General features: G+C 37.6%; 1 long non-coding RNA gene across 1 annotated transcript; it reads left to right on the top strand.

Annotated features, from left to right (window-relative positions):
* Positions 1-2,417: 2,417 nt before the first annotated feature.
* On the top strand, positions 2,418-20,039 carry LOC135414574 (uncharacterized). Its single transcript, XR_010430722.1, has 2 exons — positions 2,418-2,937; positions 19,502-20,039. It is a non-coding gene; the product is annotated as an uncharacterized LOC135414574 (long non-coding RNA).
* Positions 20,040-72,089: the final 52,050 nt, after the last annotated feature.

The raw sequence follows: 72,089 nt of genomic DNA on the forward strand, positions 1-72,089 counted from the left end.
GATTCGTAAATGGAAGACAAATTAGTGGGTTTTTTTGGTTCACAAGAGAAGTGGTGTGCCCTAAAATAAAAACCATTCTTCAACATTGAGTTTCTGCTCTTTAGAGGAAGTACAGAAGGTTGAAAAAGAAGGAGTACGTAGACTTTTTACAGGCACGTGACACCTTTTCATAGCGTTATTCTCTGAAACAGCTAAAATAAATTTAGTTATCAGTTTCCCAAAAGTTAAAACTGAAGAATATATCCAAGAGGGAAAATTTCAGTCCCATGCTCAAACAATTACAAACACCTAAAGAGAGGGTACTATAGTGAGAATTACCTCTGATAATAGGCAATGCTTAAAATTACAAACTAGTGAAATACCAACAAAAACTGCACATATATGAAGCAATTGTTCCCCCATGAAATTACAACTGAATAAAAACATATTCTAAGAACACAACAGGATACCAGACAAAATAAACAGTTTTGGTCTGTGCTAAAGTTTTCATACCCAAACCTGAGATGGGAATCATCCCACCTAACTTTAGACATCCCCTACAGGGCTGAATTGGGTCTCTGTGGCCAGGTTTTGGTAGCGGGGGGGCCACAGGGGTGACTTCTGTGAGAAGCTGCCATGTCTGGTAGAGCCAATGCCAGTCAGCTCCAGGATGGACTTGCCACTGGTCAAGGCCGAGCCAATCAGGAATGATAGTAATGCCTCTGGGGTAACATATTTAGGAAGGAAATAATAAAAAAAAAGCTATTGTTCAGATGAGAATTGCAGCCAGAGAAGAGCAGAGTGAGAACAAGTGAACAAGTCTGCAGACACGAAGGTCAGCGGAGAAGGAGAGGGAGGATGTGCTCCAGGCACCCGAGCTGAGGTTCCCCTGCAGCCCATGGTCCAGACCATGGTGGAGTAGCTGTGCCCCTGCAGCCCACGGAGGACCACAGAGGTTTGGAGGTCCACCTACATCCTGTGGAGGAGACCCATGCTGGAGCAGGGGGATGCTTGAAGGAGGCTGTGCCCCGTGGGAGGTCCATGGGGGTCCTGGTAGGGACCTGATGACCATGGAGAGAGGAGAACACGCTGGAGCAGGTTCTCCTGATAAGACTTGAGGTCCGGTGGGGGACCCACGCTGGAGCAGCCTGTGCCTGAAGGACTGTACCCTATGGAAAAGTGACCCACATTGCAACAGTTTGTGAAGAACTGTTGCCCTTGGGATGGACTCAGGCTGGAGAGGTTTGTGAAGGACTGTCTCCTGTGGGAGGGACCCCATGGGGAGCAGGGGAAGGACTTCTCTCCCTGAGCGGCAGTGGAAACAACTGACCGTAATCCCCATTCCCTGCCTACCTGCACTACTGGGGAGAAGGAGGTACGACTTAGAAGGAGGGAATGGTAGGGAAAAGGTGTTTTTAAGATATATTTTACTTCTCACTCTTCTGCTCTGATTCTGTTAATAATAAACTTAATTAATATCCCCACTTTGAGTCTGTTTTGCCCATGATGGTGATCAGTAAGGGATCTCAACTCATGAGCCCTTCATTATATTTTCTCTCCTCTATCCAGGTCCAGAGGGGAGTGAGAGAGCAGCTTTAGTGGATGCCTGACACCCAGTCACTGCAAGGGCTTTAAAAACATGGTCCAGATACAAAAGAAAACAAAAGTAATCTTCAGTCCTGAAAGACTGAGCTCAGCATTAGGTCACACTGAGGTCAGCTCCATGCCTCATCCTCAGCATGGCTAGCTTTAACCTCAGGAGCAAAAGGTGGTTTCTGAGGCATTATGGAGTTCAAGTTAGCAATATTAGCTAATATTGGAAATATCAGTAGGATGCAGTATTTACTTATCTACTACTTCAGATGCCCATGGAAAACTTTTGTCTTCTAGGTAAGAACAAGCTGTCTAGAGCTGTGAGTCATGATGTTTTCAGTTAGAGGGCTGGACGGGTTGCGGTACTCAGCTATGACAAATTTGAGATCCCAGTACTGTATTGTTTCTTCAAAATTGTAGCTTAAATTACCTACTTATCTTTTAAACTCCTTTTGAATGTGAAAAACTTGGATGGGAATCCATAAGTAATTGTGGAGCCAGTATGATGACACAAGGGAGGGTGCATTTACTGAATTAAATGTGGCATGTTTGGGGGGCAGGTTGTTGTGGTGTTGTGTTGTTGGTTTTTTGTTTTGGAGGGGGTGTTGTTCGTTTGTTTGTTTTTCTTCTGTGTATGAATAATTTCCAGTCCCTACATTTTGCTCTTGCTTCTGGGAAAGTGTTGTGCAGGACTCCTAGGCAAAGAGCTGGCGAGCCGGGGCTGCTCCCGGCCGGCGGCGCTGCGCGCACGGGGAGGCAGGGAGGCGGAGGCGACGCTGGGAAGGAGACTGCTGCTGCTCCTTCTGCCAGCTCCAGCAGCACCGCCGCGCCTGCCGCTCCCTGACATCCAGGCCGCCGGTTCTTTCCAGCAGAGGCATGATTTCAGTGCATTCAGGAAGCTGCAAAACAGGGGAGCAGCGGCACTGTCAGTGCAACGGGTATTTCTCACGAGAAAGTGGCAGGCTCTTTGTAGAAAAAGGTTTAATTTATGATTGTAGCTTTTTGTGAGATCCAGGCTTTATTCCTTTCACTGAAGCACTTGCCTGTTCAGCAGGGCTTTTAGCACCGAATGCCTGCAGCCTGAAAAGAACAGATTGCAGCTCAAAAAATCCTTTCAATTTCCCTAACAAATGACACCTGGGCACTAAGGCACAACATTATTTGGGCATGGAAGAGACAGTCATCTTAGGACAAGTCCATAATAGTTTAATAGCCTTAATACTTAAGAGAGAAAATACTTCAAGCAAGCATGAATAATCTGCCCTCAGCCATGTAAAATTTGGATTTCAATCTCCACTCCAGTCTTGGCATGCTGATGGTCATAAGTGAGTTGCCAAACTACTTTAAAATTTGATTTTTCTACAGGTAAAATAGCAGTCTTTTACTTGATATTCCTAGATATGTCAATGTCTTTAATCCATTCATAAGCTGTTTAGAAAGCTCTGGATGCACACTACAAAAGAAGTACAAGCATCCGTGTATCCTGGGGTCAATCCTAGCTCTTATTTCAGGCGGGGAGTATTTTTAACTATTACTGAGAAACAAGAACTGAAAAACAGGAGGGAAGGCTGGTTTCAGCCCCAATGAGGATTGAGGGTTGAGAGTGGGAGGAGAAAAATTTGAAGCCAGTAAAAATTCCTGGGAAGTGAAAAGCGTCAACCCCCTGAATCTCACTGCTGGTGGGAGTAGTACAAGTAGCCTTCCATCTGCTCATCTCTAGTATGCAGAACTAGTCAGAGTCTAACAGAGCATTTTCCTCCTTGAAAACACAATTTGTCAAAATTAAAGCATAGTTCAGGGTCACAGCGGAAAATTGTCGTTGTTTGAAAAGTAACAACAGTGACAGAGGGAAGATTCTTCTAAAAGCAAAATGAAATATGCTATGGTTTTGTTTCCAAATAATTTTTCATTTCTGTTAGCATGAGTTTGGGGAAACGGAATTATCTATACATGGTAAGATCAAGTTGCATCATACACCCTGAAAGACTGCTCAAAATGACCATTATATTCCACTGCCATGTTTTCTGGATATACCACGAAGGATGCATAAAAGCTACTTCAGAAATGTTTTGGATACTTAAAAAAAAATATCCACACAGTGATTTTTTTAATGTCATTGCCTCTATAGAATATATTTGAGATCACGAAAAAATCCCGAATTCATGAAATATATTTTATGTCCATAGTCTGAAAAAATGAGAGAGATTTGTTTATAGCAGTGCCCATAGCTGGTGCGATATGCCACTGAATTTGGCAATGTTCCAAACAAAAAAAAAAAGAGTTTTTCTGTTCTAGGGATGATTCTTCTTCCTTTTAGGCTCAGCAAAATAAAGGCTAGGGAGGTTGTTGCTCTTAAATGTAGAAGAAAACCTACTTATAATTATCTGAGACAGATGCATATCAAAATATAAGAGTAACTTTCAGAAAAGGGGATGCTTGGCCAGAAAATGTCTGAAATTCAGGAAGATTTGTGAGGATTTCATGCTCTGGCAGAGTTAAAAAAAAATAGATGTTCTCCTCAGAAGTCTGTCTCTTCATAATTTTACTTCTTTTGTAGGTAATCAAGCTTATGTAGACTTTTTAAAGGCTTGCAAATTGTCCAGTTTGCTGTAGATTTTCAGCATAATGGAAAGTGCAACAAAATTATTCTACTCTTTCAGTGACTCTGTGGGAAAACCCTCTAACTGCTTGGGGAACTGAATCACCTGACTATATTTTATCTTTTCTCTCTGCCTCCAGCACTTGGTTCATGATAGCAGGTAGCTAAGTAGTTTGCTAGATAAATTACAATAACCCAAAGCACATCAAGCTTAATTTTCAGGCTGTATTAATAAGGATATCATTTATATCAGTGAAACTCTATCATTTCGTACAAGATATACGTGTCATCCATGTTATTTAAAATGTTGGGAGATTTGTCTTGATCTTGTTTTCACCAACTTTTTCTGTCTTGCTTAATTATCACAGTGATGTCTTGTCCCTAGAGAGAAAGTAAATTGATATGTTTTTCTAGTTGCTGCAGAAGCTGAGTCATAATACATGGTTTATGAAATTACGTCCTTTCTTTAGTGATGCCAATAAGATAGAGGGAGCTGCATGAATTAGTATATACATAGGAGAGTTTCAGAGAAGAGATGGATTTCGGCAAGGTGAAGTCTGCTTTTAATCCACAGAAGTATCCATACTGTAGAAAAGAGGAGTAAAAAACCCACTGGCAAACTAATGGTTTTGACAGAACACTTCTCCTGAAAACATGCTTCAGTGTGAATTGTCTCTAAAAAACGCCCTCAGCTAATATATTAAAGTAGCTTGAAAGTACTTCTTGTGCATTTTTATATCCCTAACCACACACTTTCAGAGAATGATGTTTTAAAAAAACCGTCTTCTTTAACAAGAAGATGGTTAATTAGAACAGACATGACCAGAAATCATATAACTGCTGTAATATACTGAAAAAAGAAATCTTCAAGAGGAATTTTCTGTCCTTCTTTTTTAGCAATTAATCTTTTAAATAAATGCCTATACTGATTAAGATAGCTATCTTGGCCAAATAATTAATTAAGAAAGCAATCAAACAGAAGGCACAAGTGAAGAAAGCCCTGTGACTGGAGGGCTTTCTAATGTGTCACATGTTCCTACCAGTCAGCATTTCCTTTGAAAGGCTGGAACACCCTTGTTTGCTCTTTAGTGACAGATTAAACACAGATGGCAATTCAACAGTCTTGTCTGTGCCTGTTGGCCTAGAGAACGTGACCTGCATCTTTTTTAACCAAGAGACAAATGTGTTTGCTCAAGACACCAACAGCCATTGCTGAGTAATCCTTGGATTCACACAAGAGCTTCTTTGCTTGCCTTTGAGCCTTTTAATATGTGGAAGAGCAGGTGTTCATGCGTGCTTGTTCTAGGTTAAAAGATGGCTTTCTGGAACATGGCTGAAATTTCTATTTTGACAGATTTTTGAGGAGAACATGAAAATGAGCACATTATGTTTCAGAGAAAGGTTAGTGGAGTGGTATGCCACAAAAATTTTGTTCTTAATATATTAAGGAAGGAAGCCATAATTCAAATGTGCACTTTAAATAAAAATCAAAATATTTGCCACAAGTCTAACAGTATTTACTATGTAGATGTATAGCATTTTTTGCATACCAGCATTTTTTTGTGAAGTAAATACAAATCTGCATACAGCAAGTTTGTAATCTGTATTCCTACCCCTAAAAAAAAACCTTCTGAAAACAGCATTTGCCTTCAGGTTAAAACTCAAAGATGTGTTGAACTACCAGAAATTAAGACAATACCTATAACATCCTTGACCTAGCTACAGACAGACCAAAACCTGGGACACTCCCAAATGTAGCCCTCACCTCAATATTGATCTAATTGTTCTTTGCTGTTTAAGTTAGGCTGTTGCAAAATCCTAATTCTCTTTTGAAAAGAGCCTAATGAAGTACACTAGCCGCTGTAATTTTCCTGTTGGACACAACCCTGGGGATATCACTTTGAGTGCAGATGGTCAGAGGTCAGGCCAATATACTCTGGGGCCCATCTATATTGCACTTGTGAACATAAATACAGTAAAGCTGAGACTCCAGTGTAGATATACCAGGTTTTCTTAAACCCACACCTCTGCGTGAGGCCATGCCTCATAAACCGGTCTGTGCTAGAGGCAAATGTTTAACCTGTTTCAAAATATCAGGAATTCTCAAAATACCTCTTTTAGTTTTAATAAGAATGCTTCTTAGCTTAACAAACAAAACCCCTATAAGTGTTTTCTTATTGTGTAAATTTCTCTGCAACACTGGGAAAACTTAGCATATATTTTGTCCTTTGTTCACAAAACTGGTAAGATATAATTAACGTGGAAAATAAGATTTCGTGGATTTTCTGGAAAGAATTCTAAGGTACTACCCCAGAGCTGTCAGAAAATACTAAGATCCTAATGGCCAATACTGGCTTTGTTTGGTTTTATTTGTTTGTTTGTTTTTCAAACTTAAATGAAATCTACACCTTGTGTGTAACATTTAAACAATTACTATTTCTAAAAAAAAAAAAAGGAAGTGCAGTCAAGTTTTGAAGAGTTGCTTAAACTTCATATTAGTAGGACCATCTATCTGGTTGTGTCACAGAGTGCTTTTTTCCAAAATCAGTTTTATTCATTCTTTTTCCACTGTGATAATATTGCATCAGACCGGGATATGATTTACACAAAATGTAAATTTTGAGGTGTTATGACAGAAAGGCTGAGGACTGCATAACAGCAAAAAGAAGAAACTGTTCATTATTTCGGGACAATTGTTATTTTTTGATATTCAGTTAGCACAACCTGCAATTCAACAGTTAATTTTAATACCAATAACTTTGCTTTTAAAATCAGTTCATAAAACTCTTTAAACTCACAAATAGAATTAACTTGAAGTTCACTATAAAGAGTCATACTTTAACAAGATTTTGCAATCCTTCCAGCTCTTTTTGCAATATTTTTTTTGCTACTGCTTTACAAGAAGGACAGGATATAAATTCTACAATTTTAAGGAACTAAGAATAGGAGACTTTGGAATTAGAACATTAAATCTTTTCTTGATACAAAACTCCTGGAGCACATCCTTGCACTCTAATGAATGTCTTAGTTTACAATACTACTAAAAACAAGCTAAATATTTTTTTTGTCAATTTTCAGAACTAAAACCTTGTAATTTCATGAAAAATCAATATTTTTTCCCCCAGAGATAGTAGTTGGATCAGGTAATATTTTTTCCTCTGAAATCACACTCTTGAGCCATGTGGCAGGACCCAATGAATATGACTAAAGAAAACCCATGACCACTTTTCCTACTCTCTTTGGAAGGTATTTTTGGGGAAAAATTATAAGGAAAGAGTCTTTTTTTTTTTTTTACATGGAACTTGCTCTTCAGTAAAAAGTGTCAGAAAATTAAAACTTTAAATTTAAAGATCACATCATTGACTAACATATTTTAAAAGAAATACAAGTAATAATCACTGAAAGTGTCTGCAGTTTCCTTACCTTAATGAATCAAGCAATCTTCATCTAATAAATACTGTTACTTGGAGGTAACAAATGATTAGATTGGAACAAATGATTAGATATTTTTAATTTTTTTTTAATAAAGGCAAAAATAAAGAACTAATGGAATCATATGTAAATATTTTTCTTTGAAAGTGTTAGATTTTGTGAATTGGAACCACTGTTTGAGTTATCAAAGCTATTAAGAATTATTTTCATGCTAATTTAAAGCCTGTATTCCATTTCACCCCAAGGAGTTTAATTTACTTTTTCATTACCTTAATAAGAAAACTGCGTTATACATTATGTGAAAAATTACACCTGTTCTAGCAAATGATTTTTGCAAGTGGTGGCATATACATTACCAACATGTGTATCAAGGATATTTCTTAGCTAATACAACCTGTCATATCTAATCAAATCAGTGTTGCCAGAACTATTTTTTTCACCTGAGAACCTGGATTCCACAGAGGTTTCTGCTTTTTCTGTAACTACCAACCAAGCTCACTGAAAAAAAAAACAACAAAACAACAAATCAACAAACAAACAAACAAAAAAAAGGAAGAAAAACAAAAAAAAAACCACCCGAAAAACCAACATATAACATTGATCATAACTACCATAATTGTGATATCCTTTTTTGACTGTTTTTTTTTTTTTGTCAAGAATGTAAATAAAATAAATTCTGGTCAAATTCAGGTTATAGAAACCCATATATTGACATCACCAGCCTCCTGCCACAACAGGCTCACCAAAGTAAAATGCTTTGAAACATTCTATTTTAAGCTCCTCTCCTGCTATTCTTTCAAGTCTGTACTACTCATAAGCCACTGTATTTATAATACAGGAGTTTTCCAGAACAAGCTATAGGTCTTGGGTAATCCCTCCCAACTGTATGTCCTGTCTGGCCTCAGTCAAGAGCTGACCCCAAACTAGGGTAGAGAAGACAAACATGTCCAGGACCTGCCACCCAGGAAGCCTGTTGGTCTGGTCCTCCACTAAGCCTTCCAGTATCCATGATGGTGCTGAGTCTTACAGTAGAGTATTATCAAGTGGTTCACATGAGGACCTGTGTGTGTTGAGGTGAGGTCATTTATCACTGCCAGAAGAACTCCCACAACTTCCACAGGTCTGCCAGTTTGCTCTGGCCCTCAGACAGCAGGACATGTAACCATTTCCAATGCCACAATCTGTTCTTGTGCAGGATATTACCACTCTGATGCAGCAGGATCTAGAACCTGCTTTTAGAAAGCAAGAAACAGGACTCCAGGGCTGTGCTATAGCCAGCACTCTGATAACCCAAAATATATTCCTTCATGTTAAACCTTTCCTAAGACAAGATTTATGATAGTGAAGAGGGCCCTATAGGTATAGCCTTCACCATTTGGAATTCAGAAACCTGAAAAACACAGAAGATAAAAGAAAGACTAGGGGAAATGTGGGCCCAATGAGTTGGGGGTCTGGTTACTTGTGACTCAGGACATGGAAAAGATGAAAATGTTGAATACTTTCTTTGTCTCAGTCTTTACTAGCAAGACTAGCCTTCAGGAATCCCAGGGGGAAAGTTTACAGCTAGAAAGCTGGATCCTTGGTGGAAAAAGATCAGGTCAGGTAATACTTAAGAAACTGGGAATTGATCATGGTGGCTGAGAGAAGTACATGAAGAAAGGACGAAAGCAAATGTCCCCAACATCTTCCAGAAGGGTAAGAGGTAGGACCTGAAGAACTACAGCTAGTTAATTTCACTTCGATCTCTGGGGAGGTAATTCTGGAAATTATTTTCAAGCACCTTAAGAAGGAGAAAGTAATCAGAAGTAATCAATGTGGCTTCACCAAGGTGAAGTCACAGATGGATGACCAGACAGTATGGATTGAAAAGTGCCATAATGGCCCCAGAGGATAATGGACAGTGGCATAAAGTCTTGTTGGAACCCAGTAACTAGCGGTGTACCCCTAGGATCAATACTGCATCCGATCCTGTTTAACATTCTTCAGTGATGATCTGGATAACGGGGCAGAGCGTAACTTTTCAAATGCCAAACTGGGAGAAGTGGCCAATATGCCAAAGGGTTGTGCTGCCATCTGGAGGGACCTTGACAGGCTGGAGAAATGGGCTGCCAGGAACCTCATGAAGTTCAACAAAGGGAACTTTGAAGGCCTGCAGCTAAGGAAGAACCACCCCATGTACCCATATGTGGCATGGGTCACACAGCAGAAATGCAGCCTGGTAGAAAATGACCTAGGAGTCCTGGTGGACACCAGGTTGAATGTGAGCCAGTCATGTGTCCTTGTGGCAAAGAAGGCAAATGTTTCCCCACCTGCATTAGATAGTATTGTCAGCAGGCCAAGGGAGGGGATCCTTCCCCTTTATTCAGTGCTGTGAGCCACAATAGGACCAGAAGCAATGGGCACAAACTTAGAAACAGGAGGTTTCTCTGAACATCGAAGAAACACTGGGGTGACAGAGCACTGGCACAAGTTGCCCAGGGAGGTAGTGGAGTCTTTTACATTGGAGATATTTAATAGCCATCTAGACATGGTCCTAGGCAACTGGCTTTAGGTGACTCTGCTTGAGAAGGGAGTGTGGACAAGATGACCTCCAGAGATCCCTTCCAACTTCAACCATTCCATTACCCTGATTTTGTGACAGACATTCTCCCCCCTTAACATTAAGATCTTGCTCAAATTTCTGCAGAAGTGCAAATATAAACTTAAAATATGCAGGAGAGAAAAAGAAAATGTGGGTAGGGAATGTTGACAGATATCTACTCAACACACAAACTGAAAGTGCAGCAAGTTTTAATTACTTTAGTTCAGGAGAACAGAAATAGACATTACGAAGTATGTTATCCTTCCAACTAAGTACAACTTGAAAAAGAAAGTACTAAAAGACTAAAAAAGATAATTCAAACCAATCAAATGAGGAGACATATGAGGATAAAAAAATAACCAATGTGAAAACTTTGATAAATTAAATTCCTGACATTACTGGATATTTTAAAAGGAAAATTCAATTCAAAAGTATGCACATATCAGGCATCTTCTATTTCTCATCAGTTTAGGACTATGGAAAGAACTGTGCAGGATAGCAGTGCTATCCTGACTTTGCTGAAGTAACTGAATATTAGATATTTTCCAAGATCTTTCCTATCAGCGGAAAGGCTCGGGACAAACTGCACACGATCAATGTGATCCACAAAATGTCTGCATTTATTTACAAAGATGCCGTTTAAATACTGTTTCTACACCCCGGCGCATGATTTCTCTTCCACATTATTGGTTACATGAAAGTGTTCACGATGTAAATATGCCCTACTGACCACTTCTAATTGGACTATGGCAGGTGTTCATACCAGATGAGAACATTTGTTTAACTTTTGGGACTCCTCCTTAATCTTGGCACAGATCCTTTTTTGTTTCAGCCTCAGAGCCTGAAGCCATGTTTACTACGCAGTTCTTTTTACTGCCTGTGCCTGGCCATGTCAAGGCAAGGCCTACAAAAAATGCAGGAGAAATTGTTCACACAATCCTGCTCTCCCAACACTTTCCTTCAAAACTTTGTTCCCTGGTCTCTCTGTAACTTTAATCCTCATCTGCAGCATTTTTCTACAATATTTAATCTGTACATCTTAATAGGGTCTCAAACTTGCTCATTTTCTTTAAAGAATATCTGAAATATCTATTGGTGTGCTCGTTTTATTACATAACTCATGATTTTATACATCACTATAAATACATTGCTAGAGAAATATATAAGCTATATTTATAGTAATAAACTGTAGAGTACAAAGATATATTCCCAAGCCCTGAAGCAATCAGTTTATAAAGTTAAATTGTTAAAATAGGTCCTGTGGAGATTTGGTCCAACTCAGCTAGTACTGCTCCAAACATCACCTGAGTGCTATTCAGGGGCTAGCATGGGTTGAATACTAGGCTACTCTCATTAGAAGAGTTTAATAGTATGGAGAAAAAGCTCAAATACATTCAACTCATTACTCCAGATCGATACTGTCTATAGTCTTTCAATAGCTGTAGTTTGAAAGTCTGATACATAGCCTGAAAGCCAGTCCTTCCATGAATATACGAGCCCTTTGTCAATTACTTTTTTCTTGATCATAGAAAAAAATGAAGTAGGCAATCTCATTACAGCCAAATATTATTAGATTCAGCCTCAGAGAGATCAGCACAAGAATCTCATGCAATCTTTTATTTACTCCTCCTTAAATGAACCAGAGACTTTTTGCATGACCATCTCAAAAGATCACATTCAGCTTCAAGATCAGTAACCTCTATAAAACAGCATGGGTAGAATTCAGCTGAAAGATTAGGACACCTACATTTTATGCTCACACTGTTACCTAAGCTCTCAACATGACACAGATTTCCCCAGTATAATGACAGCCTACACACCTTGTTCAATGTAGGTCTGAAAGTCTCCTTAAAGATCCTTGCACTAGGTGCCGTAATCTACAAACTGAATCTCATTTCCTCCAATATCATTACAAATCCAAACTAAATTCTAAAACTATTTCAACGTTGCTTTGTTGTTTCTTTTTCTTTTTGTTACAATGGAGATATAACCATTTTTATTTACTGACTAACAGCTAAATGGGAGCTGAGCTACCCCTAAAAAATGTATCTATGAATTAAAGCTCAAACTAAAGGAAGCTAAAAATAAAGGTCTTTCCTCTACTTTAATATGGCAATCAGTAATGACTTTGTCATCTTCTCATTTCAAATTCTAGTTACTTTAATGTTTTATTTTGGTTTTGGTTTCTCTTAAAAAATATTCTGTCAACATTTTGGAGCATCTCAATTGGTCTTCCTGGTATAGATCAGGTCTGACAGAAAACAATTGATTTTTGGTCTCATCATTAAAACACTTTTCTTCTTTTTCTTGTTACTCTAAAGTGTTGACCCATGACATAGATAGGGTTTTAAACATATGCCTTAGAAACAGTGCATATTAGTAGCTCATTAGTTCCACTATGTCTTCAGAGAGATCTGAATTGTCTTTACAGATAAGTCACATGAAATTGTGCCATAGATTTTTCTCACTGCATTTCCTCACATTAAAGAATTAAATATAAACTACCACTGTACCTTAACCCAGTGCAACTTGAAACGTCAACCCAAAAAATAGAAAGGACAGTGACCTCGACTCTACATATATAATGACAGAAAAATAACCATTTTTCTTCTAGAAGATGCTCTCAAATGCTAGCAAAATACCAAATAAAGCATGTGTATGCTAAGAAAGCACAATGAACAATGAAATGGCTGTAAAAGCATCCATCTATAAAACTACCAGAGCCCACAAAGAGCTAGCTGTTGTCATCGCAAAACCTCTCTCCATGTTTTTTGAGTGATCTTGGGAATCCAGAGAGGTCCCAGCTAACTGGAAGCTGGCAAATGTTGTTCTGATTTTCAAGAAGGGCAAGAGGGAGAACTCTGGAAACTACAGGCCGGTCAGTCTCACTTCAGTGCCTGGTAAAAGTTATGGAGAAGATTATTCTGGGAGGTATTGAAAAACACCTGAAAGACAATGCAGTCATTGGTCACAGTCAGCACAGCTTCCTGAGAGGAAAGTCCTGATTATCAAACCTGATTTCCTTTTATGTCAAAGGTAACCCACCTGGCTGATCAGGGGAAGCCAGTTGATGTCATCTTTTTGCATTTCAGTAAAGTTTTCAATACTATCTCTCACAGGATCCATCTGGACAAAATGTCCATCACACAGCTGGATAAACACATCATGTGGTGGGTGAGAAATTAGCTCACGGGTTGAGCAATGAGGGTAATAGTGAATGGAGTAACACCAGACTGGTGATCTGTCACTAGTGGGGTTCCACAGGGCTCCATCTTAGGCCCTGTGCTCTTCAACATCTTCATAAATGATTGGACACAGGACTGGAAGGGATACTAAGCAAGTTTGCAGATCACACAAAACTCAGGGAAGCTGTTGACTCCCTGGAAGGCAGGGAAACATTGCAGAGACACCTCCACAAATTAGAGGACTGGGCAATCACTGACCATAAGAAGTTCAAAAAGGGAATGTGCCGGATTCTGCACCTGGGATAGGGTAACCTTGGATGTTCATACAGACTGGGGAATGAGATGCTGGAAAGCAGAGCCACGGAAAAGGCCCTGGGGATCCTGGTCAATGGCAAGCTGAATCTGAGTCAGCAGTGCCCCAGCAACCAGGAGGACCAACTGTGTCCTGGGGACCATAAGACAAAGCATCGGCAGCTGGTCAAGGGAGGGGATTGTCCTACTCTGCTCTGCACTGATGTGGCCTCACCTTGAATATTGTGGCAGTTTTGGGTGCCACAATATAAGAAAGATATAAGATATAATATAAGAAAGCTCTTAGACATAGTCCAAAGGAGGGCAACAAAGACGGTGAAGGGCCTTGAGAGGAAGCCGTATGAGGAGCGGCTGAGGTCACTTGGTCTGTTCAGCCTGGAGGAGACTGAGGGGAGATTTCATTTCAGTCTACAACTTCCTTGTGAGAGGAAGAGGAGGGCCAGACACTGATCTCTTCTGTGTAGTGACCAGTGACAGGACCTGAGGAAATGGCCTGAAGTGGTGTCAGGGGAGATATTAGAAAAAGGTTCTTCATCTAAAGGGTGGTTGGGCACTGGAACAGGCTTCCCAGATAAGTGGTCACAGAAAAAAACCTGCCAGAGTTCAGGAAGAATTTGGATGATACTCTCAGGCAGATGTTGTGATCTCTTGGAGATGGTCCTGTGTACTTGGACTCAATGATCCTTGTAGGTCCCTTCCAACTCAACATGATCTGTGATTCTGTGATCTAAATAGCTCTTTTTCTGCAATACATTTCATAGGGGTTTATTTAAGAGAAATTCTATAAAGCTGCCATAAAAAAATAAACACTATAGAAGAGGTATATCATATATACAGAGTTGATAGTTTGGTAGTCCCAAGACCAAAGAAAAAATGTTAACACAGAAAAATAGAGGAAAATGTTTTTTTTGCCAAAACAAAATAATTACTATTGACAACAGTTAATGTGATAAATATTATGTATGTTATAAAACCTAGGAGAAAAATTGACTATTTTAATGCCATTCTTTTTTCTTTAGAATCAAATGCATTCAGCTTTGATATAAAGAGTTTTTTAAATACAAGTGTATTTTCCAGGAATGTCAAGGAAATGGCTTTGAAGAGTGTAATCAACAGGAAACAGATGAAGAGAAGACATCAACAGTACTTCAGTGTAAATAAATGTAACATAATTTAATCTATGATCGTAAATAGGAAAAATATCTACATGATAGATGTAGATATCTACATGATAGATGTAGATATTTATTCCTAGAATTGACAGCAATCAACTGATCTTTTAAGCCTGTCAAGAAAGAGAGGTATTTATCTAAGGTGGTCCAGCAGTCATAGCATGCATTCTTGGCCAAGAGATCTGAAAATTTCCATGTACCGTTTTCGAAATCATATCACCGGTGTAACCACTTCCAGCCCTCAAGCAGAGACATGCCCCTTCACTGTCTCTTTGCACACAAGACAGAATTCACTTCTCTAAACATCTGCTGCAGACTCCTGTTGTAGTCATATGGCTTAAGAAGGCTAGGCTTTTCAAGAAACTGCTAAAACTGAAATAATTTTCGATATTACACTGTCGTTGTGAGGCAAGCCTGTAGCAACTGCAGCCCAAACCTACAGATAAGCATCTAAATTCAGATTTATTTCATTACAGGTTCCTTCAGAAGACCTGTGAAAAGTGGAAAACAGCATCATCCTCAGTCTATGCAAGAGAGGAACACCCTTAGTTACCGTGTTCTGAGCTGTTAATGATTAAAAGGGGAAAAAAAAGGGAAGAGTTGATAGTCTTTCACCAGTGCAAAATGTGACTATCAGCAATATAAGACACACTGTGTGAGATAGAACATCCCTGCACTGTCTTACAGACATTTCTGTGATATGCTGTGTTGCTTAACTGAGAGCTATCATGTCTCACCACATCCCTTGACTACATTTAACCGTGGGGTCTAAATGTCACAAATGTCAAGCAGTTTTCCTCAGAGGATGAAGGATTTGGTCCCTGCTTTTTTGAGGAATACTTGTTGTCATCTTGATACGTATTATGATTAGAAAAAGGAAATTAAGTTAAAGCAGAACTGATAGTTTACTTAATAGATAGATTTACAGTTACTTCATAACAAACAAGGGGAGACAGTTTTAACTTGGATATATAGGGGAAAAGTGAATAGCTTTAGAACTTTGAAAAGCATCTCTTTTATGGCTGCCTGTATTTTTAGACAGGCATGTACTTCCACTGAACAGGCAGGAATTCTCTAGCAGCACCGAGAGAGCTCTTTGACAGACACTATCTCCCACTTCAGGAGCATTACCCTGACTTTCTAACCATCTTTTTTTTTCTGCTGCACAAAAGGCTTTGGGAATAGTTGATATTTCTAGTTGGTGAAAATATTTTTGTGAATGTTGTGTAGACAAACGAAAATGATTTCTCTTAGTATTCAAAGTGTTTGACATTTCTCAAAACTTTTCTCACCTTTTCTCTCACATTTTCAATTGTAAATGAAAAACCTTCAGAACTGACTCATTCCAAAGATAACAACAACAACAAAAAGGCTACGACATTTCCAAATTTTTATATAGATCAATACTTTTTTTAGATGATTCTGAAATAGAGTGATGTTCATTGTCTGAGAAACCTTGTAATTTTCCCCCAGTCTGATGGAGAGGATATACCTACCTCATTTTCCAAACCATTCCCCAAATTAAATGGAAATATATGAAGAACTCAACTTTAATGTCTGACAAATTTACTTTTGAATTAAAAAATATGTTTTGTAGAAATATCATATACAAATGAGTCTTTTGAAGTTTAAGTTTTTCTAATAATAGTAGAAGTAACACAGATACTCTTCAGTACACTTAGGTGGCACATGGTTGTTCAAAAGTACTCTAACTTGTCTGACTTTCTACTTTTAGCTGTAGGGTTTTTTTGTTCTAGGTTTTTTTACTAATAACAATGAAATATGGTAGCACATCTCCTTTCCAAATTCTGGTCTACTCTGGGAGATCCTAGTGCTCAAGTTAGTTATAAAAGAGATTTTGCAGAGCTGGGAGTTAATCTCATATTTCTGAAAATTTGTGTATGTTTAAAACTTCTCTAAAGTTTTTGATTTCTGCATGACTTTCTTCTAGTATACTAAATGAGGGTACTGTGGTAGCTGTGGCTGCCAGCTAATAAGATGATTATTTTTTTCATCGGTAGTATTTAATTGGAATAGGTCAGGTACCTGTAGGCAATCAAAAAATAAATCAAAAGGACCAAATTAATCAGGTTAGAACTTAAAATGTCTGCAGGGAGACTCTTTCCAATATAGAAGCTAGCTTTGAAGAAAGTGCCATAAAGTGGCATTGGTGAAATAAATATGTTTTTCCTTGGAGAAGAAAAAAAATTTCCATCTAAAACCTGAAATACAGAAGGAAAATCTTGTAGCAAGAATATGTAATGCTTTTATTCATAAAGTTACATTTCTAGTTCACTTTCTTCCTCATTGAAAGTGGGTTTTTTTGATTAGCATATTCATCTGAAATAAATCTCCAGTAGGAGACTTGCCAAGGCTTGGATTTCACTCTAAAAGCTTTATGTGTAAGAAGACCTTTTCAAAGTAGTGGTTGGCTACAGAGAGCTTTTTGCTTCACCTAGATCTGATGATCCTTAGACATAGCTAAATTTCTGCTTTCATGCAAACAAAAAGAAAGGTAGATTCATGGAAAGAGAAGCTATGTAATTAGACCTTCAGTTTGAGGCACTTCATTTGAGAAATTACAAGAAGAGGCTAACTCAGTATTGCTGTGAGGTGGGAAATTATTTTCCTTTTTGAAGACTATTTCTTAGTACAGGAGCAGTTCTGTTTCTTATTTTGCAGTAATTTATTTATTAGAGGTCACTCTTCATAGCTGTTCAAAGCAGAGATGGACATTAGCTTCACAAACACAAGTTTTGGTCTGTTTTCTCGTCTCCTCCTGATTACAAGGACTCAAGGTGCTCTATTTCTCTTCCATCTTGGAGAGCCATATGTACTTCTGTTATCGCTCCTCCATCAGAGGATGTCCATGTACACCTTCTTTTCCCATGGTCTTTATTTCCTTTCGACCACATTCAAATGTGGTTATCAGTATTTTAAATTATTCTAGAAGTCATGGAGTTGGAGGGGGAAAAGAATGCTATTGTGCTCAAAGACAGTAACTCCATAGCAAGAGAGCTTGTTACGGCACAAGAGGCTTGACCAGCAGGCACAGCTAGGATCCACACAAGCCTCTTCTGACACAGCAGGGACCTTGCCTGCCATGATCTTTCTTCTCTAAGTGGAGACCACATCTTTTCTAAAGGGCTGTAATGTCGTTTACTGCACTATTTACTACTGATTTTATCACAGAAACCCTGTGTTAAATCTGAAGAAGCTTTGCTTTCCTTTGTTTTCTACTTCCCATGACCAACAGTCCCTGTTTCCAAAGCTTTCCTTAATGTGTACTACAGAAGTCTCTTCTGGGGAATCAGCTGCTACATTCTGTCTGGGATAGAGTTCCTGAACAGCTATTTCTAATAATCTGCTTGGTCACAACAGAGGATAATTAAACCTTTCATTTATATTTTTTTGGGTAGCTGCTTAACTCAGGGATGTTTATATTCTATCACAATTTCCATATGTGCCTCGTGAGTCTCTCTGGTTTCCTAATTTCCAGTAAATAGACATTCCCAGAGATGTCTTGTTCATTCCTTAAGACATTTTGTTGTTCAGAAATCACTGTGGTTCAGTTACAAAAGCTAACATTTGATATACAGGACCTTACTTTCTTTAGCCAGTTCTTTCAAGGGCAGTAGTATTGGTTAGAAAGCAGTATCAGAGCTGAGTCATTAAGATTTTGATCATTAGTAAAAGGGATCTGTTATTCAAGCCTTAAAGTATCTATGTGTTAGGTAGCTGGATGAAACTGATTTAGGAAACAGACGTAGTGACTGTAGATAAGGCTCTAGAAAGACCACATTAATAAGTGTTCTCTTCTTATTTCTGAGTGCACATATGTAGAAGTTGAGTGAAACTATGGTTCACTGAACTTAATGGTGAGGTCTCCAGTTAATTTCATTGAAGAAAAATTTTACATGTTCTCCTTGTAGCAAATTCAGTCTGAAATAGGTATGCATGTTTGTAAATGCTGAACCACCAAAGGTTAGCTTTCATTGTCAAATCATATGTCTGTGCATGTGCTCAGAAGCCCATTCAGGTCACAGGCAACACTGAAACTCAAATGGAAAAATACTAAGGAGGATTTTAGACACATTGCAGAAGACCTTTTAATGGTAAATGTAAAGAACAGAAATGTATATTGTAAGCAGAGAAACGTGAAGAAGGAAGAAATAGGATCTGAGGCAGCATAAGTTGACAGGATGTAACCCTACTAGCTCTCTAGCTAAAGTTTGAGGCTGAAGACTGAGTCACCACCTTCATAGATTCATACTGTGTCAGTTTAAGGTGCCACCCTTCCCTATTCCTTTAGCTTTCTGCTCTGTTCTTTATGAAGGCAAAAGGGAAGAATGTTCTCTCTTCACAGACTGATGTATCAATATAAAATAAACTTGCTGGTGATTCAAGATAATATGTTAGCCTGTGAGGTGCAGTGCTAAGCAGTATCAGAAAGATGGACTGACATGCAAATCCAATAACCTACCAAGTCTCTACAGAGGAAACATTAGAGATTGCAAATCAAAGCTCTGAGGAGTCATGTCTGCAAGTGTATGGCAATCCCAGGATTCTTGCAGTCATGGCCAGGGTGAGTTAAATGCTTGAGAATACACAAAGCCTGTCACTAACATAGATACTTTGTATATGACAGATCTGGGAGCAATGGGAAATTTGAAGATGGAGTTTGGTGATACAGCGTCATAGCTACCTACCTGAGACAAACACACATTTTGAGTTTCTGCTATGCAGTGGTACTGTAGCAAGAAGATCTGGATGGACCAGAGCTGGACAGCAAAGAACATGGCAACCAAGTACAAATCTGTTGCAGTCCAAAAATTGAATACCAGCAGAAAAGGAACTGCTAGGATTAAACAGGAAACCTTGGACCACAGAGGCTGGGGAACAAAAAACATCTAAAAGACCAGACAAGATCCATTGTCCTGATCTCCCCCAGCAGGGTGTAGAGAGACTTTGCATGATGCTACCAGATACCCCATTGTTTTCTCCCTCCCTGTGTAAATCCTTCTTTCAGGTAAAAGCTGATAACCCTTCCACAATGTAACCCTGCTTACTGGAAATATCAAATCTTTTTTCCCAAAATGTAAATACTGTATCCGAGAAATGTAAAATCATTTTTCCCTTATGTCACCCCTGTTACTGGAAATGCTAATAGATTGTGGAATCTTCTATTTGGCGTAATCCTGCCTCCTTATTAGCATGTTAAGCCCCTGAGACCCTTAAATAGTGGTTCACATGTTCAGTAAAGGTATTTTTACTGGTTTAAAGGTAAACTGGCAGGGGAAATGAATCCAACTCAAAAGAGAGATCATAAGTCAGAATAACAATTTAATAAAATAATACAATGAGTATGATTATACAGACAAACAATTGGTTTTAACCCACAAAACCCAAATGTATAACCCAGCACCCTGAGGTGTTTGTTGGACGCCCTGAGTCCAAAGTAAAAGGAGAGAGGAAAACCTGTTGGTGAGAGTGCTCTTGCAGTCTGGTCAAGAGTGGTGATTGCAGTCCGGTTGCGGGTGGTGGTTGCAGTCCAGTTGAAAAGTGGTGGTCTGCAGTCTGGTTGAGAGTGGTGGTCTGCAGTTTGGTTGAGAGCAGTGATCTGCAGTCTTCCTCTGGATCCCACGAGCGGTTAAAAAAGTTCCAAGGCTCCAAGATTATATATTCTCCAGTTTAGGTAGGAATGCCCAGTACTTCCCTCAGGGCAGGAAGTTCCACAATGGATCTGAGGTGTGAGCACAGGGGGCACCCTCCTACCTCTCAGGCCTGTTTAACACCTAGTTTATAGGCTGAGGAGTCAGTTTCTGGGAAATGGCACGGAAGGCTACTGAATACACAGTTTTGGGTTACACCCATACAGTGATGAACTGGTCCCAGCTGTTCAAACTAGGACAGTATTCCAGTTTTTGCCTCTATATCTGGGATCGTGATAGCTTTATCGGACTGTTACACAAATCAGATATTTTTTTCCTCACAAAAGGTAGATGTAAATGATGAGATACAATGAGGTTAAAACCAAAAAACCATGTTAAGGGATAAGAGACATGGGATTTTTCACTTGTACACCAATGCCAGTATGTCACATAGTCATATATAGTAAGTGATGTTTTGTTGCTTGTGTATTGAGATCAGACATGGTTTAGGGTTACTATTGCAAACCAACTGTGGAGCATTATTTAGACTGGTGATCTAAAGGATAGACCATTTGTGGCCCTACTGTCATACTGCACTGACTGCATGTGGGCTCGCTGATAGACTGAAAATAGAACTCCACTACTTCATCACTCTGGTTAATGCAGGAAGAAAGACTCAGAGAAATTAGTATTTTAAATTTTTTGTTTGGTTGATTAGTTTGGGGTTTTTTTACATTGGAAAAAGAGCTTAGATTATCTTTCTTTAGTCACAGAAGTGAAATAGTTTCTAATTGATCCTCTGAGGCACTGACAGCACTTTCAGCCAGTCAGGGAAATAGAAAGAATAATGTTGATTTTCTATAGGAAAAGTTCCAGCTTTCAAATTCATCACAGAACAGTATCAAAAGACGTTTGGAGACAGGCAGGAGAGCACAAAGTTTGTACCAGCAGCAATTAAAAGTTCACAGAAGGTTTGCTGGAGCTAATTCCTGAATTCTGAGCAGATGTGAATCAGATCTGCAAGGGGCTTGACATTTTGACAACGTGGTTCACGGATCTTTAATGAATATATAAAGCTACAGAGCAAATAACAGAGGAATAACAGGATACAGCCATTGTATATGCCCTCCAACAATAGTGGAAAGAAATACTCAGATATACAAAGGGATGTTGCCTAGATTTAAAAATAGTGATTTTCTGTAAGAATTCTATCCTGGTTCTGGCCAGGACAGGGTTAATTTTTTTGCAGTACTTGAGAGAGGGCATTTCTACTAGGACACAGAGGCTATTCTATACCACCTCACTTCATTGCCAAGGGGACAGTAAAAGGGCTCTGTTCCAGGGAGCAAGGATACTTTCAGGTTGAGCAAGCATGGTGGACAGAGCAGTGGGGTAACTGGTGCCAAGCCAGAAGGAGTGATCAAGGTGAAGTGGCTGTGGTCAGGTTGAGCTCAGCATTCCTTCTTTTGTGCACTCTATTATTAATGTTGTTGCTGTTACTGTTAGTTTCCTTATCTATCTCATTGCCGTTTTCCAGTAAATTGTTCTTATCTCAACTTGTGATCTTCGCCTTTTGTGCCTCCAATTAGCTTCTCCAATCAGCTGCAGTGGGGAGGGGGACTGGAAAAGTGGAGGAGCAAGCAAGCAGCCTGTTAGGGGTTTCAGTGCGAACACTGAACTGGGGAGTACAATTCCTAAAACACAATAAAGTCACACTCATAATGACCTATTTAAAGATGGGTACTTTCCTATGGATCAAGTGACTGATTTTAAAAAGAACAGGAAGAAAAAGGTTTTAGATTTTTTAAATACAAACAGGAAGCTATTACTTTGGGAACACATTCACAACTCCCCAGCAGATTATGGTTTGGGGATACACACCCAAAGGATATCACTACACACTGAAAGGATGCCACTAGAAAGGATACCACTACACATTCGTGGCTGGTGAAGGAAGTCAGGTAAGGCCTGGGAAGGAAGAGCAAAGGAGATCACAGTCAGTTGTCATTATCAACTATAACATAGCTTATAGGTAGTGTAATCATCTAAACAGGTAGATAATAGATTTCTCACAACTGTTGGAAGCAGAAGATTGGATAACGCTGTCTGTCTATGGCTAAGAGCTACAGTGGAAGCCACATATGCAGTCACAGCTCATGTGCCATGCCAACACCAGCAGAGCGTCTAGAGCTTCAGATGAGGGTGAAGGCAAGACTGGCCAGCAAAGAAAAGGTTCCTGAAAGCTCTGATATGCGAGATTTTAGGGCCTTTCTCTCTGTCAAACATTTGTTCATCTTTTGAAAAAAATCCTAGGGAAAAAAAAAAGAATGATCATGGTGGTTAGGCTTTCTGTCAAATGCACCATTCTCTCCCCCACCCTCCCCAAAGATCATAAATTTTACAGTATCACAGTGGAAATGGAACTTTGATATCCCAAAATATACAAAGAAAAGGAACTATTGAATGCTAAAGCTGTGTGACCATCCTTTCTTGGCTCTTCAGAGACTGAGTAGAGAGAGAGAACTATAATTGACCTTGCACTGATGTAATTTTATTAGTGACACCCTCCTGTGGCAGCTTTTATTCCAGGAAGAGTCCGGAGGGGTGAGAGGGTCATTCATCTAGAAGTAGTGTCCATATTCAGGATGAAATGCACCCCTTTGCCAAGAAACCCTAGTTTTATTTGTAGAGAATTCTCATATACTGGGCCCCAATCAGCTCTTTGAAAAGGGTCAGCATGAGTTCTAGGCTTACAGTTCTGAAAAAATGTCTGACATCCTGACCTTCATGTTGGAATAAATAAAACTTGCAGTAATGTGCTATCATACACATCACACTGTGCCAGTAAGGCCCTGAAGGTATATTATTTCTTCCTTTGTTATGTTCTGAAAGGTTTCCATGTTAACAGAACAATCAGCTTTTTTTTAATCATGAATTGGCAGTTCTAATCTGTTCAGTGTGGGTGAACACTGTCACTACTGTAGGTTTTTGCTGCAGGAGACTGTGGAATGAATAAATAAATGCTTATTTCTAACATCTCCCTCCTCCTTGAATTTAACATCTGTCACTGAATGAATCAGGAGAATCAAGCACTGTTGCCTTCCTTTGACACATCTATAGCTCACCTACTCTCAGTCATCAGCTGAATTCATTAGATATTCTTCTAGAGACATTTTGATCACAGAATTTCATTCCTGTGGCAGCAGCTTGCTTTAACAATAATAACAATAAAAATGGCAGAAGTATCAGCAGCATCAATGCCACAAGCCAAAAGAACTGAGAAATGAAAATTCTAACTGATGATCCATCCTGAGTGTTTTAAGTGCGAAGAGTTAAAAAGACATCTAACTAGTATTAACAGGCATATTCCATCAGTGGTTTAGAAATGGAACAAAGACCTCACCAGCATCATTAAAAGACAATTCTCTGATTGTGTTTGCAATAAAATCAAAGCAATAAATAATTTTGACAGATCAGTCTTACGAGTTAGTGCAAATCCCCTTTTTTGGACAACATGAGAAGAGAAATAGATTTGATATCCTATTGAACATTGCAGAAGTTGAAGTATCAGGTAAAAGCACTGACCGGAGCAGAAAGAACATACAAGGTAATAAGTTGGAAGGGGTGCACAAAGGGTAAGGACACAAGGTGTAATAAGGAGTAGGGTCTGTGTGCTTTGAATGAGCAGAGATCGTGCAACTTGGAGGGATGAGATCTGGCTTTGAGGACCCTCGGGGGCAGGGACTGTAGGTCTTGGGATATTAGAAGTCCATCAGAAAGCAGAAAAGACTTTATTTCTCTGAATCAAGCATTTTACCAAAAGCCTAAGCATGGAGGAGAAGGCCCCTACAAGTAGGTGGAAAGGATCCAGAACAGCATCTCCTGACTCAGTGCAGGGAAGGAGGTTTTTACGTTGGTGGTTTCCTTCACTCATCAGACAACTTTGATCCCTGTCTTTCCTGCCCTTACCATTTCACTGCCCTGAGCATGGCAAAAGCTTATACAGCCACAGTAACTGCTTATACAATCACTTTCTGGATACAGATTCTCAGGGAATATGCAATTTGAGCAGCAGTGGACCATGGATTGTATGTTGCTGGGCAGCAAGTGGGTGAAGCAGGAAAGCATTAGAGGATTCAAGAAGGTAAGAAGACACCTCAGATCCTTTTGGACAAGGGAGTTAAATAGATGATATCAAGATATATTAGTAGTATATCCCTCTTTACCACTGGATTTTCTACAGTACAAAAAAGCTTTCCATGTTATCATACCCTGATTCCACTGTGTGCATCCCTGAATGCTCAGCATGTTCACAGCCTTCACTAGTGAAGGAGGGGACAACGGCTGACACACAAGTGTTGCACTAGATGCCTCATCCACTAGCAAGAGGTGCATAGATACACCAAAGAAACTGGTTCTCACAGTCTAGATAGAAAGGTGGACCTGGGTGGAGAGGTTATCTGTGCACAAGGTCAGACAATGCACAGCATAGAGCTATGTTTTGGAGAATTTGGGAATACTGGTATCATGTCTGTCACACCCTGCTTCCTGCCTTACTATCTGAGATCACAGCTTCAGACTTGACATAACCTGTACATAAGTTTGTACAAATGGGAATAGTCTTCATAGTTAAACCATTTGGGGACAATATGTCCAAAGGGGACATTTAGCAAAGGAATTTCTCACCAAAGACAGAAGTGTAAGTAAGAGGGGAAGGCTACATTTAATGCAACACCCAGACTTCACTCTTGCAAGTTTAGGACTTGGTCAGCATTCGTAGGCCAGGAAGCATTTCCTCCCTTCTTAAACTGATTCATTGCTTGCTCTCTTTGTTCTCTATATTAAGGAAAATAATGTTTTAAAGCAGTTTATGTCACTCTTTTCTCCTAGGTTTATGAAGAAAATTCCCAGTTCCATCCCCTCCTTTTTCTAGAAATAGTTAGCTTTGTTTCTGGACTTTCTAAAATAAAATCAGCCTTATTTATCAAAGTCATTATGTAACTTTTTTCCTCACAATTATGAGACAATAAGAAATATTTATAAACTATTTTTTTAAATCTGGCTTTGTCTTCTAAAATAATTGTTCTTCATGAAATATTTGCTTATCAGATAGTATCAGTCATCCTTTATAATAACAACCTCCCCCCCCCCTTAGTACCTCTGCCTTATTTATATCACATTCAGGTTCTCTGCATATATTTTTACTTTTCCATCTTCAGTTATCTCAGAATCTACTCTTTCTTTTTATCCTTGCCATTACAATTTCATTCCACTCTCCTATGATCCCTTCCATCTTTCTTTTTTCCTTCATTCCATATGCAGTTCAAATACCTCATTCTCGGTTAAGTGAATTCATGGTGCTATCCTTATCTAAATCTCTGCTTCCAGTTAACACAGTCTATTTTTGTACTTACATTTTACAACTTTTTTCCTTCATCCATTAATTTAAAGCACTTTCCTCCATTCTTTTCTTGGTATCTGGAGTATTTTTTCTTCTTAAGTGCCCATCTCTTCTGTCTGTGTCTAGTATAAATTGTGTGAGATGCCCCAGTGTGCATAAACTTACATTTTATTTTGAATTTTTAGTAGTGTAGATGAAGTATTTTTTTAACCCATGCATATATACATTACAGTATCACCTTGACACAGCCACATGCAGCCTGATTTTCTCAGATATTGAACAAATTGCACTTGCAGTTTTTCCTCTGGACTTGTTAGTTGCAAAAAATGTAGCCACTTCACTCAGCTGCAAATTAGAAGTTTTTTGTCATTTCCCTTCATTGTGGTAAAATATTACACAATACAATTTTCTGGTACCTGGTACCTCCAGGTAATTTAAAATCAATTTTTTTTGATTTTAACAAAAGTTTTAAACTTTTAACATCCCCATTAGCAAAATCCATAACAAAGAATCTCATAACCATGAAAATGCAAAGTTTCAGTGGAAAAAAACCTTTAAACAAATTACTTTCAGGAGACTTTCTTCATTTTTTCAAAAAGAAGATAGTGCATTGGGACTGTTTTTCTGATTTCTTCATTTGTATAGCCATTTAAACCTTAATAAACTGAGTGGAAGTAGGAGGTACCTTTATTATACCTCATTTCTTCACCTTACTGACAGAAAATGGAGCAGGAATTCCTCTCTGCAAGAGCTGAGGTACACAGATGGGATAAGAACACTGCTGTACTAAAAGGTGAACATACTGCATAGCAGAGTGAGTCGGGGTAGAGCAAGAAGTTTAGCTGACAAAAAATTGGTTTGCAGTCTGGAAACATGACCACTGAGATGAGGTTTTATTCAAGAAACATGTATTAGTATAAATACACTTCCTTTCTAGTTAAAAGAGTTGGGGTTTTTTGCCCTCCTTTTTCTCAAGCTAAAAACTATGACCACAGTTGATCTCCTCAGCTTCACTGAAATGTTCTAAAAACATCTTCAGGAGAAAGATACATCTTTAGGTCAGATTGCTTTAAATACTACTTGCTAGTTAGTGGCACTTGAGGATCTAAGCCAACCAATAAAGAAAATGACCTCATGTGAATTGCCTGGTTCCTAAGAATGTGGCTCCTAAGCATAGACATAGAATAACTCAGAATGTACTATTTTCAGTAGTGTTTGCTGCCACTGGTTTAACTCTTCTTTTGTGTGCTCTAAATTGTTTCTGAAAGAATTATTTCATAGCTGCTATATAGCTCCATTGACTGATAAAAGAATATAAAGGTTTTTGACAAGATCTCATATGGGTAACTCCTGATCATACTTTTAACATTCAGTACTTCTGGTTGCATTTCTGAAATGGATTGGGGTTTTTTTGCAGACTAATCCCCACATTTCAAACCTTCACAGTGACTGACCTACTGTCTTAGTTAGGCATTTTCGTTCCATGCTATGTTGAGCTAAGTCACCACATCATTTCTGTCTTCCACTTATGCTTACTTCTATTGGGAATGACCCTCAATTCTTTTCCATAAACTTATCAGACAGTTATGTTAAGGAAAAGAAGGAAAACACACTGCATAAAAATTTTGAGCCATTTTATGATGTGCGCAGATTATTGAAGGCACCTCCAAAGACAATACCAAAAATGCACTAAAGCACCATTCTGTGATTTACTATTATATGTTTATTTCCTGATCAAGGAAAAAAAATGCATAAACAAATAATATTTTTTAGTATATGGGTTGCAAAAGTTTGCACCAGCTGAGTGTGTTTTAGGATGTTTCACAGTATTCTATTGGGCCCTCGTTTCCAGTGCTGAGCTATGGGATGGTGTGCTAAAACGTGGACACCGACACTCATGGGATCCCTCAATCTGTCTCAAGAGGTGTTGGCTACAATGTACCACACCTGAAATTTTTCTACGCCAATGCATGCAGCCTGAGGAACAAACAAGAGAGGCTCAAAGCTTTGGCCCAGTCCCAGATATTTGACATCACTGGCATAATTGAAACCTGGCAGGATGAGACCCATGACTGGAGTGCCCTATTGGATGGTTACAGGCTCTTCAGGAAGGACAGGCAGGGCAGAAGAGGCAGAGGGGTAGCACTGTGTGTAATAGAAGGATTAGAACGTATGGAGCTCACAGTTGGCAATGGCACAGTTGAGAGGCTCTGGGTAACAATCAAGGGGCAAACAAACAATGGGATGTTGTCATGAAAGTCTGCTATAGAGCTTCCAGCCAGGATGATGACACTGATGAATTATTGTTTGAGGAACTAAGGGACACTTCCAAGTCAACTACCCTTATCCTTATGGAGGACTTCAACTTGCCAGAAATTAACTGGGAGCATCACACAGTCGATACAATCCATGGCAGAAAATTCCTAAAAAACCTGGGTGACAACTTTGTGGAACAAGTTCTAAGGGAGCTGACTCAGAGAGATACTCTCCTTGATCTGCTGCTTGTGCACAGAGGGGATCTTGTGAGCAAAGTGAAGATTGGTGGTTGTCTTGGCCACAGCGACCACAAAGTGATTGAGTTTAAAATCTCTTTTGATGGGAGAAAAAGTGCCAGCAAAACCTCAACTCTGGACACGAGGAGAGCAGACTTCAGGCTGCTCAGGGAATTAGTAAGTAAGGTCTCCTGGGAAAATGTTTTTGCAGGTGCTGGGGTCCATCAGTGCTGGTCACTTTTCCAACATCACTTCCTAAAGGCACCTCTGCAATTCACAAATTTTGGAAGTCAAGCAGGCGAGGCAAAAGGCCAACTTGGCTTAGTGGGGATCTTCTCTTGGAGATAAGGCAACAAAGGAAGGTGTATGCTCAGTGGAAGCAAGGCCAAGTGACATGGGAAGAATACACAGATGCTGCTTACTGCTGTAGAGAGAAAATTCGTGTGACGAGAAAGCAGTGCCATGGAGCTGGAGCTGGACTTGATGATCCTTGTGGGTGCCTTCCAATTTGGCATATTCTGTGATTCTGTGAAATATTCTTCCTGTATACCCTTACCTTTGGGGAATTATAACTTGTATTTCCTACCTCTTCTGAAATAGTTCAGAAACATGTATTGAAGATAACATAACTCTGACACTTTTACCCTTAAGCTACAATGCCTAAGGCTGTTTTAAAAAAGAAAAATCATTTCCTTGTCTCACTAGAGGATTAGAATAGGCTTATGGAACTGACGTCTGCTTGGCAGAGAAGATACCAATGCAGCAGCTGTAAAACTCATTCTTTTCTGAAGCTGATGCATTGAAAATATGTCTTCCTACCTTAAACCATGCATAAAAATAAGTGACTAGGTGCGAATGGCTGCACGAGTGCTTACATTTTATTTCAAAGCTGAAGTTCTAAATAATAAGTCCAGTGTTCCTGGTGATCCTTAGAGAATATATATCTTTACGCCAAACAATGAACCATGGTTTCTGTCAATTATTTTTGAAATTAACATTCGAGTTTGATTTAAACTCACACAAGTGTACCAATGGGATTTCAAGAAGAATCTCTTGCCATCACATTTACTGGATGCTGTATCATCGAATTATAGAATCACAGAATAGTTTGTGTTGGAAGGGACCTTTGAAGGTCATTAGTCCATCCCCCTGCAATGAACTGGGACATCCTCAACTAGATCAGGTGGCTCAGAGCCCCATCCAAACTGACCTTGAATGTTTCCAGGGATGGGACATCTACCACTGCTCTGGGCAACCTGTGCTAGTGTTCAATAACTCTCATTGTAAAAATATGTTTCTTCTATGTAATTTGAATTGATCACCTCTCAGTTTAAAGGCATTACCCCTTGTCCTATTGCTGAAAAGCTCCTATCTTTCTTACAAGCCCTCTAAAGCTTTGAAAAGCTGATAAAAACTCTCCTCCGGAGCATTCTCTTCTCCAGGCTGTGCAATCCCAACTCTCTCAGCCTTTCTTCATAGGAGAGGTGTTCCATTCCTCTGATCATTTTTGTGGCTCTCTCCTGGCCCTATTTGAACAGGTCATACCTTTCCTGTGCTCAGGACCCCGTAGCTGGATGCAGTACTCCAGATGGAGTCTTGCGAGAGCAGAGCAGAGAAGATGGATGAAGTAGAGTAGACGATTGATTGCTTTTTATTTTGATATTCTTTCATTTATGCTTTTAGAATGGAGCTCATTAGCTGTCATATATCAACCATTGTGGATATTTTTTTTGTTTTAATAGTGCTCTGACTGGAAAATATGTGTGTTTTTGAGACATAGTCAACAGCATATAGTCACAGGTCTACATAGTGAAAGTACCATGCTGACCCTGCCAACACACAGTGTTTCAGTCTTCAAACTTGCATATAGCAGTTTTTAACTTAACTCAACAACTTTTGAGCTCACATCTCAATTAAATTATGTGAGAGTTAAGTTAAATGCTATGAAAGCAATGTTTACAGGATTGAGTCTGGATGGATCTGTATAATAGTTGTATATCTTACTAATTTTATTTTGCTGTTTTTGTGGAGATAAATTAACCTAAGGATAAAATAATATATCATTAAAATGTATGCTATACTTCATTTATGCAGCATACAAATGCTGAATATGCAATTCTCATGTGTTGTCATGTATTTGCTCAAATAAACCTAACTACTAGAATGAGTGCCAGTCCGCACCCGAACTAGGCAATAGATTTGAAACTGATGTCTGCATTCACAAGCTAATAGAAAAAAACTAATTAAAGTAGGATGTACACAAAAATATAGTATTGTATTCATAAAAAATGCACAGAATCTTAAAACCCTCAATATCATAAACAGAACATTTTGAACAACATTCTGACTATTTGTAAGCAAGAAAAAAAATTGTGGAGTTTCATCCCACATTTTTTTTTAGATTTTATTTTATAGTAAATTCATAGAGCTAAGAAGAGAAATAGTAAATCTTATTACATAGAGAATTCTCATTAACATTTAGGGTGGATGGTGTTGCACGTCGTCCTCTGTGTTATTTCTGACCCCCTGTTTTATCAGATCTTTCCTCACAAATGATTTACATGGTGATTTTATGATCTTAAGATATGTCTGCTAAGAGTAATATGATTCATATTTTGTTTTCACACTGTGCTGATGTGAAAATGTAAAGCCAAGTTTCTAGAAAAGAGTTTTTAAGACACTAAACCATGACAGTCTCTTATTTTTCTCTTATTAGAAGAAAAATGTTGTTCTCTGGATACACAGAGAAGATTTGAATATGTTCACTTAACCACATGGAATAAATGTCACAAAACTTGCAGTATTGTTTTTTCTTAGTGTGATAATTCTGACAGTCTTAAGGTTTAACTCATCCATCACTGAAGAATATTTCTGACAAAATTTATTATTATTATTATTATTATTATTATTAAAAAATAGTCAATCAGAAAGTATCAAAGACAAAGGAATAGAAACTGTCTAAGAGTGCTTTGCATCAAATTATTTAAACACACTCTTTTTCATCCAATCTAACTTTGCACATCTAATTGATCTGTCTGAGAAACTGGCATAATCATTATAAAGAGAATGGAGGGGGAATATCAGCACACATAAAATTGAATGCGTATCATCTTTGAGTAGACAAGTTGTTCCGCACAGGACTTGTAACTTGAATGAGTGCTTCCAAATTATGATTCCATTGAGAAAATTGACTTTATTTAAAAATAACAGTAACCTCCCCTCAGAGCTGACAGTTCTGCAAACACCTGTCATGTGTCCTTTACACAATGGCAAAGCTGGTTCAAAAAATTTCTAACTGGACTCCAGAAGTTCCAACAGACTCAGATATACTTGACAGTGTGATTTTTGGGTAGAACATCTGCACATGTAACATATCAGGAAGATATATTTGTGGAGACACTTTTCAAAAAAGAGTTATTTTCATTTTATGATCAGAACATCACTATGTTTGACTTGTGTGATTCAGGGTAACTTTGCTGTAATACACTTCATTTTCTCTATTAAATGAGCACTATTGCTAGTGAGCCCATACAAGGACACAGTAACTAGTATTTACCTGTGTTTAATGTATTTACTTGTGTTTGTAAACTTAATCTCTGACACAGATTAATCACAGTTAGTGTCTCCAGTCTTAGAATGCAGACTAATTGATATCATTCCATGTTACACATAAGCACTGTCAAACCTTGTTTGACAAAGATAAAAGGAACTAGAGAGACAGAGATCCCACACCTTGGTACAGAATGAAAATGCTTTTATGAAAGGAGAAATGCTGACCACTTAAATCAGTTCTCAAAATAAATAAAAAAACTGCAGGTTTTGCAAGACAAGATCTATGGTAAGACATACAAGCAGGCATTTTTCTGCGTCACTCATCTGTTTCATGGTGAGGAGCAACACTTGTCAAATCAGTGTTAAGCTTGGCTAATTTTGAGTTTCTGTTTCATTTTAAGAAGTTGTATCTATTGCATTTTCAAAACTGTAGCAAAATTATCTACAAGGGTGGAGGGGGCTTTAGAAGAAAATTCTGCTCCAGCAGAAATGGAAATGGCATGGCAATGCCCATTTTTAGAAATGTGGGGCAAATCGTTCTTCTGATACTAATGCAGAAGAAAAAAGCTAAATTCCATCAATCTTCTCAAATAAAATCCTGCCTAGCTCCACACAGCATTTGAGATAGATTTTGAAGACTTAAGTGGTGTGAGTGCTAACCTGAAGAATGAACAGCACTTGTAAATATTTAACTAAGGCACTCTTTAATGTTCTGAAGCTACTCATAGGCTCACACAACTCACATGGACAGTCAAAGTACTCTCACACGTCAGACAAGAAGCGGGCACATAAGTCTCTGCAGGTCTCGGTTTAGTTACATTCAGCTAAATGTGGCTGCCTTTTTTTTCACTCCTTTTTCCTGCAATATAATGTCATTAAGTTTATTTTATCATATTGTCTACAATTCCAGTGTTAATTTCAACAGAATGAAATTTTTATTTGAACTTCACATCTACTGTTAGTAAATTAACACTTTTTCACCTATATTTCTTACTTAATTGTGTGGGTAACTGCTGCAAGAGGAAATAGATCTTGAAAATAACACATTGATTGAAGTGGAAAAAGCAACAAAAATACATTGTGAGAGCTTTCTTCCATTAATTTTTGAACAGCGGTAGTGCTGTTTTCACGCCTTTGACACACTCAGATGTTTACAGATAAATAGCATCTTGTTTCACGGAGGTGTTGTCAGTTTCTTTGTTAGTGAAGACAAAGTTATACCTCATGGTCCTTATTGCTTATTTATTAAGAAATTTTTGTTAATTGAAATCCATTTTTTCTGAGCACAAATCTACCTGCATGTGTATGAAATACCTACAAAAATACTGTTTCTAAAATATTTCAGAAAATGTCAGAAATGAAAATGTGATTTGTGTTGACCTTACCTTGTGCACAAAAGTCCCTGTAAGGTCAAAGGATTTCTCTCTACAAGTATGACCATACAATTGTAAAAGGTAAACAATTACCAAGGCAATGTCAAATTTGATGTCTGCATGTTTTGCCTAGGCCTAAAATTTAGTAATCTATTTTTAGGCAGTCATCTAGTTTTCTTCAACAGTCTGTGCAGAGGAACAGATAGAAGATATCATCCCATCTAAGACACATATATAGATGGACTGAAATTTCCCATCCTTCTCCACTTAGTATAGAGGGATGATTTAGGTTCAATGTATGATCAGCAATATATGTTACAGATAAATATTTTTTCTTCTATGTTTTTACCAAAAGAAAGCAAAGTATCTTCAAGAGTAATAAGAATGTTGTAGTGAACAAGTGTACAAGATAAGTATCTTTCTATTCCCACATAAATATACACAAAATTATGGTGAGAGAGACATATATGCACGGTGCTCTTTCAGTCAAAAGATAATCTTCAGTTAAAAGATACATTGAGTATCTTGTCTTCCCAGATTTTGCAAATTTGCAAGGAATATTCTGTACTTTTTCTTCTTGTAACCAGATAAGATAAACACCTATTAATATGGCAGTTACTGGTCAGCTGATGTACCTTGCTTACTTACTCAGACAAAATCTCTCTTTATTCTCTTGCTTTATAACTAACACACGAAATCAATGGAATGATTATGACCTCCTGTTTCCATATGAAGCACGCCGGACTGTTGGGGAACACTACTTTTGAATGCACTAATTAAAAGACAGTCAATTTCTTGCAAATTTTGTTTGCAAAATAAGCATAGAGACCTTCATTAAGTATGGAAAAGTTCTGTGAATTCCTCCTTCCTCAGAAAGAGTTTTCTGAGTTACTGTTGCTATGGCATCCTTCACTTACTTCATTCCCACAACTGCAGAAGATTCAAAAAAACCCTTATGCATACAAGCAGGTGCTTTGACTTTGGAATTGCTCATATGCTTTAAATTAGACATCTGCTGAAAGGTCTTATTGAACAAGACTTGCTGTCTCATTTTGCTTATCTTTTCAGTTTGTAAGAAGAACTATATAATAAATGTTCTTTGCACAAACGGCAAGCTATAGTTTCTGTTTTATGGCTGGATATAGGCTGGATTTTGTTGTTAATAGCCATGATGTTTTCAGAACAAATAGCTCTGTGAGAACCACGTGCTAGGACAATGTGATGGCTCAGAATACATTTCAGAAATTCAAAATGCCTATACTCCTATGAAATTGTTATAGAAAATCACAATATCACAGAAAATAAGGCCGGGATTTTGAAAGACAAAGTATTCAATAACAGTAGCAGTCTAAAGTGTGTTTCCTTAAAAAAAATAATATTTTTTTTAGATTTATTTTTGTTTCAGGGCTTTTTGTGTTTGTTCAGAGTATGATCATACAAACACTTGAGCAGAGTAAGCTGTGGCTAAGGAACAGAAAACAGAAAGGAAGGGAAGAGGCATAGGAGCAGAACTGAAGGGTATTGAGTTGATATTGCTGGTGGTAATTTTGTGAAATCATAAACTAAGGCTACAGGAAACCTAGAAATGTTACAGAGTCTATTCCTTTCTTCAACATACGATCATGCTGACAGATGTTTGTCTAGCTTATTTTTAAAGACTCAAAATAGTAGAGATTGGAGTAAGTAATCTGCTCCTATGATTATCTTTCGCTTCATGGAAATATAAAGAAAAAAATTAATATGCATCAAATGCTAGTATTTCTATTATTACTACTGTTAGTAACAATCATCATTCTCTTTGTTTTTACTTCAAGAGTCCTTATTTTTAAAATAAGTGTGAGCACTGGAACAGGGAACATTGCTAATTTTTGATACATAATTAAATATATGTAAAATATAGTTATCTATTTCAATTTTATAAATAAATATAATATTTACCCCGCAAAATACATACATATTACTTAGTGAGTGCTCATTAGTAACCTGTATATTTTCTGGATATTTTTATTTGCTATAAAATTCAGAAATTATACAATTCATTTAAAGCCTCATAAAAAGTATTGTGGGCTTTGGAATAATGTCACGTAACTGAAGACTAGTCATTTGCATCTTGCCTATAAAGCATGTATATATTCTTACTGCATTCGAGACTGATTCTTTTCAACTCCAGCCTGTGTTCCTTATTATTATTCTGCAATAGGAAGTGCTATTTCTTAATCTTCTCATTGGCATTAGCTACAGTTACTGGGTCATTAATATGAGCTCTCATCCCTCTTTTTCTGTTTCCTTTTGTGAAGAGAAGCCACATCTCTGAAGGAAATGTCCAACTAATAGATTATTGCATCGTGATAAGTTACAAAACCAGGTGAGAATGACTCATTGCTTGGCTTACGCCAAGAACGCTTCTATCTCACAGTGCTACTGATGCACTTTTTCTACAAATTTTTCTTTTAAAGAATCACTAAAATCTCTGAAGTTTCCAGAAACATGGAAGAATTCCATATTCCAGTGTGTTTTTCTAGTTGCCAGTTGCTTTTGGCAACAGGCTACCTGTTAGCTTGTTGTTGAAACAATCATTAACAGGCGGTCCTGTAGCTCAGTAACTTAGGATCTGCAGGGATAGGTGACATTCTACAGCACGAGTGTGAAAGCAAGAGTGGTTTTCCAAATAAACACTCTAAATCTACTAGCTGCCTTGTGCCTGCCAATTTGAAGAACTGGCCATGACAGAAGTTGTTTTTGTGTAAATAAGAAAACATCTGAAATATGTAGTTAAAAAAGTAAGGTTTAGCTCAATGTTGAGGATATTTTTGACACGATCAAGATCAGATTGGGATACATATGATTAAAAAACCACTGTGTTGAGGAATGTAATTTATGACTTTGCCAACTATTATTACTTTTGTGACACAGACAGGAAATGAATTGAAGAAGAGGAATGTATAAAAATAATCTTGTTACACATAGATTTCATTTACAGTTTTCAGTGAATTGTCATCCATTTTCATCCATTTTCTTCTTCCCAATTGTAATTCTGTAAATTCTTTTCTTCCTAATATAATTCAATTTCCACTATCCTTGACATAGGCTAAAAGGCAAGGACTTTTGCTATAGGTGGCAGCACTAGCTTATTATAAGGGTTGATGGTCTCCCTCTCTTGAAGGAAGTAGATATAAGGATGTCTGGGATGAACAGAGTTCCTATGAATAAAATTGTTTAAGATTTAGAGATCCAAAATACAACTGCATTTTTCTTATAAGGAAGAAAATAATTTTATTATTATCCTCATGTACATATTCTAATACCTAGTTAGGGATTAATAGATAGAAACAATAGCTGCATTCTTAATTATAAAAAAATAACCAATTAATAAAAAATCCACTGAAAATTAGAACACATTTGTAAACTCATAGAACTATTTACTTTTCTAATGTGAAACTCTCCTAAACTCAACTTCCAGAGCATCAGTTTCTAGAATATTTAAAATCTGCCACACAGATACAGATATTCTTTAAGGATTTGTTGTATTTTGTTCTGGCATTCATTTGTATGCTATCACTGCAGTTCATCAGGTCAATGCTCCAAACAAATTCTACTGAAGAAATACAATCTATAGTCCCTTTTATTTCTATACTTCATATTCTTTTACGACACAAGCTTTCCTCTCAGTGTCCTCACTCAGTCACTTGTGAAAAGCTCTTTTATATATCACACACATTCTTATAATGGAATCTTTAACTTTTAAGAAATACAGGTCAACCTGGAATATATACTGTGCAACACCAGTGGTTACTGTTTTATGAACATTCAATGGGAAATAATTCCTCCTATACATTTGATCATGTTTTACAAGACTGGAGAGCTAAAAGTAAGAGCATCAAAGCCAACCAGAAAAGTTGTGAGGAGCAAGTCTTTCCTGAGTCCCTGCTTGATAGGGAAAGCAAAAAGAAAAAAGATATTACTGAATTGCCAGACACTGTCTTCTGTCATCCAACATGACTTACAGGGCTGCATCATAATATGTGATTTATAGGACTGTTAATTTTCCTTATTTTCTTCATCAAACTATGTTTTTCTTCAAAAGAAATGCATTAATAACGTTGTGGTCTCTGCTATTCTTTCATATTTAGCTGTGCCTGAAATAGATGCCATACAATACACTATAAAACTTATGCCAAAGACACAGTAAGATGTTGTCACAACATTTCCCTTGAAAAGACATAAGAGAAGATTATATTGTTAAAAGCAAAATTTTCAAAATTAAAAGCCAGTTGTTAGACTTCTATATTCTTCTTTAGGATTTTAAAATGTTGGGTACCAAAACTCCAATCAACCTCACCTGAAGTCACACTTAAGCCCTATTTTTCCCTAAAGGACCAAGACCTTTTCCAGGAGGGTTCTTGTCATTTCAGTTATTTAGTACATTGTTTTTTATGACTGGCATAGCTCTGCTACATGTGATTGTTAAATTAGATGATAAAAAGTGAATGAAAGGAGCAGGTAAAATTTAGCTGTTCCCTTTTTTCTCTCCCATCTTTAAATATATTGTTTCAGACACTAATGATTAAGGAAAAAAAAAGAGCAGAAAGTTTAGAAGTTCATTTGAAAACCCACCTGAAGATCTACAGCTCTTTATGCAAAGTAGTGGCCAATTTTAATTGCAAAGAGGATGGGCTTTTTTTTTCTGTGTATGTATGTGGTGCGTAAAAATTTTACTATTAAAATCTAAGATGAACATACCAAATGTTTCATATTTTTCAGTAAACTACAATCCAGATTTAGAGTACTGTAAAGATCTTAATCCTATGGAGATCCCCTCAAACTGATTCTTCAAAGAAGCTTTGGGGGCTTTATTTTGACAAGCTATACCAGAACCACATGTAAGCAACTATCTTCTCTTGCCTAGCTTTCATCTTTCTCTTGTAGCATCTCATCACAGGCTGGAGTTCACCCACTTTGTGATCACAACATGGGTCCTACCCTCTTATATGCATTTCTAGGTGACTCAGAGGAAAGAATCCTTACCTCCCTTAAGGAACTGTATATCCTAGGTCTCATTCATAGCAAATGCTAAGGCTGGAAAATGACCCTGTGTAACCACTGTTGCTTACATGTCAAAGAAGGAGGAACACTTTTTACCCCTCTTGCAAGCTGGGAGACATATGAGACCCACTGGGTGCCCTGTATAATGTTACTTTCCCCATATTCCAAAATATTAGTTTCTGTCCCACTAAATTTGTGAAATTTCAGTGAGAAAACCTATTTGTAGCAAAGATACTAGTAAAACTCTTATTTTCTTCTGTGGAGCCAGTATATGAAAAAAAAAATAAGCCAAACCAAACCCACAGCTAGAAAATTAATGGCTTGTTCAGTAGGGAGAAATGAACTCCACTTTTCCTCAGCTGATGATCACTGTGTGGGTAATTGATTCCTTAAAAGACTTGGGCTTCAACACAACTGCTTTGGAGGATTTCAGTCAAGATTAGTAGGTAATTCATTTGTGATAGGAGCCTGAAGTAGAATGCTTCTCTCTTGATCCCTTCCAAAATCTTTCTTCTCGTGTTTGTTGACTTTCCTTATGTTAAATATTTGTCATTGTGATAAGCTCCAGTTCACTGTTTCATTAATCACCACCATCAAGCAGTAATCTTGACCACTGTAGAAGGTTTTTTTCTTCTCACTTTCACGATACACAGAGAGAAAGGAAGAGGTTTTTCTAATGTAATATAAAGTGTGATAGTTTATATTTGAATTAACCTTTCAGTATAACATTGACATTTTTCTTTCTGACCTTGCTCTGTTTGTTATCTGTTTTCAAAGGTTTAACACCTTTCCCAGGATACTCCACCTGTGAGTGAGGTATACTGCTCATAAATAACAGGTTAACATGTTTATTTCATGTGTATAAATCAGAATCAGGTGGGTGAACAGCTGAGATTCATTCGTGCATTTTTAATAGGTCTGCAAAGGCTATGCAGTCAAAGTGGAAAAGAAGGAGTCAATGAAGATTAAACAATTATACATTTTCATCAGCTGTAGGGATGGATCAAACTCATCTGAAAAACTGTCATGAAGGGAAGGAGGTTTCAGTAGCCACTTCAGAGAGACTAGAAGGTCACTGATAATGAGAAGGAAATAAGAGTGATACACAGCTAAGGAGTGTGATCCTGTACAACTCAGAAGACCTCTTGACAAAGTCCCACACAATTCTGATGGTGAAGAATATAAAGAAGGGGAAGGTGTGTGGTTTTTCTGCTCTGTATTTTTGTTCTGACTCTAACTGTGAAACCAGTAGTAGAAATTCTTGAGACCCTTGGCATTCATGAGCTTCAATTACTCTGTATCCTTAGAGAGGTTTATTGTAAATCATAGTAACCACATGCCTGGACTTCTGGAAAATGAGTGTCCTCAGGGTATATGTCTGGAAGAGAGGCATTAATACTAGGACCTTGGCAGTTAGATTAGAAATTCCTAGTCCTCAAGAATGATATTAAACAGAGGACCTTTGAGACATCATATTTAAAAGTCTGAAGACAGACTCAGTAATTGGATTTTATTGAGACTCAAAAAGCTTAAAAATTCATATGATCAGTAGGAGAGGGAATCAAATAGCCTCCCGAATGATCAATAAAGGCTGTTCAATGAGGGTTTGGTCAAAACAATGCAGCCAGATATCTTTAAAGCAAAGCACAACAAAAGAAGCATTGTTTTAGAATGAAAAGCAGAAGCTTAGCCCAAGAGAAAACAACAAAGCCCTTAAGCTTTGGGCTGACACCAAAGACCCCTGTTTCATTTTTGGGTTGTCTTCATTTTCTTTACAGTAAAACCAGCCTCTCTTCTTGTTACTCCATTTCAGCCACAGTTATTTTAGAAATAATTACATCACATAAATCTCTTCCTGGGATCTGGTTTTACCCCCTTCCTTCCCTGTCTGCAGAACCATAGAAAACATGTTGATCAATTCAAGTGTAAAATAAAGAAACAAACCTACATATTTATTTTTCTTGTCACCAGTTAATAAAAATATATTTTCATTATCCAATAATATCTTCTTTTATGGCACTACACTTCTTCCTTCTATCTACCCGTCATTTATCAGAGTCAGTTTTGGTGATAATATAAAGTGATGGAAAGCAGTCAAGCTGAAAGATCATAAATAAGTGTAAATGATAAAAAAGTGTTTTACAGTAAGGCACTGGTTGCATGACCAGTAACTGGTTACATTTCTCCTTCCTGTCAGTGTGATGTCTCTTGGTTGAATGGTAATATGTAGGGACTGCAAGGCCTGGGTGGGATCAGTCAGGGTTGGTCATGCCCTCAGAGCCCTATAAGGTAAGCTGGATCAGACTGTGGATTAAGCTAAAATTTAAATTGACCACAGAAAGAAAAAATAGTCAAAAAACTCAGTACTTTTTAGTGATTATGTTCCCATAATCTTGGTCGTTTTGTTTATACAACTTCAAAATTCATCTTCTGAATTACTTCTGTTGCTGCAGAACATACTTATATATACTGCATAAAAATACATAGTTGAAAAATGGATTTCTGAGCACTTGGAGCCTGCAAGGAACGTGTACTTTTGTGTCCCGAATAGAATAAATAAATAGAGTAAGTGAAGTGATCATATATAGACGCTAAAGTTCAAAAGCTCAAGAGAATCTATGGAGTACTTAATATTCTGATTCTTTATGCTTAAAAAAAAGTAAACATAAAAAATAATGTTATCAAGCAGATTCTTCTGGATGTCTTACAAGAGCATACTTTCTCCTGTGTTTCTATTTTTCCTGAATTAATAAGCTCAGAAAATTCAGTGACAGAACCATTTCGTTTGTATGTTTGCTTGTGGCTCTTTCCTAAAAGCAGAAAGCACTGCAAAGGTACTTTCAAATGGATGAAAACTCAAAACCAAAACAAGTTTCTCTAACTTTTGGAAAGGTTTGGGGTTACTTTTATGTTAATGTTGCTTTTTCTAGCCCAGGTGATAATTCCTTCAAAAGCTTTTAATGTGGAATAAAGAATCAGCAGGCCATTTTAATTTAGCATGAGGAATTTTCAAGGCAAATAACAGAGTTATTTGTACAAGCCAAGCAAATATAGAATGTATAAGAAGAAAGAAACCCAAGGGATGCAAAGTTAATGTCACGAACCATTACAAATCTGTAGGGACTAATGAGGGAGACTCTACAAAGGCTAATGCAGAAATACTCACAAAAGTGTCATCAAACTATTGCAAAGAAAACAAAAAGTTTAAAATGTCATTAGAATGATAAAAAAAAAAAAAGCAAAGTGCTAGTTCAAAGTCCAAGTTATTAATAGAGCACCTGTGACCCAGACTTCACCAAAATCTCCATTTTTACTAAGCCACTAAGAGCTGCACTTCAGAGTTGTGTTCATCTTGCAAGAGTAAGTGACCTCTGCAGATAAATAAGTAAGAAAGGCACTGTGAGTATTTAGAGCTTTTATGTCATCATTGTTATTGTCCTTCTGGAATAATTACAGCTTACATTCCCCTTGACATTTGCAGTCTGAGTTTTGGATAAACCATGGAAGGGACCATAACCACAGAACCCTTTTGGGACTTGACCATGCCTATTTTAAGACTTTAGGAGGCAGTCATCAGCATTCCCTTCAAAAAGATGATTTGAGGGGCCAAAGGTTGCACTTTAGATAGTGCTGTATTTTATGCTGTAGGTGTACATTCAGGATTTTGCAAATGCTGTGTAGGTGCCTGCTTTTGCACTTCCATGTGACAGAGAGACAGAGCAATGCACAGCAAGCCCACTCAATGCAGGCTCTGCCAGTAGAGCTCATGGACACAACAAACATCCCGTTGCTTGCTCTCTGAAAGGTTTCGCATATGAACCAAAAAACTGGATTTTATCCCTCACTCCAGCAGCCCAAGGTGACAGAGCTTAGGATTCAGGCTGCAGGCAAAGGAACTGTGCTGAGACTAAAAAAATAGTGTGATAGTGCTCTTAAAAATTATTTTGAGACGGGGTCTCGGAACAAGCCTAGACTGCCCGGAGGGAAGGCATCATCACAACCTACCTTGGAGAAGAAGTCTTACTTTGTATCATTCTTAGAGAGTTTGGATTGAATTGTGTTAAGACAAAGTAGAACCAGCATGTATTTCTGTCCTTTCCTGGATTTAATTCCACCTGTGGGACAACTCAGATTCTGGTCTTATAGCCATCCCTCTGTGTTTTAGTGAGTGAATTTACATACTTCTTTTATCTTGACACAGCTTCAATAAAAGAAAACAGATCTTAAGTTGATTTTAAAGGTGGACTTAATTTTAACGAGGGCAGCTTGGGGCAGACAGAGGTGGTGGTTATGGCTGTAGAAACTATGCATGGCAAATAACCATAGATGTTTGGAGTCCTGGAAAACCAAGCTGACTGTTACCACATCTGTGAGAGAAGTCAGCATATATGCCCTGGTAGCAGCTCTGGGAGAGGCGAGAGAAGCCCCTTCCAAGAGCAAAAGTAATTGTCTTCCCTGTTCCACTTTCAAATCTACAGACTCTGATTGCTAAGATGTTTTCTTCCTCCATTCTCTTCTGCTTCCTCGGTATAGCTCGCTATTCATCAGATGGCATAATTTACTCTTTTGAGAAGTGTCAGGCTACCTCTGAATTCATTACTTTTTGCCATATAAATTATTGGCCTAAGATATTATCTTGACTTACTTTGAGTAGAATTGAAATAAGCCATTCCAGAGGTTCTATCCAGATCCCCATCTTGAGGATACTCTGTGAGCTGTCCTATCCCAGGGTCGTAGAGTCAAACGGTAATTTAGGTCGAAAAGGACCTGCAGAAGTCATCTAGTTGGACTTCCAGCTCAAAACAGGGTTGAGATTCAAGTTAGGTCTAGTTGCTGGAGGCCTTTTTCAGCAGAACATTGATTACTTCCAAGATGGTGTCTAACCCAGGCGGAAGGGAAGTGCTAATCTTCTGCCTTGGGTTTAGGGGAATCCTAGTCAGCTGCCTCAGACTGTATGCTAACTTTCAAATAGCAGAAGGGAGACCAGAAAAAAACATTTCAAACTACTTCCTTGTACCTCCGTTACTGTTTTGAGACAGTGCCACTGAAGAGTAAAGAACAAGAATGTGAGGTGGAAACGCAAAGCTTAGGATCCTCGTCAGGAATTAGCATTTTACTTTACTTCTGCCTCTGTTGTGCAAGGAAAGATTTCAGCCACAGATAGCATTTCCCAGTGCTTTACTCTGGGAGGCTTCCTTTTCAGTGTGTGAGATTCATGTACCACCATTTTGCAGAATCCACCTCCCTTGATTCTCTTTATGTTAAGTGTTCTGGGCACTTAATTCAGGGTTTGGGATTCTGATCAGAGGCATTGCAGCACTAATCTTCAGAGAAGCTTATATGTCATTATATCAAACCCTTGACTATGTAAGATTACAGTCTTCAGTTCTTAACTATTTGAAATTATATATAAGTTTTATCAGGACCTCAAAGAGCTTGACATTGTTACAATTGTTTTATTATTTCAGAGATTTCAAAAAGAATTTTTAATGCTATGATGATGTATTTTATTCCCTATTAATGGATAGTTTGCATCTCTACCAAAGCTCAAGCAAGCTAGTAGGCATTAGAATGATTATTTTCCACTAATCTATTCCTTCAACTTTAAAGTAATTAGCTGAGTTGGGCAGCAAAACAGGACATTTCCTGTAACAGTCAGTAAATAGACTCCCTGTAAGCGCAAAAGCTGATTACTTTGATATAAAAAGGGACATTATTTTTTACACCTCTAGAAAACTGCCTAACTTGAAAGCCTCATAATCTGATTTTCATAAATCCTATTTAACACATCATTATTATTTTCTTTTTAACAGGCAGCACCTAAAGCGATATCACTCTTCTCTGATGTTACTCCTTCTTTTTCATAACAGAATCCCACATCCCTACTTATGCATAATTTGCGTAATAATCACCAAAATGCTACATTAAATCTAATCTTTTTACATTCATTTTCTATCAAGAACAATTAGAATAAAATGGCATACGGTCTACATTTTTACAATTATACTGACTGATATTTGTGTCAGATTTTAAGGTCCTTGCTCCAGAGAAAAAAACAATTCTTCTCTTTCAACATCTCATGCCTCAATAAGATTTCAGTAAGTTTAACCTTTGAGCTGAAGAGAAGCATGCCAAAAAAAGAGAGAAACTGATTAACAGTTCATGTTGGCAAGGTCGAGTGAACTGCATTATATTCAAGAACAAAGCACAGTCAGTGCAGGAAAAAACACACATTAAAAATAGAGATTGATATGACATTCTGCCAACTGAAGAAATTTCATTTGAGCAGAAATCCATCTTGAAAAATGGATTACTCCTATGTATACAATACACTTGGATACTCCAATATGTCCAGTGGATAACTCCAGAGCTGCTTTGTCCAGCTGTATTTATAATGTAATAAGCAAATGCGTTTCCCCAGCTTCAATTAGGTACTATTATATAGTCTAATGAAAATTAATTCTAGCAAGTCCCCCAGTATATTCAAAGTCCTCTGCTAAAAGAGTTCTGTATAGGACTAACAGGGTCTACTAGACAGCATCTTGTCTGATTTGCCATTGTCACAGGCATCATGTAATCCCACATATAAATATGGCAAGCTTCACCTTGAAAAGGGTAGATACTCTGGAGCAGGGATAATTCTCTATTTGAAGGTTACTGGAAAACTTGTCTCATGTTCAGCTTCACTGTTTTCTCCAAATCTGCTTATTAGTATTTGTTGTGCCAATATTGTTCTTGAGGCACATTAATTTTCTCTCCCGAGTGTTTAACTTGCTGCAGTATTTTTGTAAGCAAGCATTGCTTTTCCAGGCAGGTAGCTGTGAATCTATTCCTTTTGCCTGGCTAATTAACCAGCCACTCATGGAGCACTTTGTCTACACTAATATGATCTACCACGGGTTTATTGGCAGCAGACTGTCCTAGCTTGGGCACTCTGTTAGACAGCATCCACCACAAAGGGAGAGACAGACAGAAAGAGACACAGGAAGCAGTGGGACAGACTTCACCCATCAAGTTTCGAAAGTGAGCTGAAGACTTCTGGTCTTTACCTCTTCTCATATGACCAAGCATACCTTTTCTACACCTTCCTGCCCCTCACCCTCTTCTAATTTTCATCCTTATTTCCGAACAAGTTTTCAAATTGATGCCTGGTTTACTTTTATGTCCACTTGTGAACATATTTGTGCCTGTGCCCAAAAAAGAGAAAAGGATTTCTCCTAGAAGAAAAGAATGAAACACATAAGCAGTGATGTTCTGTGATGTTTGCACATGAAAATTGAGCCTTAAAAATATGACTCTAAAGTTGATAGTGTTTGATACTGTTCCCAGCTTCCATGTGATTTTAAAATCATTTTGTCACACTGTCAAACTTTTCGTTGCACAGACAGATAATTCTGTGAGAATAATCCATGTCTTCTCATGAGCTGAAGATCAGAGTTATTTGGGAACACATTTATTAGAAGATGGAATTCTAGATAGGTTCCTGAGAAAATAAAAATAAATTAAAATAGTGGCATAGAGGTCCTCCTCTAAGTTGTTATGACTTCTGAGGTATGATGACTGACAGTGTGGTGGCACAGAGGACTTAAGCTTTCATTCAGTTGCAGTGCCTTCTTCCTTCCACTCCACAGACAAGCAGTTGATGTTTTATGAGTACTTACTAAGATTCTGTCATTGCTCTTTATTGTGACCTAAATATTGACTAAAAAGTGAATACAACCATTATTAAATTATAGGATTGTTTTTATTTCTACATTTTAAACTTCAAATTTATTTGTTTGGTTGTTTCTTTTAATTATATTTAATCTATTTCCCTGCTCATGATAAGGGCAAAGGTAGATTTTTTTTTTCTTTTAACATTAGTACAAATTGGGCTAGGAAATGACTGATTTTATCATAGCAGATATTTCTCTGTTTGTCTCCCTGATGTAGAATAGTGGAGTAGAATATTAAACTCCTGAGTTGTGAAAATAAGAAAATGTCCAAAGGCAAAGAATCTGAGAAAACATACATTATTGATTTGAAGAAGTGGAATTCCTGTGTCTGTATTCAGTGGCATCATGTCCTTTAATAAGCAGAGCAAAAGGTAGCTGCTGCCTTTTACAGCTGACTTCCATAAGAGCTCTTTACTTAAGGAGCCTCAGCATTCGCTGTTCACTCACCTGTTAGAAAGAACTCAGTTGTTCCCATATGAAAATAATTTATGAAGATGATTTTGTGAACTAATTGAGAAAAATAAGTGGAAAACTAACCAAATTACTATTTAAAATGAAAAAATCCTACCTTCAGAACTCCAAAACTTTCATCTTTCAGAAAGAGAGGTGGATAATCTTTCTTGATCTTGAAGAGGTATGTAGGTTGTATGGTAGCCAGCCCTATAGCCGGCTTCTTCCACGAGCTGATTTCAGAACAAAATGCAAGCATTTCTCTTCCTCCCACTACTTTTTTGCTACCTACAGATATTTAGTGCCACCTCCATTTGCTATCTATTTAGTGACATTCATCAAGTCATTCTAGTTCTTTAATTTTAATCTCTTTTTAATCAAATCAGTCCCTATGCCAATTATTTATCAGTTCTTTATATTTTCTTCTGATCTCCTCTTAACATTTAATTTTTTTCAATTAAAAGCATATTTGTAGAAGACTTAAAATAATTACACTTCTATTCACCAGCTATCTTCCTAATTAACAATGATTCCTTTTCTAAGGTCTGTGGATGACATGCTGCTGAGTACAACAGCTTTCACATTTAATAAGAAAAAGAAGTCACTAAAATTTAATGTTTTTTTTTTTAATATGTTATTAGAGCAGGCTTTATTTTTTTATTTTCCATCCAGCTCTATTAACTGTAACATCTGAACTTGCACATCACAAGATAATAATTTTATTTCTGTGGATTAAGCTACTATATGCAGATATTTGTACCATGGAAAACTTATACTACCAAATTTTATGATCAAGATTTAAAAAAACACGGAATGCAGTTTTATATGTAATGTTCTGGGTTTTGTGGTTTTTTAATGCTTAGTTTTCAGGATATTATTTTACTTTGATGCTTAAATTTGGATTATAGAAGACAAAGTTAGTTATTTAGAATAAAGCTGTTTAAAGAGAGTTTTGAGACTCACCTGAAATATTTACCTTTCCTCTAATTTCAACTTGTTTAACTTCAGCTTCCTGCTGCTGAACTGTAGTCTTATTTCCTAGATTTTCTTTTTCCTCTTTAAACTTTGCTTTAAACTTTCCTCTTTAAAAATCTTTAAACTTTGAGATCTGTCTTCTCTAAACAGACAGACTCCAGATGTCTCTACCTTTAGGTCATGCATTTCAATGCAATTGTCATTCTTGTGGTTAAGATCTGAACATCCAATAGTTTTTTCACCACTTTTCTTGAATTTGGGATGCTGCATAGAGCTGAACACAGACTTCCAGACTACTCCAAAAGTAAAATATATTCTCTATGTTAGTAACTGTCTATAAATTCAAGATTTAGCTGAGCCCTTTTGTTCCTGCTTTGCATTTGGAGCTCATATTCAAATAACGATGAACTGTCCCGAGATGTTTCCTAGACAGTCTGTGGGGATGCTTGTATAGCCTATGCTTGGAAAAATTGCAGTGCCTGTGTGAACTACTGGGGTACTTTCTGGCATTAGTACATAATAGAGAGCATCTCTATAAAGAAAAAGAAAGAGCATCCATCTGTCCAAGAAGTGTTGGTTTTAATTTTTCAAAAGGTCTGATTGCTTGCCACATTTATTTTTAATTTTCCTTGCACAAAGTCAGCTGTAAAACATTTGAAGACAAAAGTTTGTATACCTTCTAGGAAAAGAAAACCAAATAAAATCTACTGTGTAAAGGATGAAAATTTTTCCTTTTAAAAGATTCTCAAATAGACTACCACTTAGCTAGAAATCTGTGATGTATTAGCTCGTCAAAGTTGCTAAGTGTGATTGTAACTGCATCCGTAATCACACTATATGAGTTTCTCTTCTCCACTATGTGAACTCTGTTTCCTTTTCTTCTAATGATTTCTTTGCTCTTCATTGGTGCCTGGACAGCATTCTCACAGTGACTCCTCATCCTTTTCTCACAAAACAGCTGTAAATGAAGATGTTCTGCTAAGCCTCCTATCTTAACAGATCTCAGGGAAGATTCTTAACTCCTGCAAATTGCCTGGGTAACACTTAAGTTTTTAAGACTTGACTGATTCACACCATCTGGCCCTTTGAGCCACTCTATGTTTATTTGCATAATTGAACATATTGTTTCAGGCTCATGCTGTTTAACTGTAAGATTTCCTGGCCAGAGGCTGTCATAACACCATATTGTACAGTCCCGAATAAACTTAAAGAGCTATATAAATAGTGAGTGTGATTCTCCATTTTCTTTAACCACTTCCTAAGCCTACCCCTAAAGAGCAGAGCTTTCTCTAAATGAGTTAGGCAAGACTTCTGGAGTCTTAGTTGGGCAAGTTCCTGTCGAAACTAGTAGCACAGTCTTTCTCAGACTTGGGCTCTAACTTAGCCTCTACAGACAACAGAGTCAATACTGAAAGACCAACACTGAGGTTATTGACTTATTTTGTTATGCTACATGCTTTCCTGTTATTTTTTCTATTCAATTTGGTTAGATCATCATTTTACTGGATTATGTCACCGTTCACCTTACGTCTTTTTCTAAAGGGCATCAGGAGGATTTTACTACCTAGTACAAAATCAAAGAATGTAACCCACTACCATCAGCTGATAGAGCGAAGAACCACCACCCTAGATCTGGCTAAGACTAGCATCCTATTTCTTATGCCATTTTATACCAGGTGAACAAAAGGAAAAAATTCCAAGAAGAGTTGAATTCTAGGTTCTTACTTGGTTTATGGTTTTTTAGCCTTCTTTAACAGGGATGTAGCAGCACTGTTAACCTATGCAAAGAGAAAAATTTTAAAATCTGGAAGATCTTTCTTTTTACTGCAGAAAATTCCTGTATTACTTAACCCTCATCTGTTGAAAGTACTGAATGAATATGCCACTCTGTCTTATTCTCTTTTACGTGGTAACAAAAAATGCCCCACTTTCTTTTCTCATAACAGTCTGGATATTACTGTCTGACAGGAGGAGGAAATATGGCTGGAGGAAACTTCATGCTTCTTATACTTACTTCATGCTGTATGCCCATGTGCATTCCTAGGAGGTAGCCATCCAGACTGTTCTCCACATGTGGTATTAAAACCCACAGTTCCTTCAATTCCCTAATCATTGCATCGAAGAATTAGAGATATTTTGTTTGCCTTTTAAGTGAGTGTATGACATGACCCATTAGGAAAGAGGGTTTCACCACTTCGGAGTAGTGGCAAAAATGGTCCTTTATTGAGGGGAGAACTGGACTTCAATAGGGTCAGGAGGGAAGGCACTGGAAAAGGGAGGAGTTTGGGAGGAGCATGCAAATACAAACCAATGGAGGGAGAACAAGGGTGGAGATATCCAAACAAGGGATTACTAATGATTAGATACTGCAATGCAGCATTTTTGAACCAATCACAAACAAGGGCACGAATTGAGATACCAAACACTGAGGGGCATGTGGTAAACTGACAATCAAAGGGATATTATAAGGCAATACCATTCCAAACATTCAACATTAACATTAATGATGACTATAAAGTACATTAACAATCCAACTCATTAAACAAAGGTAGAAAAGGTGCATTCTTCTGGTGTTCCAAGAATTTCTCCACAGAAATTTTATATTTGCTTTCCATAGGTCGTAGACACAGTCTTCCACAGCACACTTCTCCTGGTCTCCCACAATTGTATAGAGCTACAACTCAGTTGCTACTAGGAGTACTCTGCTCAGAACAGTGCTTCGCTGTTTCATGTCTTCATAGACTTCTCATTTATATTCTCCTTTTTCTGAATATAACTTCTTTTAACAGTCTGTTTGGGTTTTTTTGTTTGTTTTATTTTTTGGGGGAGGGGGTTGGCTGGTTTTTGTTTGTTTGTTTGTGGTTTTTTTGCTTCTATTGATAACAAAAAGTGATTTTTTGTGTGGCTTGCTATGAGGCATTTTGAACCCTGAATTTGTGCATTTTTTTCTCTGTAATGTCTAGGACAACGGAAGTTGTTGTAATAAGTCATTTCATTTTGCACAGTGTTAACCAGGCTGATAAGACAGAGTCAGAAGAATCAGCAAATTTCTCCTCAATCTATTTTCCTAAAAGTTTTTAAAGTACCTTTCATATCTAAGACATAGCAGAAATGTAGAACATCTAGAGATGAATCTGACATGATATGAAGAGAAATAACAAGATCTATATAAATCAAGAATGATACTGCTTGCCATCTAAATTTAGCAGAAACCAATTTTTTTTCTGCTAATATTATCTAAGGAATTGCAGTATTATTTATAATACTGCAGTATTCTGTACCTACAATGTTATGGTATTTAAAACTAAAGTTGTGATTTTCCAGTAATATGTAGTCACATGTACATATCTATTTTAAGTATTTATTTCTAGGTAATGGCAAGATAAGAAAAAACAGAGCAACACCAATTTATAACTGAATTTAAAATAACACTGAAATAAGTTTCAAAATAAGGTTGTCCTGATTTTTTTTAAATTGCAGTATTACATAAATTGTGATAAAATTTTCTATAATTGTTTTTTAAATCCCTACAAATCACCAGAGATGAAAACAGTGAACTTGGGCAGAGGGTGTGTTTGGGTTTTTTTTGTTGCATTCATTTTGGGGTGGGGTTTTTCTTGGTTTTTGGTTTTGTGTGTGTATGAGTGTGTGTGTGGTTTTTCCTTTCTTTCTTGTTGTTGTTGTTTTTTAGGGTAGCAAATTCTTTTAATCCAATGAGTTTATAAAATATAGGAGATATTAATTAAATATTTGGCTTGATTTGATTGCATTTTTTTTGTAACAGTTGCTTTCATCAGCATTTGATAACTGCCTATATAACTCCTTCCAGATACAATCTAAAGGCCAAGTTGCTGCTTATCCTTCCTCTAGAGAGGAGAAATTATGATGCAGGTCCTGTAGAGCTCAGAGATACCAGTGCAGAGTGGTGAGAGAGGCACACAATTTGCTGCTCAAAATCCCAGAGCTGTCTTTCCATAGCTAGTGGAGAAAGATTGGAGAGAAGACAGGGAATTCCCAAAATCTCTTCCAAGTTCAGGCCATTCCAAAGCAAACTAGATGTAGTACCTAAGTGATACAACAGATAAAAAGGATATGTCCTCTTCAGCATTTTCACTTGAATCTGGAGCACACTAAAGCAAACATCCTGGCTGCTTCCATTCACTGGGCTTTGGTCCTTATTGCATGGATGACTCAGAGCAAATAAACTGAATTTCATTTGGATAAGAGAAGCCAAAAAGTGCATTCCCAAATTACATCTAAAACACTGCAGCGTCTGAGAATGCTCAGTGCATGAGACCAGCCTGGCCACAGTTCAAATTAAAGCATCCTGAAACACATACAGCATGGACATAAGGTCCCCGACACAATCTGGTGATTTCTGCAGATATGTCCCCAGTTCTTCTTAATGAAGACAAAAACAATGAGAGATCATCTGGACCTGTCCTGTAGTTTGATAGGAAGACTTTTGTTTTACTTTATCCTCTGGTTTACTTTCTTATTCAGCTATATGCAATACAGCTGAGGAAATATTGCCAGGCATTTATATATTTTCTTATACTCTTCCTAGATTTGTCTCCTTTTTTTTGACACTAAGAAAGGGGAGATAACATTTAAGTGAAATCCTTGGCTGCAAGTCAAGATGTCCAGATTATATTCAGAAGTCTGTAAAACTTGTAGGGTGAGTAACTAACTTGTTTGACAGCAGCAAAGTTTTTCATCTATAAAAAGGATTATAATACTTGTCTACCCTCTAAGGATTCTGGAAATATGAATACATAAATGTTGAAATTACTTTAATGAGAGATATTGTAAGCCTACACAAAATCAAAATTTAAATTTTATCTTTATCTTTCTTCATGTGTATTTAGGCAAACTTGGATAGGGAAATTTCTATCTGCAGAACTGTTAGAAGAAATCAGATACTTCAGATGACAAGAATTTCAAAGAGAAGAACCACTTCTGTCAAATTATTATGCAGAAAGAATATCTAGAAGTCCAAAAAATAAAAGATGCTGTGGAATTTATGAATATAGAACTAACTTTTAAAAAAGAAAACAGTGAATACCTATTGGTATTTCAAAATTGTCTCTACCTTCAGGAACAGATTTGGGGTTCTAAAATTGCATAGCATGAAAGTGTCTACCTCTGCCTTACCTAAGTATTGGGATTGTGTAGGATTTCAGTCACAGCTTCTATTGTATCTTAACTATCATGACTGGAACTACTCCAACACGAGGGGCCAAATGCTTCCCAGAGATGTGACATGTGAGAGATGTCACATGGACAAGCGCAAACTCTGCACTTGTTATACTGGTGGGACAGGAAGCAGGACTGTTGAAGAAGCCAATTAACAGGGTTTGCACAATGCTGTGTCAGAGGTTACATACTCTTGGATGCTCAGAGTTTGGCTGAAGGGAATGTCTGAGGCAGGTATAGCCACATACAATTACCATGTGGGATTTTGATCCTGCTGTGAGCCATGTTCTTGAAAACTACGCTCAGTGCAGTCTCAAAAATACGTGTCAAAGTTTTCATGAGACCTAGTCCCTGGACTGCCACAGTCCGAGAGGGGAGAGGAATGGGGCCATGACACAGCACGGATGGGTTCGGGGACCAGGTAGAGGTGCAAAATGGATCCTTTATTGAGGTGTGTCTGGGTTTTACTAGTTTTAGGTGGGGAAAGGGCCAGGACATGGGGTGGAGCATGAGACAGACAAACGGGGAAGCAAATCAGGATAAGGGCACAGGCGAAAGAGGGAGGAATGTGAGAGGAACCGGAGAGAGAAGGGGTGAATGGAGGCTGTCCCCTCTTTGCAGCTTCTCCAGCCAATCCGCAGGAAAGTAGGGAAGCGGACAAGCCTGAACATGCCTGGGAAATACAAATTCTAGGGAAGCATACAATGTGTATATACATAATAACTGTAAAATCTGTATCATAAAGTCCTTTCAATCACTGTACATCTTTTTCCACTTCTGAAATTTTCCCCATTCTGATTCCTGGTCCTTCACACTGGACAATTAAATAAATGTATCTTTATGAAAGCAAAAACTGAAGAATTCCTGACCAATGTTAAAAAGTCACCAATTACCTGTTGAAACACAATTGTATTTGGTACTGTTTGGGGTGTCAAGTATCTGCTCTTTTGAAAAGAATATGTATCAGTTGCAGGGTAGTATTTCAGATATATCAAGTTTCTAAAGGTTTCAACATTAAGACCTTCGTAGAAAATTCCTTCTAGGTGTTTTTTTTCTGTTTCTGAAGGAGTTGAACTGATAATTTTACTGTGATACCTTTGAGCAACACACTTTTAAGTAAGTTTACTCTTAAGCTCTTTTCTCTCCTTTGGTGACTCTAGGTTTTTTTGTAAGCAGTGAGTGTTGTAACATGCTGGAGGCTATATTATGCTATAGCATTTATGTAAATCAGCACACACATAGAAACATTCAAGACCAGCTCCAGATCTCGGGAAACCTGGATATACAGGATAGGATCTTTTGGGAAATTTAATTTCAGTTTTAAAGTCCTGTCATTAAGAAGTCCTTACTGATGCTGGACAGAATGATTTCAACTATCTGTCACTCTACAGCTGAGCACATCTAGCCCTGGAACAGGAAGGTAAGTACAGTAAGAATTTCTTTTTTGCCCTCTGAAGGGTATTAAGCCCTTCACTACTTTTGGGGCAAGAGGCTTTTTAACTCTGTTACTTCCACTTTGTAACTCTGAAGATTGAGTATCACCGGTATATGAGGTGGAATAAAGGCAGTGATGCACTGCTATCTCCCTCTCCCCCTCACACACACACACTTTTCCAACACTGTCAAAAGGAGAGCTATCACTGATACCTAAGATTATCTGGGCATGCAATTAGGTAGAATGCAGTATCCTAAAAATCGCTTCCTGAGAAACTTTCCTGCTTTGATTTTAGTAAAATTCATACAGATGTACCCATCATTTTTATCTCTATGGATATTCAAAATTCCACCCAGAAATTATCCCAATCAGCATATAATGAATTTTAATGAAACTGAATCACAGATCTTAACCGATAGCTAATTTTTAATTTGTGTCACAAAGCTATCTCCTGATTGCAAGTTCTGCTTTACGATAGGTCCTGACCTGCTGGTATCTGGTACACTGTGGAAATCTAATGATTTTGCTGAATTTGACATGCAATTACATCATCACAAGCTGAATACAGATCTCTCAGAAGACTGTAGTATTTTATTCTGATAACTGTAATATATTTTTAAGTGGTAGTCTTCACAGAACCACAACCGAAATATGTGTTTGATTTAAAAACTTGGAAAATTTACTTTCCTTATAGTATGAATTAATAAAGTTATGCTGTGCTCCATTATGACTTGTTAGACACCTTTATTGCCTTGGAAAAAAAGAGATATATATTTTTGCAATAAAATCCATCTACCTTTCAGCACTATAAATCAGTAGATATGAAAACTACAGCTCACCCTTCCAGCCTCCTGATAGATTTTGGCTGCCTTGTTTTCTTTGAACAGCAAATAGGTAAAAGAAACTATATTACAGCAAAAGGTATTTCAGTGCCAGCACTTTTTGATGACGCTACAGTAATAGATAGCAAAGGAACATTATGTTCATTTAAACCTTAAAGCACTACCAGACTCATGAAACAGTGTGCAAATCCTGTTGAAATGGAAGCTCTTCAGTCACTTTTCAGCCAGTCTTACCAAAGAATAATTTCTAAATTGCCCTAAGTATGATTGTCAGAAATATCTCTTTCATTTTCTTTCATGGTTAGAATGTGTTGATTATATTTTCATGAAAATAAAGATAACCTAAATGTTTAGTAAGGCCCAAGGGATTTGGTTTTTAATTGTTGTATAAGGTGAAAATAATGTGAAAAATAATCCTGGTCTTGCATTTTCTTTATATCATGTTATTGAAAAGGAATGTATAGCTTGTATTTTTTTTTTTGAGAAGTCTTGTATTTCACTGGACCCTTATACCAGATGCATTATCAAAATAAAAACTTAGACACACCAGGCAGACTTAATATAATTATTTAATATTTAATCTTGTCATGTAATACTGTTAAACTATTTAAGGCTGAAATTTCATCAGAACTTTAGCAGGATTGGTCTTGGTTGAGAGATTAATAAGGGGTCTTTATCCACCATTTTCATCCCCAGAAAAAATGTTGAAAGTGTTAATGATTCACTAGGTGTTACTCTTATTTCTATGAAACTGCTGATAGAAGACAATTTCAGCATGGCAGGAGACAACATTAGCTGCTGGAAATGCTACTTCTCAGCTGGAATACAAAGCAATAGACCTGGTAACCTGTAGTCACTAAGAAGTCCACACCGTTTTTCAAATGAGCAGGACTATTGTTAATCATAGCAAATTGCAAGTTGTCATAATTGTATTCTTGCTTGTTCAAATATTGCTTTGAATTTACAATCAAATATGACTCACATTTCTTTCTAAAACCAGTATTGACATACAGAGTCAGCTGCATTATTCTCTACCAATGCACACCCATTTTCAGTGGTTAAAATCATATTAGTAGACTGCAAAGTATTAAAATATGTTACCCTTTGAAAATAAGAGATGATATGTAATAAACATTATATAGGAGAATGCAAGCACAAGATATATGCCCCAGAATCTGGTTATGGCTGGAATTGTGAAATTATGGTGCGATACTTTTTTCCTCTTGAAATGCCCACAGGAGGAGGTGGTCTTTAACTAGTAGGTCTATTCCAAGGGACCTCATTCACCATCTAGGAGACCCAGCTCAGCCTCTCACCATTAAAAACAAAAATTTATTTGGTCTCACTGTGTTCGGCCAGAGCTTTTCTATTTTGCATGGATCTACAGAGAATATTTCCCTACCCCCTTAATTTTCAGAACCGTTTAAAGGCAGGTAAAGAAATGTGTACTCCAGTCTGTTCTCTATTATACTTCTGAATGCTAAACAAGACTGAGAAAGACCCATCCAGAAATGCATCCATTGATTAAGAAATAGAGGGTTTGGGCTCCAGTATCCACATTTAAAGTTAAGATTTCATGATTGTGAATGTCATTAAGGACTGATCAACTCTGCTCCTATTCTGTGAATTTAGACTCTTGTTTATTTGGCCAATATTAGAAGGACAATAAAACTCCAAAGAAAACATTGTTTCTGGTCCATTTATCTCACTGTGTATATTTTTTAAAGCAAGATAAAGGCAGGTTAGGCTTGACATTGAGGTTGTTTAGTCTATTGTTCACGAGGCTTCAGACAGAATATCCAGCTTTATATTTGTCCATTTTTAAATTGTGGCATGCACTGGATGATTTTTGGACTGAAAAAAAAAAAGATTTCTATTAGATTTTTACAGTTTTAGCTTATTACTTTTTCTGATCAGAGGTTATGTTCCATTCATGTGACAGGAAACACATTTGTGGAAGCAGTCTACACAATAATCAAGGTAAGACAGTCTTACAGGAAAATATTTTATTTGTAGAAGTCTTCAAATAACATGTCTGTATTATTGATTCTTCTGAGATAGTATCCACAGAACCATACAAAGATTTATCTTTCTGTTTCCTGTTTGTTGTAAATTCTTAGTAAGACATAGATCTTCTCCTCAAATGCTTAAAATCTATAAGCAGCTTAAGTAAAGAAAGGGACAGACAGGTAAAAGTTCAGAATGATGAAGGCTACACGTCAGTTTAATTCTGGCTTCCCTTTTAGTACAGGTCTACATGTCAACAAATAAAAATGCAAAGACCTAGAGTTATTCTGCTTCCTGAATAAATATGAATATTATTATGGGGCTATTCTGCTCATCCTTTTTCTTTCATATTGTTTAATGCCACTCCAGTGTTCTCTTATCACCAAAAATTCTTCCTGGTGTCCAAAATATTCTCTAGAAATGAGTATTTCAGCAATAAGCCAGGAAAAGTTGCAGCCATTTTATGTATTCACTTGTTAGAATGGATGTAGGAAAAAGCTTTCATATTTTAGTTCTGTAATAACTGGTTAAAGAGATTTCCATAGGAAGAGAAGCTACCATCCAGTAGATGTGCAAGAAGGAGGAGGTAGGGGAGCTTTGTTGCTATGCCTAAGACTGCAGTCCCAGAGCCATAACCTTAACTGGGAATATTATTAATTTTTAAAAATATACAAGACTCCAGAAGTTCTGTCCAAAGAACTTTTGCAGAGCCTTTGGTTCTTAACACCTTGAGATAGCCTAAAGAGAATCTACTGGCTTTTCTCATGAGACACTTTTAATTTTAGGAGGAAATAAGGATCTTGGCAAAAGTTTAAAGGGCTAACATACAATCAAGAAGAGCATTCCACAAAGCACTGACCCAGCACTGACCAACCCACACAACTTAGCAGAATCCAACCCACCGGTTTTAAGTTGCCCAAAATATTAAGTAATTAAAGAAAGAAAGAGACAAAGAGAAAGAAAAGGATTAAAGATATGTAGAGAGAAGACATTAAGAAGAGAGTAAGAAGAAAGAGATTAAGTGAAGAAACAGATTATTAAATACTTACCACCAAAGAGTCCTATGGAAGTCCAGTTCCACATAGCAATGGCAGGCTCCAGAGAGAAAAAGGTGAGATGGAGCCCATGTGCTCCTGTATTTATGTGTTTTGGCGACCGTGGCCACTCGTCCCAGGCGGGACATCCGGCATTGAGCACTCAGTGCCCTCCAGGCCAGAGTGAGGGGTGATGTAGGCAATCAGACCTGGGTTAGGAGTTGCAGGGGATGTGGTGTGGGCAGCTCCCAGGCTGCCCTTTTGACCAACAGCTACTCCAGGTGGGCTCTATGAGCCCTGCCATATGGATTTTGAGGCTACCCTTCACCTCAAACACATGAGTTAGTTTGGACCCAATAATAAAATAATACATTTAAATGATCCAGTGTCTCACGCTATGCTACTCTGAAAACTCAAAACCTTGGATTTGGGAATATACAAAGAAGTCAATGATGTATATGCTAAGGAAAGAGGCCTTGCTTGAGGATCTTCATTTAAAAATGGGGTGATAGAGAGGAGCTGATGAGCCTAGCCCAGCCTGAGGTGAATTGCATCAGTTTGATCCCCTCTAGAGATCCATAAAATAGTTGAGAATGTCATTGTGAAAGTTTTACTCAGCTGCAAGAATTAATGTAGCTGATCATTTGAAGAGGTCACCAGTAAGTTCTAAGCTAAATATGTCTGTAAAGTCTTCATTGCAGATCAGCTAGGTACTCTTTTCTGAAACATGGAATGTGAAGAAATCCAAATTTGTTTAAACAAGTTTGAGTTTTTGAAATTCTAATGCAAAGCTAGTGTAAAAGAGATTTTGAAACGCATCAGTTAGTGTGATATTTTTCTGTAAGATTCTGGAATCAGGGAAAATGGCAACAGTGACATACACAGTTGCTTCCTTCATCATACTGAATATTTACAACTTTAAAAGGGGATTCTGCATAATTACTTGCCCTAGTTATAGGCAAAGAAGGAGGGGTTTAGCATTGGGTGGGTATGACTAATCATGTTTTCTATCCTGTTTCATCATTTTTGATGGACTGTCTCTTTCAGCATGGGAAGCAGAACTGTCTTTTCCTGGTCTGAGTTGCAGAAGGGAATGGACAGGCCCCTTTTAAAGCCGGAGGGTAGAAACAGAAGCACCATCATTGTCATTTTCCCAGTGAGAGAGAGACAACCGCTTCACTTCAAGTTGGGGTCACTCTGTGAGTCCCAGCTGAAAGGAGAGCCACCCCAAACCTGGAAAAACCACTCTACTGCTTTGCAAATCAGGCCGCAGGTTGCAGCCACCCCTGCTACAGGTCGGAGCTGCTCCAATGGTTTAAACCATTTTCATCTGTTACGGTTGTTTCCTTTAGTGAATTGTTATTCTTACTTATATTTCCCCATATTGCCCCTTCATTATTGGAGAGGGCAGGGGGGAGGAAAAAGACCAAAAGGGGAGTGACTTATTCAGCGTTCCAATTCTCCAGTGCTTGTCCAAAACCACCACATTACTTCAGTTATTATTTTACTTCTGGTAAGAAAATTATGTATTAATATAATCCAAGACTTCAAAGTTGTCTTTTGCAACAAATATTTTAAAAATTATAATCTATATTAATCAGTTGCAACATATAATTTAATTTCAGGGCATATTTAGAAGAAATAGTTTCAAAAATGATTGAGGAATTTGAAACACCTCAAAATAATCATCAGATAACGCTGAACACTTAAATTTGTAAATTTAGGCCCTTTTTTTGAGTTATCTGTAATCAGTAACTTTGAAATCTTGCCCAGAACCTTTTACTGAGGGAACTTTGTCCTCTGATCAATATTTCTGTATATATTCTTTTTTAAATTAAGTATTAATAAATAACTTTGAAATAAACACAGTACACACATTTTGCTTTCTCTAGCAAAACATTTCTGTTTCAACATGCTATTTAGATTTTTCTTTACTTTTATGAAGAACAAAATTTAGAAATTTGTGCAGACATCTAGTTCAGTGTCTGCTTATAGTAAAACCATTGAGTAGCCATGACTTGATGCCAAGACAATCACTTACAGAACTGATGTATTCATTTTACTATGCAACTCACTAAAATTTCCTAAATCGTAGAATCATAGAATGGTTTGAGTTGGAAGGGACCTTAAAGATCATCTAGTTCCAACCCACTGCCGTGGACAGTGACACCTTCCACTAGGCCAGATTGCTCAGAACCCCATCCCACCTGACCTTAAACACTTCCAGGGATGGGGCAGCCACAACTTCTCTGGACAACCTGTTCCAGTGCCTCACCACTCTCACAGTAAAGAATATTCCATGAATCCATGCCATATGTCCTGATAGAAAATTAGAAAAATATAATGCTATGAACATAGATAATACAAATAGGAAATCAGAATACAGATCTTTTAGGAAGCTAAAAACAAAGGCTTATAGCAAATGTCTGCTGTATTTCTTCACTGATAGCAACTATGATGTTTATATCATTTGAGCATGAGAAAAACATGGAGAAATGAATCAAAATCTAATCAGTGATATTACATTCCATGTTTGGCAGGAATTTGAATTACTCAGATTTTGTCATATTTGGCTGATAATACCCTCCCAGTAATATTGGTTTAAGACTTAAAGTCTTCTTGTTTAAATATATCCTGGGAACTCTGGTATTCTCAGTGTAATGAGACACCCAAGTAAACCAAGTCCTTGCTGCAGTAGGGTAGCATCAGTGCATCATCTCCTATTAAATAGCTATAGGTATTTGGGATAGGAGGCAGCTATCCTCTGTGTTCCTCTACAATCAATGGAGACAGACAGGTCAACACTGGGCATTGCCCTCTCAGAAGATCCTCCTTTAACAGCCAGAGAGAGAGGAAGAGACTTAAATCAGCAGGGAGATGGAAGGCAGTTACTGAAGCTGCCAATTTGATCACCCACATGCTACATATACTTCATGACTATTTGAGAACTCAGCCAAAATTTTAGCTTTGGAATACCAATAAACTAGTGGTACAAACCAAATGAGTGGTTTGATGAGTTTAGCCCCTTGATATGTTATAGATAATGCCTTCACTTTATTAGTATTTAAAATTAGTTATAAAGAAACTTGTACATCTCTTACGCTGCTCATTTATTGTGCTTATTTACAATTGAGAGTCTGCTGTTTGCTTAGAGAATGTTTACGGCATAGTTTTTCTCCAATACTTGAAAAACTGTGCAATGTCTTAGCTCAATATTCATATGTACTAAACACTTTTCTTCACATAGGAATAATCGTTGTGATTTGAACTTCACTTTCATTGTCTGCTTGTGACAGAAAGTTCGCTGACAGAAAAAAACACTCTAGTGTAATATAACCAGAGTATTCATTTAAAATGTCATTTGAATACATCCAGAAACATTTTCACTGTTTGCCTGTCTTGATTGAGGATTCAGTAATGTTTATTCTTATCAAAAATATGCAGGTTTCTACATACTTCTTGGCTACTTGAACAATTTTGTTATGCAGTTTCTGTTCTGAAAAAATACTTATGCTGTGACTCACCAATGTCTCAACCCACTGATGCATTATGGTTTGTTTTCGTGGTGTTTCATCGTCTCACAGAGAGAATAGTACACTATATAGCTTTTCATGGCAGTAAACCTTTAGTGCTTGAACATGTTGCTTTATCTTTCCTTATTTACAATGCAGAGAAGAGTTTGCATTTAATAGAATAGTAGCTATTGGGTTTTTGTTCTCAGAATCATCACCTCTACCGAGAGTATCTTGATGCCATTTTAAATCATTGAGAGTTTTCATTCTTTCTGCCTTGCACAGAACGCACCTCTGGTTTCTCATAAACACAGAGGAGAAGAAAGTATGTCTACATAGTTGTAGATACATAGTTGATAGAAATTTAAAATATTGCTCATGTATATTTGCATGCAAAAGTTGATTAAAAACATAAATACCAATTCAAGTCCTTACCATCAATTTTGCAAGTACAGTGGAACCCCAGCTAACTGGCATATTAAGAGGAATTTTCTCCAGGACATCCTGTAACTCACTAACTTAAGCAAGTTGGTTAACAATAAGCTGTATTCCTGCCACCTTTGCTTCTACTGTTGGTGTGGCCAACAATTTTTTTTCTCAAATACAGCTAGTTAAAAGTTCCTCCTGTATTTTAGTTTATGATAAAAAAACTGTGAAAACAATCATATCCAAGCAACATGTTGTTGCCTTGGAGTTTTTGATTTTTTTAATTTTTGTAGGTTTTAGAATTAGTTATGTAGTGAAAGTAGATTTTAGAAGCAGCTGCATTTATTCCCTCACCCTTTAGCACAGTAGTTACACATACATCCAACCCTTTTACCCCATTCCATATTCCTCATATCAAGTCCCCCTAAATTCCAGTAGCATATTTAATCTTCTTTCCAGGATAGGCCTTCATTTTGTTTAAGAATATCTGCTCCCTGGCCTGGACCACCAGATATCACCCAGAACTTTGGACAAGCTCCAAGGACAGTGTACCCTGAAGAAGAGGAAGACGAGGAAGGAAGGGTCCTCAAATGCCCCCAGACTCAATTCCCAAGGGGTGGGTCAGAGGGTGGAATGGGGCAAAGGTGGGGGGGGTCGATAAATCAGGCATTGGATGGACATTATTATAAAATTGTAACACTGGTTCGGGGGGGAGCACGCGCATGACTTGTAACCCCAATGCCTGAGAGGCTTCATTAAAACCTTCCCTTCCCTTACCTCCAAGTTAAGTTGCCCTGGAGTTTTTCTCCCTGAGTTTTCTTTAGGCAACAGTGTAATTACTAAATTGCAATAAGACAAGCTCATAGTGATCTGTAAAGTATTATAAGGTGGATAAGGAGGTAGAGTTGTCTTTTCAAGAGACAAGCTAACATTAGTAATGTTTTTGTCACTAGAATCATATTTTGCAAATAATTTCACTTGGCATTGGAAGACGATTTATTGCATAAACTGGTGACTTCAAATATTCTATTTTGTTCCTCTTTTTTTTGTTTCCTCAGACTAGTTAGCTCTCTTCCCAAGAGGCTGGACTGTATGTGACTGAAAACTTGGCCAAGGACTATAAAAGAGCAGACCAGATTTATGAGATTGGACTTGGAGCAGAAGGTTGACTTTTCTGTCTGAAAATTGGTCTGTATCAGATTTTCCCAGAAAAAAAGTAACATTTGCTTCAGTCTAGACTGTGATGGATGGTATAACTGTTTTTATTTGTTAGCTAAAAGCCTATGTGTTGAATACAGTGTACAAGTATTTAAAGTACAGTGACTGTCAGTAGGACAGGAGGCAGCCCATTTACCTTGTCTGAGTGGAGCAGAAAACATGAAACAAGGATGGCAGGAAGGGAAGGACAAAAAGAGCAGAAACTTAAACCTTAAGAGGAAAGAAAGAAATATTGCAAAGGAATCAAAATGAATTGTGTACAGTTTGCTTCAGCTGAAAGCTGTTGGAAAGTCAATGGCTTGGACAGCAAGACTGGAGGAAAGCAAGACTGGTGACAACGGTATTAGTTTCAGTTCATTAAAGCACTCACTTCAAAAATAAAATTTGAAGAATTTCAACTCAAAGCTTTGGTTGACTTGAAGTCCCATTACAAAAGCTCCTGGTAATACCTATATGACACTTGGATAATTCAACACCAGGTTTAGACTGGTTAGTGGCCCAGAAAGCATAGAGGAATATGAGAATAGTGGTTTCCAGGCTTCATTACACTGGAGTAACTATTTATAAAGTGTTATAAAATATTAAATGTTGCAGAAAACAGAGTATAATCAAAAGTTTTATTTACTCTATTATGCGTTATATCATATTTGAAATAATGAAGTCTACTTTATTCACCTTATAATGCATACTTTACACTGAGATAGCATGCATATGCCCTGAAACAAGAATTTCTGCACATGAGACAGGTCTTTACTAAGTTACTGCTTAAAGAATGGATATTTTAGACAATACTGGCACAGACAGGCAGGAATGTAACACATTTAGCAGAGAATCACAAACTGAAGGGGCTTGAGCCTCATACTGAGCAAAGATAAAACACAGCAGCAGTATGGCAGCATCTTGTCACCATAAGTGGCAGCACCTGTTGGTTCCCCTGCAAATACAAGTGTGTATTAACTCTTATTTAAAGGAGAAAACTATAGTATGATATCCCACTTTTAAAGGTTAGCAAGGCCCTCAAATAAGTGGTCAGGCACAGATGACCATTCATGGAAAAAAGAAAGAAAATCAGGCAGAACAGAAGAAGGACAATGTTATCCTTATTTTATGTTTTAAAAATGAAAAAAAAAAAAACCACAAAACAAACCCAAAAAACCAAACCCCAAAATATTAGGACTATTGGATCTTTTCTTCCTACCTAATTTATTAGACATAAATTACATAGTTCATTTTTCTGTCTTTGGATTTTACCTTTCATTACAGCTATTTTTCATTATTATTCATTATTTAGCACTTTGACACCCTAAATTCTAATTTTTATTTTTCCAAATAAATAAATTGACTGTAATCATTTCAGTGATGCAATATTCTAAATTCTCAAGGTTGCACTGTGTTTAAACAACTCATAGCTTGTGAATCGGTGACTGAAGGAGTGAAAAAAGGAGGAAGAATTCTTATTTAATACATTGATTTCATATTCCAAAGAAGTGTCATCATTTAGCTATGCTACCTTTTATCTATTTAGCTATGTTATCATGTACTGCCATCACAGCAGAGTCTGTTATAATTTTTACTAGGATTTAGTGAACTTTATTTTTCCTGCCATGAATGAAATTGTTTTGTTTGTTTTTATTCAAAATTTGAAAAAAAAAAAAGCTGAAGTAGTTATTTCTTGAGAAGATTTTGAAAAATCATGATGGTATTTGCATTGGTATTCTTGACAAAAAATCCTTTGATTTCCATGTTGCTATATTTTGGGTTGTTGGGCAGATACAAACTATTTTTGGCTCAGGTCAACTCAACCCTCAATTTCCTCTTTTGTACTCTCATTTATTGCCTGAGAACAACTTTATACAGTTGGGAAACACTATATAAATGCTATGTAATGCTGAGCTGTCTTGAAATTATGTATAAATATGCTTTTGCAATGTTATGGCATTTTCTACTTCCGAGTCTGCTTAAGTGACTGAAATGCTCTCACTGCACTTAATAGGTTCTTGATCAGGACTCATCTTAAGGAAATAGGAACTGCTGACACAAACATGTTCACCTGATTTTCAGTGCTGAGTATTCCAAGAAACCTGTGTTTTTTGATTTTATTAATTAAATTTGAAGAGGGAGGGAAACCACAACAAAAACTTTTGGGAAAAAAACCCTGATTTTAAATAGTGTATGTAATATATTCTGGAAAAAAAAAAAAAGGGTAATTTAAAGCTAAATGTAAACACAAAATGAAGTGAGATGTATTTATCAATATAATAACTGTCTATAATGATTTAAGGTCTTACTACTTATTAATACCTTCTCTGAGAGTAGGTTTTAGAGAAGAGTCTCTTCCTGATGAAAAGATATGGTGCAATGAACTTAGCAAGTAAATTATTTTTGACATTTTGATTTTTGGAAGTCTAAAATTACCTGTTACTGTATTTCTGGAGAGTCACTATGTTTATGCTAAGAATCTCTACAGAAAACACTTTTCTCTGTCTTTCTTTTTGTTCCAGTGGTTTTGACCTCATAGAAATAAAAGTTCAGATATAATTTCATTAAAAATGAATTTTTTAATCTATTTTAAATATCCTCCAAATAAACCTTCATTCTAGGGACATATATATGCTCATGACTTTGTGTAGGTAATTTTACTGAAGTCAGTAGGACTACTTATACATTTAGATTAAATGGAAGTATGTATAACATCATGTAGTAGAAATGATTTTCACTGATGTGATTCATAGACAGAAGTTTTAATAGACTAATCAATAATAACCAAAGACTAAGGAAATAATGGGTATTAATGGGTACCTGGGTATCTACAAAAGCAACTGAAGCAAAGAGCTTCTTTTACTCATACTGAGAAAATCTTTAATTCATGAGTCACCTTGATGGTTTCAGTAAAGCTTTTGCTGGCAGCATGTGATATAAGCAGAGAAGGCAAAGTTCTTAGTAAGTGATTCAAAGCCAGAGACAACACCTGAATGCTTGCTTTTGCTGAAAAGCTTCCCTGGAAATTTCCCTTCAGCATTAGGATTTAAATATTTTGTCGTAACCAAGTGAGACCTATAAGTAAATAGATTTAATTCCTCTTCCTGTAGTTCCAGATCAATTTTTCATTTTCCAAAATTCTTTGGCAATCTTTGCATTGCCTGTTAGCATACAATACCTCTCAACAAATTCATAGATGGCAAGAGGCAATTGGTATTATCTTAAATTTAGCTTTTGAAATCGGTTGCCATTTTCACAAGATGCTTGGCTTATGAAAAGTAGTTACAGCACACTCCAACATAAAGCCAGGTGCAAGTATTCAAACTATGCAGCCATGCACTCTCCTATACAGGATGAAATAACAAGGGCGAGTATTAAAACTTCTAGAAAGCAGGAAAAGTAGTAATATATTACAAGCTAATGTAATCTTAAAATTATAGGAATTTCTGATTCCCCATGAGGATATGTAGTATGTTTTCCTTCTTTTTATTGTTGATATATTTTATTTTTTTTTCCTTTTTCCTATCTTTTCTGGTTCTGATTTCTCTCACCATGTTTGGTATGCACATCTGTGCTTCTAGACTTGGACACTAGTCAGCAATCAGTGTGTGACAGCCTGTCCCAAACAGTACTATGCTCCACAGACACAATCTGTTATTATTTACTTTTCCCATTTTGGGCCTCTCTTGAGCAAATCTGAGTGTGAGGTCCTGAGATGTAGTTAATAGTGGGATTTATGGGATTGAATTAAGATTACACTGTAAAAAAAGAAAAAAAGCCCAAACAACCCCCAAAAAGAGCACAAAATCCCACTGCAGTTGACAATGGGCCCATGAGAAGCAAACCTAAAAAATAATATTATTGAATCTCTGCCAAACAAAACATTTTACAAAGTTCCCATTGACAGAAGAAAGAAAGAATTGGTGCTTTTCTTCCCTTTTCTATCCCTCCTTTTTGTTTGACAAGCAGTTCATATATGCCTGTGAGCATATTCATTCGTATTATCTGCCTTATGCCTTTGTGATGTGCAATATTCTGACCTCTAGTTCATTAGAATTAGGACTGGCAGGAGAACGTTTCATCACATAATTTCACACATCTTACTTTGCTGCTTCTTCTGTCTCTCTGAGCTGCCTGTATAACTGATGAGGAGAAAAGGGCTCCTTGAGAAGATGCTACAGTGCAGAAACTCAGCAGAATGCCCTGAATTTCTCTTTGGAGAAGTCTGTCTATCCATTGGCTATTTTTGGAACATGAGAAAACTAGATTGCTTCTCATACAACATGATTCTGCCTTATCTTGAATATATCATATGAATAATATGTTCTATATACAGTGTATATATTACAATGTATATTATTCTATATTTTTCAATTATTTTATAATAAAAATACTCCACAGATCATGAGATCTCTCATTTGAAGACTTACAAACATTAGAGCTTCATTCTTACCTGGGATCAGTATGCCAGACTTCACAGCTGTTGAAGAACTACAGTGCAGTACTGTCATAAAGACTACTTCTTTCTAGCCATAAAATAATCTGTTAATTTTGATGCCAGTAGCTGATGCTAAAGAAAAAACTCAGGAGCAGTTAATTGAGGGTGAGATAAGGAAAGGGTTTAATTTGTGCCAAGGCATAGATGTTACAGGACGCGCATGCCGACTGTGCCTGAGATGTTACATTTTATAATAATATCTGTCCAATCCCAAGTGTTTCCACCCCATAGCCTTTGCTCTGGTCCACCCCGGGCCCACCCCCTGGGAATTGGGTCTGGGGACTTTTTGGGACCACCTCTTCATCACCATCACCATCTTCAGAGCACAAAGGGTACACAGTCACTCAGTTCTTGACTGTGTTCTGTTGTTCAGGCCAAGATATGAGTGTTCTCTAAACAGCACAGGCCTTACCTTGACAAGAGACTAAACATTTCTACTGAATTCAGGAGTAAAATTGATATGGGGAGCATGGAATAGGGTAAGAAGGTTGAGGAATGTGTAAACTAAAGGGTGCTAAAACGTGAGGAATACAGTATAGCTACTTCTAAAATCTACTTCTACTAGTTATATATAAAACTTATAAAAATTAGGAAAATCAAAAAAACTGAAAGGGCCTTAAGGCGTCAATTTAACAAATAGTATTGGAAGTTTTTCACCACGACTCTTGTTTTCGATAAATATTTCAGGGTTCTGAAGCGATTCACAAGGTTTAGACCATTCTATGCTTACATTTGGCACTACATACCATTTAGTGTTTGTTGCATCTATCTTCTGTTTGGGTGACTACCAAGAGATCTAGCACTTGATGCTGCTTGGCAACAAGTAAAAATAGCTACATGCAGTAGGAAATAATGTAAGACCACAAAATATTTGCATTTTGAAAACCAGTCTGCTAGATGGCATTAAAAGATTTTACATGAAAATAACATATTTTATGTAAAAAAAATCCCCATATCTATTCAGCTGACTTGCAGATTTTACAATTAATTTCTTTAAAGAATAACACAGACATATTTCACAAAATCTTTCAGAAAATATTAAGTTCTTTCATATTTGAAGCACAGGTGATCTGGAAGCCGACATTTCCCAATGCTGACAGACCAAATGTGGCCTTTATTTCATGAGGTTATTCCCACAGATTGATCACTATGGACCATGAGCAGTTAAGCCAAGTCTCTTTATTTTTGCGGCTGCTTAGGCTATTTTATAAACCCTGCCCCAAGTAAAAGCTGGCAAAACCAATAGAAGCTGTGATTCAGAGCTGATTCCACAGATTACTGAATCTTCACACCTTGCTGGGTTTATATTTTTTTACACATCAGAGAAGTGTAGTGAGAGTCTGCAACAGCAACCAAGTTACAAAGAAATTACGAGGGTCCCATAAAACCAGTTTGATAGCTGAGGAGCATAAATAAAAAGCCAGGAAAATTACAGATGATGAAGAAAGAACAAAAAGGTTGTTAGAAAGGGGCCTGTGGTTGTTCAGCATAGAATGTTCACATTTTTGTAATTGTTTAATTACTGTATTCTTACAAGTGTTCATTTTAGCCCACAGAGTAGAACTGAATTCAAAAGGCATTTGATATGGAAAGAAATGCAACTGAAAGCCAGAGCACAGGCTGCATAACTACAGGATTGGCCCTATTATAAATTGTTTAAGAGAAAATATTTATGCCAGCAGAACAGTGATGTGCATTCTTAATTGCTAATGCTTTTTACCACATTGGTACCTTAGTGTCTCACTCGGGTCAGGGGGAGTAAAAACTGAGCATCGTACATGTGTTTAAATGCTTTACCAAGTCAGAGTCAAAAATGGTGAGTGTTCTAGATCAAATCTGGGACAACACTTCAGCTCCAATGTTTGACTCAGCAATGTATAGTCTCACTGAAGGCAGACTCAAACTGAATTACTCCTTTGGCTGGTGCCAGAATGTGGTAGTCCTTCCATGAAAGATGTAAGAGTGCAAGAAGAAAACAAAAAAAGAAAGTAGAAAACCAACAAACAAAAACAAAACAGAAAGAATGAGCCTGTGGTTTTTGGTACTTTATTGCCAAGTACATCTGGTACTTGGCAATATCTTATTTCAGGCACTATAATTATAAGTTCTAAAAAGGAAAGAAGGCGAACTCCCAGAAGTAACCATTTTGTCAATCCCTTTATATGCAACACTCACATGACATCATGATAGGTTAATTCTTTGTGTAAATGAGGACCAGCAAAGTTAGACAAGATGCTTCCAGATTGCATTTTGACCTCAGAGGAAAAATTTTGGATCCTCTCTAAGGTCTTTTGTCACATACTTCATGATGACTGGCATCTATTTCAAACTCCAGAGAAAATTATACACAACCTTTCTCTGCTGTTCTCACCAGTGCAGCCTACCCACTTATTCCCCGTTCCGCCTGGTGACAGTCTTTCCCATTATCCTTCACAGAGGTGGAAATATTGGGGTGAGACATAAAGAAAATAGGCAAATGGCACATAAAGAAATTTACTTGTATTAAATATCTTCTCTGAGCCATTCAGGCTCTTTAATATTGTGAAGTCCCCACGGAAATATGGTGGTTGTCATAGAATCATAGAATCACCCAGGTTGGAAAAGACCTCTGAGATCATCAAGTCCAACCCTTGATCCAACACCACTGTGGTTACTAGACCATGGCACTAAGTGCCACAATCAGTCTCATCCTAAAAACCTCCAGGGATGGAAAATCCATCACTTCCCTGGGCAGCCCATTCCAATGCCTGATTACCCTACCTGTAAAGAATTTCTTCCTAACATGTAACCTAAACCTCCCATGGCACAGCTTAAGACCATGCCCTCTTGTCTTACTGCTGATTGCCTGGGAGAAGAGACCAACGCCCACCTGGCAGTTGTAAAGAGTGATGAAGTCCCCCCTGAGCCTCTTCTTCTCCAGGCTAAACAGTCCCAGCTTCCTCAACCTCTCCTCATAGGACTTGTGTTCAAGTCCCTTCACCAGCCTTGGTGCTCTTCTCTGGACCTGCTCCAGCACCTCAATGTCCTTTCTGAACTGAGGGCCCAGAACTGAACACAATACTCCAGGTGTGGCCTCATCAGTGCTGAGTACAGAGGAAGAATCAGTGCTGAGTACAGAGGAAGAATCATTTCCCTGGTCCTGCTGGCCACACTGTTCCTGATCCAGGCCAGGATGCCATTGGCCTTCTTGGCCACCTGGGCACACTGCTGGCTCATGTTCAGCTTCCTGTCAATCCAAACTCCCAGGTCCCTTTCTGCCTGGCTGCTCTCCAGCCACTCTGTCCCCAGCCTGTAGCGCTGCATGGGGTTGTTGTGGCCAAAGTGCAGGATTCAGCACTTGGCCTTGTTGAACCTCATCCCATTGGAATCAGACCATCTCTCTAGTCTGTCCAGGTCCCTCTTCAGAGCCCTCCTACCTTCCAGCTGATCGACACTCCCCCCCCAACTTAGTTTCGCCTGCAAATTTGCTGATGGTAGACTCAGTCCTCTCGTTCAGATCATCAATAAAGATATTAAACAGAACTGGGCCCAACACTGATCCCTGGGGGACACCACTAGTGACCAGCCACTAACTGGATGCAGCACCATTCACCACCACTCTCCGGGCCCGGCCCTTCAGCCAGTTCCTAACCCACCACAGAGTGCCCCTGTCCAAGCCGTGGGCTGCCAGCTTTTCCAGGAGTATGCTGTGGGAGATGGTGTCAAAGGCTTTGCTGAAGTCCAGATAGACCACATGCACAATCTTCCCCTCATCCACCAGGTAGGTCACCTGATCAGTGTCCTTCCCAATGGCCCACTTATACCTGACAGCAGCATGAGAAGCACAAACCACTTCTCGGAAGGCTTTGTCTGTGGCCAGTTGGAGCAGTCTCTTCACAAGCTGCTGGGCTGAGTGAGGTTTTCTTTGGCAGGGAACAAGATGGACTGCAAAAATGGTTTGATAAGTGCCCTTTTGACTCCTCACCCTTGCACCTCACAGTTATTAATCCCCTACATATTCTTCATTCCCAAGACAATAAAAAGAAGACATCCCAAGCAATGCAAAGGAAGGCAAACACTTTTTATCAAAATTTTTTTGATATCTAACAACCTCTGTTGATACCTAGATCAGGACAGGCTAGGGACATGATGATGCAAATCTGCATCAGAAGAGAAGAGAATGGAGGTGATGTTTCTTAATTGAAGTTATACTTATTTTTCTTGTTTGCTTATATTTACCTAAGAACAGGTGAATGTAACATGCTTTTGTAACATGAGCTGTTCTACAAATATGTCCAATCTGCATGGAATATGTATTTTTGCATTTCATTTGTCCCTAATAAAAAACTATCTTCAAAGAGAAGTCCGTTAAGTTGTCAAAGTATTCTATTAGAGTTGTGGGTGTGGGGTTTGTTTTCTTTAAATATCTTTATGATTCTCAGTTTAAAGAGATTTTTT

This window comes from Pseudopipra pipra, chromosome 5 (assembly GCF_036250125.1).
Source record: "Pseudopipra pipra isolate bDixPip1 chromosome 5, bDixPip1.hap1, whole genome shotgun sequence".
NCBI lineage: Eukaryota > Metazoa > Chordata > Aves > Passeriformes > Pipridae > Pseudopipra > Pseudopipra pipra.